Genomic DNA, 71,533 nt, shown 5'->3' with positions numbered 1-71,533 from the left:
CACAGGAATTAACTGTGAGGCCACAGACCAAGAAAAACTCCACTTTTGCAGAAGAGACTAAAGTGTGCTAAGGACAACCTGGAGAGAGATTATTCATGCTAGAAGTGAGTACATTACTCAGATGAGCTCAAACTGGAGCTCTTTGGTCACAGAGACGCAGCTTATGTTGTTTTTAAAGAGAAAAGCGAGAGAAGTACAACCCGAAGTAGAGCGTCCCCACATTGAACCACGCTGGTGGGAATACTGTAAACGTTACTGGCTAACCTCCACAAAGCCCTCACTCCCACTGAAAATGTGTGAGGTGAACTGAAGACCAAGGTCCGTACCAGAAGGCCATTGAATCTGAAGGAACTGGAGAGATTCACGGGACATGTGAGACGTGTTTCTGTGTGTAAAGAAAATAATGTGAGCGTTTAAAATAAAACTGGGATGTTTGAAAAACCCTTGAACTGCTCTGGATCAGCTCTCCACTTCTTTGCCTTCTTGAGTCTCTGAGTCGTTGCTGGTTTTTCTCTGCCAGTTTTGTTTTTCCCATCATTTATTCAGCAATGGTCTTCTGAACCCTCCATCCACCCTGACCTTCTCCCTTTTGCTGAAGGTCCGTCTAACTATTCTTCAAAGTTTGGCTGGAGATGATATACGTTGTCAAAAGAACTGGGGGTCATTTTAAGCTTTATTCTTTAATGAAATATTAAATGTTTCATTCTTTGTCTTCTCACTGAGTGTTTTCTTATTTTTAGAAAATATCTGCTGGATTTAGGTGTTCCCCATGTGCTCACATGCTGTCCTTCCTGTTCCTGCACTCTTATAGTGCAGTCTGGTCTGCCCGTAGACGTCTTACACATGGAGTGTAACAACCTGAGGTACCATTTAAATGAAGCACAGCTCATAGGACAGTCTGGAGTGATGTCATACTGACATTTTTCAGGCTGTGAATGTGACGTGTAAGAAGCAGGGAAGGAAAGCAAGCTGTGGTGACTTTCTCTGGGCACGTTGGAAGTGGTAAGAAGATTTCAACTTAATTTCAAGACTTAAATATTTAATGTAATGATTCATTTCAGTGGAGCAGTAAAGAAAAATGCAAGGAACTGTAACATAATCTGGATTCTCTGAGACTCAGCATGTCAGGACTCGTCTCACAGAGCCCGACACAGTCTTCTTTTCTTTAGAAGAAAACACCCAAACCTTTGCTGTATAAATCAGGTAAATGAGCAATTTTTCCTACATTTAGTGGAAATTTCAATCAAATTAGTCCATGCATAGCTGTAAATGTTCACTCGTGTGGAGTGAACAAAAACACACACAGCAGCACAGAGACTGACACCTAAAACGAGAAAAGGACTAAAAACACTGAGTTTGCATCCGGTGATCTGGTGTCACTGCTGCGTTTGTTAAGAATCCAGAAGGCTATCAACACTGCAAAATCTAAACTTAGGACATAATCAAAGCAAACTGAATCATTGTAGGTCTTAACTGCACTTTAATATTGCTCTAATATTTATTTAAAGTATGCAAGCAGACAAATTCACAAGAAGAAGCTTTTATCACAGCAGCGTAATGCTCATATTCATACAAGAATAACACAAACATCCCATCTATTTCTGCTTTTTGGTTTATCAGGAAGCCACAATGACGTCTACTAAAGAATCTCTTTGGTGCACTCTTGAGCGTCTGACAGCTGAAGAGTTCAAGAACTTTAAGTGGTTCCTGAAGGAGGGGGATATGGAAAACGGTTTTCCAGCCATCGCAGAGGCCCGACTGGAAGGAGCGAACAGGTTGGATACGATTGATCTGATGGTGCAAAAATACCACTGCTCAGGAGCTGTGCAAAAAACCATGAAGATCTTAAGGAAGATAAACAGAAATGATCTGGTTCAGGATTTGTCAAACAAGTCAAATGAAGGTAAAAAAAATATGAAGAGCTGAAAAATAAAGGTTCACATTAGTTGCATGAATGATTGCATTTAATAGAGCTCAAGAAAAATCCTCAATAAAAAAGTTGTTTACAGCTTTTCCTGCTTTGGCTTGTTTTAGACCACAAGATCTCTGCAGCGCTCCCACGTGATGATGAGACAAGGAGGGCCAAACTGAGGGAGATGAAAGCCCGAATTGATCTGAGGATCAAGGAGAAGCAGATAAAGATCTATGAAGTCAGATGCACAGCAGAGCTCAGCAGGAAGTCTGCAGAGCGACAGACCTCAGAGAGCAGGAGGGCATTTGAAGCTCTGGTGGCCTCTGTCCAGAGCAGTCTGGATAAAATCATCGGAGAGATCGATGAAAAGCAGAAAATGACACAGAAACAGGCTGGAGGATTAATCCAGCAGCTAGAGCAGGAAATCTCTGAGCTGACCAAGAGGAGCGCAGAGGTGGAGCAGCTTACCAAAGACCAACGTGAGTTCCTGCCAAGCTTCTCGTTCACAAATGAGATGCTGACAGAAGCCAGGTTCCCCCAGCCATCTTACAAAGAAACTGTGATAAGCACTGTGACTCAGCTGAAGGAAAAACTCAGCAAAGACATGGAGATGTTTCTCGCTGTGCCTGAGCTGAACAGGCTCCGGCAGTTTGCAGTGGATGTGACACTGGATCCAGACACAGCACATCCCAACCTCATCCTGTCTGAGGACGGGAAGCAAGTTCACTGTGGTGACATAACACAAACTCCCAAACAACCCAGAAAGATTTGACCGTGCTATTAATGTTGTGGGAAAGCAGAGCTTCTCTTCAGAAAGCTTTTACTATGAAGTTCAGGTTAAGGAGAAAACCTCCTGGGATTTAGGTGTCGCTAAAGAGTCAATAAATAGGAAGGGATCAATGTATGTGAGCCCTAAGAACGGCTTCTGGATAATATGTTTAAGGGCAGGAGAGTACAAAGCCTCACGTGTCCATCTCAGTGTGGACTCTCAGCCAAGGAAAGTGGGAGTGTTTGTGGATTATGAGAATCGTTCGGTCTCTTTTTATAATGCTGAGTCCGCACAACTCATTCATTGCTACACTGACTGCTCCTTCAAAGAGAAACTCCGCCCTTTCTTCAGCCCCGGGACTCTTCATGGTGGCCAAAACTCCACTCCGCTCATCGTCTGTCCTGTCTATGACAACTGTCAGATCTGATCAATCATCCTTTCAACTGCGTGAGACTTGTCATAGAGTCGTCAGCTTCTCCGCCTTTATTTATTTATCACCCCTAAGTGGACATCTGAAAACAAAAGGTCCAGATGACTGTGACAAACTTATCACACCAAACCCTCAGCCAACATTTGAGTGGTTCACTGTTAACCTGATGGGAGTGTTCAGGGGTTAATATAGTTTGTAGTATTCAGAGGGTCCAGTGTGGCCCGCTGAATAGCACAAAAATGTAATCAACCCTTCACCGACCCCATGTCACACAGCAGCATCAGGATTGGGTCTCCAGTCGTTAAACAGATGGTGTCATATGGGGCTGTTTGAATTGTTTATTTTATCATCAGTTTTACAGCCTTCAAACTTAGAGCCTGCAGTTTGCCACATCACACTGAAATAAGGTGCTTAAGAAAGGAACATCTAGTTTCTTTGTAATGATAAACGTCTAAGTGAATAATGGACGTGGGAAATAAGTTTTTACACAATTCTGAAGTCTTTGTGTGGCTCATGAGCCAAAAAGAGTTTGACACCCTGATGCAGGAGCTTCAGAATTTGTGTGTTGTTAGTTGTGATCTTGCGGAAGGTGTCACAGACGGGCCACAGTTTTACGCTCAGTACGGTGTTCCCTGACAGATTTATTCTCAGCATTCAGTTACATGGTTGAACAGGTAACTTTGGCCTGAGCTTATTTAAGACCATGCCGGTGACCACTGCACATGAGCTTCGGTGTCATATTTTACTCTAAAAGTTCAGGGTTTGGTCTAAACTCTAGAGAAGCAAAACCTTCCCGAACAATCAGAAAGAGAGAGGTGTCAGAGAGAGACTGGTTTTCAGCCTTCAGGGTCTTATTTAACACACAGACAGTCATTTTTCAAACATCTCCTCCCTCCAGCAGATCATGTTTTACTTGCATGTCGAGTGTGGGGATCCAAACTGCGACGGTAACCGTTCTAACTTTGCATGCAGCTAGCAGGAGATAAACTCATTTAAATGCAGGTGTGGTTTTTCTACATTTAGACTCACCAAGGCACGTCTTTCACCATCAGCGATCTCATACTTTCTAATCCTCTCTTTTTGTAAAATGGAGCAGACATGGTTTCAATTTTCTCACTGATATTATCAAAGAATATAGAAACCTTTAAAATGGCACTACACTAGTTTAAATACATTATTACAGGAAATATCATGACTGTCCAGTTCATCCATAACATTTTTCTTCAGTGTCACCTTCTTGTTCCTCATGCTTATTCTGATGGTGTTTCATAGAGACATTTTTCCTAGTGCACTGTGCAATGCCACCACTCACTTAGTGCTACTTTGATTTTTCTTTCTGTGTTTGAGCAGGGATGTCAGACTCCTTTTATGTCATAGGCCACTTTGATGTTAAGTGAATCAGACCAGTGAAACTGACCTTTCTGTCAGTGTAACTACACAGTTACACCAACACATCTTAATATAAGGCAAAGAAGTGCAGTTTTAACTGTGCACCTCAGTTTTTCTGCATGATAAAGAAATATCGCTGTTGGGTCATTCCATCTTCTGCTCGACAGGAGCAACAGAAAAAAATCCTAAAATCTGAACGACCGTGGTCTAAAAAAGACACACATATTTAACAAAATCATTCTGAAATCACATGAAAGTGGGTTGATGGATGACAAAAAGGTTTCTAAAGTTTCTCTGTGGTCATTATATATGGTAAAACTTTGGATGATAACATTTTTTTGTTCAAATCAGAGATGGTCAAACATAAAATTTAAAAAGGTTGGCTGAAAAAGTAAAAGTTTAATCTGGCCTCCGGACCTTATTTTTGACACACCTGGTGTAAATGATTTGTTTTCAAACATTTTTTTCTTCTTCTTCAAGAAGAAATCCTTACTGTTTACTAGAAAAGATCCACACTGAATTTTACTTTAATAAAGATGGATAATGTCATCAGTCTATTTTAAGTCCCACATTAGCAACCCCCCCCCCCCCCCCCCCAAATTTCAATCAACAGGAACCAGCTGTGCTAACGAGCCTCTGTGCTGCACTTCCTGATGTAATGTTTCAGTAAACTGAGTAGCACTAAAATCAGAAAACACCAACCAGAGGATACAGCGTGGTTTCATCATCAGATGCCAGAGCAGTACTGTTGGGTCTTGTGTATTGCAGCTAACCGCCATGACTTACTGGCACGTTTTCATGAAAACGCCCTGCAGTCCTTGACGTCGGCCATTACTGGCCCACCAGCCCTGTGTGAGCTGAAGTGAAGCTCATTAGAAAGTTTAACAGAATTATCTGAGACTTTATCTCCAAAGTGACATTCAAGTCTCCGGTTTGTGTTTCGAACTGCAGACTTCAATCCTTTTAGTCATTCAGCAGGGCTGCGTTTGCATTTTTGATTAAATCTGTTCTTACAGGACTCTGCAGTGCTGTGAAAAACTGAGTCCACAGTCAATGATTCATCAGCTGTAGCAGTAACTACCTGCAGAAACTGTTTCCCTTTGTGACTCGTCTCACATCACTGTGAAGGAATTTTGGACCCCTCTTGTTCACAGCATTGCTCGACGGTCCTGCAGCAGCATTTCAGTCATTCTATTGGAGATCAGCTGCTTTGCTTGTGGTTGTTCACCTGCTGCGTGACCCAGTTTGAGTCAAGCTTCAACTGTTGAGCAGATGACTCACATTTTTGGCATTCAGTGCTGTGCAAAAGTCTTGAGCCACCCCTCATCTCTTGATGATTGTGTCCCAGGAGCCAGACTTTCTTCTGATTCTTTAAAGTGGTTTCAAGCAATAGTTCTTCAGCTTTCTGAAGGTCTTTCAAAGCTTCTTTTTTCAGACATTAGCTGCCTTTCCAGTCCTTACACTGGACCATTTTAGAATAATTATTTCTTTTTGTTTGTTTAAGCCGCTTCACTCTGTCCTGAGGTTCGCTGAATTATACATGAACTGGACTGAAAGTGGCAGTAGGTCTGATGGAGTCATGAAAACATATTTGAAATTTTTGACTCACATTATTGTCAGTATGTATGGAGGAGGCCAGGAGGGAGGTCCAACAGTGAGTGTCTGCAGCCATGTGTTAAACACGGCGGAGGCTCTGCCATGACTTCTGGTACATCTTTCGCCACCTTACAATGAAGCGATTGCAGCGATTCCCCAACTCTGTGTGAATGGTACTCATAGCCATTGATCAGTGTTCTTTGATCAATGGACTTGTGCTATGTCCAGATGGACAGAATCAACCTTTTGGAATTTTCTTGTAAACTTTAACTAATGTGAAAATTAAATTACAAACTATTTCTTTCAAACACTCTGAAGGAAATGACACGTGATGAGCTGAAGACGTTCTAGTAGTTCTGAAGCAGGACGACACCGATGAAGATTTCTCAAAAAGAGCCGAGATGATTTTAAAGCTGATTTTAAATCTAAAGTTTTTATTCGAGCCTATAAAAGCTGAAGTTTTTTCACATTTCTGTTTGTCAAGAAGGAATCACGCAGCCCTTAGATAGAAGACAACACCAAACTTTTTAAGCTTATTAATAAACACACAATGATTTAGTGTAGATGTTACGTTCCCCTAAAAGGGTCCAGGCGATGAAGGGGAAGTAACAAAAAGTGTCCGGGTCAGAAAAAGGAGACAGAGGCAAACTGGTTAAAGAGTTTTATTAAAGTTTCTATCAAATACTAAATAAAAGAGACTGTCAAGCCGCTATCACCATTTAAAGAAACAAAACAAAACTCAGGCTTTGGTCAATAAACTGAAGAGTAAGTCAAAAAAGAGTTTAGTCACCAAACACTGGCAGGACTAAACAATCACCAAACCCAACTCACCAGCTGCAACCACTAACATGGCACTCGGGCCCAGAGCTCACCTTTCCCTGGGCTTAAATACCTTTAATTACTGATGTGAGTCAGCTGTGTAAAAGAGAAAGATGGCACCTCAGGCAGAAGAGATTGTAGGACACGCCCACACAGGCACCTTCAGGAGGAGGCCCTGCTAGGGCCGCAACACAGACACAAAATAATCCTACAGATACTTTTGAGTCACTCAAAGGTCACTTTGAAAATCTACTCAGTCCCAGAAAACACACAGAGTTCACTTGTCCTGATTCAAGTATTTACAAAAAGTTGAAAAAGTAGAGGTTGTAAACATAAATGAACAAACACTGAATGTTTTTAATGACTTCATGTTGCATTAAAACAACAGCTCAACGTTAAGACTGACCATGTGTGTGCTCTGCTCTGTGTTAGGTCTGAAAACTCTGCAGACTTCAGTGATGGGACAGAAATCAGGTCTAACAAACTGCAGCACTCTTCATGGCTGTTTCCCTTCACTACTACTGACAACGCTTCAGTTGTTCCACATTTTGCCTATTTCACCTCAATATTTTCCAGACAATACTCCAAAATGACAACACGGAAAAAAGTCTGCGTGAGCATGCTATTTATTAAAAATAAAACATAAAAAATACAGTTTAAATACAACAAAATGTAGAAAAACTGAAGCTCTGTAAACACTTTCTGGATGAGTTGTATCTATATCTCATCATCTTGAACGAACACATCACCTGTGAGAGAAAACAGCCATGAAGAGTGCTGCAGTTTGCTGGACCTGCACAGAGTCTGTGTGGATGCGACAAATCATTCTTCTAAACTTTCCCCTGCATAAAGAGCTACTCTCTAAATTACACGTGATAGCTCAGAAACATCTTTACTTTTTAGCCTCTTCCAGCTTTCTTTCTCTCTGAAAAACAAGCTGCAGACTGCAGCATGAGCATCGAGTGATGCAGGGAGATTTTTGTTTATTTGGCGGGTAAACCTCAGACTTGTCTCTGAAACTGTATTTTGAGCAGCCAGTGAAACAGAGCTCGGCTTTAGTACATTATTTTCTCTCGTGTACACAAACGGGCTCTGCAGCAGCATTTGTTTATAAGTGAAGTCTCACAGCTCCCCCATCTCTCTCTGTCCACAGAGTTTTTACAACTTCTGCTTTGATGTTTTAAGTTCACGTCTGCCAACAAAAACGAAGCGGTCTCCATTTAACACCACCGTGTGTTGCTCACCAAAAAATAATTTAATGTTGCATATGAGTCACTTCCTGTCCTGTATTCATTGTTTAAGCCCAGCTTGTTGTTTAACATCAGGCTAGTTATCATTAACCAAAACTAGATGCGAAAAAATATTTTAATTAAATAAAAACTCGAGTTATGAGAAAATAAAAGCATTTACATTAAAAATGAGAAAATAGAAAACTGTAAGTTTCACACTCTGAACTTGTTAAATTGACACAGCCAGTTTTCTATTCTTATACATCTACATGGATTGTGTGACAGTTTAAAAACCCAGCTCAGCTGTGGTTTAAGAACAGCGCCACCTTTTGTCCGATAACAGCATGTGCGAGTTGTGTGACTAAAGTTCAATTCAGACGTCTGCAGGAAATTTATCCAAACATGTAACTGGAAACCCCTCTTTTATTTTGTTGAAATTTCTTTTAAAGTAAATTTTTGCTTTTAAGTTGCTGCAGTTGTGTTGTGCGCTCTAATTCCTTCAGTTTTCTCCTCTCATGTAAGATCACGAACATTATGGAGCTCACTGAAGAGCGAATCAAACTAAAAATATTAATAATTTGTCAGCCTTCTGTTGTTAACTCTGCTGCACAGATGGGCTGCTGAGGCGTACAGACGCCACGCTTCAAATTATTTGAACTGCAGGCCTCAGTCTGAGGGTTTGTCTGCACACTCCATTCTGCCTCCTAACATAATTAATAAACTGAGGAAGCAGGAAGATGTGATGGGAGCACCTGCTGAAGCTGAAGCAGCAGCCATAGAAAGCCTCATGCCTGACCGTGAAACCAAAAAGAGCCTTTTGTAGTTCTTTAAATGCAGCTGACACCAACCCTTTGACCTCTAAAGGAGGAAATAAAGATCAGATTGACTGTACTTCTTTTCTCATGAGTAGAAAACTTCCCCAAAGATGAGGGAAGCCCTCAATGAGAATCAGTCAATGATGAAGACGTGGAGGTCAGAGAGCAGGTCAGATTTGAAGCTCCAGCCTTTTGTATGGATCTTTAGCGAGTTCTTCACACATTTATGCTCATACATCCATCTGACTGACTTTACTGGCTAACCCTTTGAGTTTATTGCTCTTAAAAAGTCTGAAGCAAAAGGAAGATGAGCTGGACTGATTCAGACATGACCTCTGGATTATCTGGCTGAACTCGACCTGTCCTCAGTCCTTCAGTTTTCCACCTATGCTTTTCTCCCACTGACTGGGATCCAAAATTCCCAGTTTCAGTCATTTAGGATAAAATAAAGGGACACACAACAGAAGGTTTTAATGTAAATTATATTTAATCTGCAAAGTGCTTCTCAAAAAAAAAAAAAAAAAAAAAAAAAAAAAAAAAAAAAAAAAAAAAAAAAAACCCAACCCAATTCCAATGAAATAAATGTGCAGTTTATTCTACACATGAAATCCTGTCACATGACTGTGCATCAAACCATAGGACAGAACAAAAGCACTCAGTCTCAATGAATAGAATTAACACCAGAATCTCTTCTCTGAAATTAAAATAAAAAACTTTTATCTTTTAATTCAAAACAGACAAACATGTGAAACTGGACCAGTTCAGCTTTTGTACTTGGTGCTGAAGTGAGCGTTGACTTTGAGGATGGAGACGTAGAGTGTGAGACCGACGAGGAAGAACTGCTGCTGCTCTTTCAGCCGGACCAGTTTCATCTTCACCTGCCCCTCAGAGCTGCGGTACACCATCAGGAAGTCGGTGCCGCTGTAGCCCAACGACTGCGACTTCTTCACCATGGAGATGGTAACCGGGGTGCTGACGCACCAGAAGGGTTTCTGGAACTCGTCCAGCAGGGTCAACGTCATGACGCAGCAGTTCTGAAGACAGAGTCAGAGCGAGACGTCACGGCGTGCCTATTTATTCACACCAACATCACACTTTAACTGCAGCTTAAACTCAGATGTCACATGTGTAAAACACGTCTGCACGAGTTCAAACATTTGCACACATTTGGTTTCTTTGTCTGTACTGTGCAGAAGTCTTGAGCCAACCCTCATTTCTTTGTAATTTGGCGTTATAAGGTTTTTCCATTGTTAGGGCAATTCACACCGACCTGTGAATCATTCAAGCTCACAGGATGAAGCTGTATTGTGTCTACATCCAACTCAGCAAGGAAACCATTTTAGCCAAAGATAACACAAACTGACATAAAACTGTGTTTTTGCACCAAGGTGATTCCCAGAGAGCTGTTAGCCAAAAAAAAAAAAAAAAAAAATTTATACACTGGCATTTCAAAATCCTATGTCACCTTGTTGAGAGGTAGCTCGAGACCTCTGCACAGCACTATAAATCTCTGAATCATGTGTGTCAGACGGCTGTACCTCTACCGAGCCTTCCAGCTCCTCCCTCTTCCAGGGCACATGGATGCTTCCAGACAGTGATCGGTGCTGGGACACGTTAGTCCTGCTGATGACCTTTATCTCAGCAAGTCCCTGTTGAACTGACCACAGGCCAGAGTGTTGGTGATTTAAGATTTTTCACTTACTCCTCAAGTTTGTTGATTTTAGAGTTTCCATAATGTGAATCCACCAAGTGTGACCATCTGCACTCCATGTGACAGGATGGAAGTTACCGATGTCGTTACACACGGTGGGAAAACAGCTGTTTAACAAAAAAAAAAAAAAAAAAAAAAAACTTCGACAGACAACATGGCGCCCATCCCTAGTCTTTACCTGACATTATAAGAACAAGTCAATGTATAACTCAACGCAGCACAAATGTAAGGAAACAGAAATGAGTGTAAATCCTAAGATCCGAGTCTAAAGTGCAGTTTCTTGGCTCGTTTGAATTAAAAAACAAACAAAAACAAAACAAACAAAAAGTTACATCTGCTCTTTTGGGAAAGACTCCCTGCTTAACAGGGAATGTAATCTCATTACTCCGTGATTACTTGTGCTGCAGGAGAGCCGGCAAAAGTATCCCGACATGATCTGGGTCCTGGTATTGTGCAGGACGAAGTGCAGAGTGTAGCCGTGGAGACCAAATTTAGGGTCAGAGTCGTCCACGGGGGGCGGGTCCAAAGGTTCGGAATATGGGCTGCAGGAAGGGACAAATGAGCATTAACACAAAACTGAATATTAAACAAAGTTTCTCTTAAACTCATGACAGACATACAAATCAGGCCCATTTGTTGTTAATATTATTTGGCATCACAAGAAAGCCAGGCTACTGATGCTGCCCTCTGTTTTAAAGCAGGACCACTTCCTTAAACTTACCAGACTGGAGATCCCAGCAGAATCTTCTCCACCAGCTTGTGGAAGTGCAGGTTGATTATGATGAAGGCTATGTTGCCCCGACCCTACACACAGAATCTTCTTTTACTTTTATAATTCATTTTATTCTAATAAAAACATACAAGTTAACGTTACAGAATTAGAGGCTTCACTGCAGAAGAACTACTTAAAGCAGGGCTCTAGACTAACTTTTTTGCCATGGGCGTACCGGTACGCCTAACTTTTTAAAGTTAGGCGTACCGGCTACCGTTAGGCGTACCGGCACAAAAGTTAGGCGTACACAAATTTTATAATAATTTATATAATATAATGTGTTTTTCTGGATACACTGTGCTTTTTCAGCATTCAAAGATTGATGACACCGTGTCAGAGCACTGGCTATGAATTTCAGAAGGATCAGGCCTTAACTTAACAGAAACGTTAGCAATAGTTCTTTTCCTATTACAGCTACATCCACTTCTGTCGTGCCTAGGCTGCTCACTAGGGCTGGGTATCATCACTGATTTCTATAATCCATTCGATTCTGGTTTTCAAAGTCCCAATTCGATTCAACTTAGCCTCAAACGGTCAGAAATATTATAATTCTGATCATTTATCAGTACTGAGTTCATCAGAATTGTGAACATCACAGCAGATGCCTTTGTGTGAAAGTAATTGAGAATAAAACACAGAAAAACATCAAGGAGATTTTCCTGGTCTTGCTTTTTATAGCAGATAACCTTAAAAATATTCTACAATGTTCTGCATATAAAGTTTAAATTTCTTCAGTATTGAACAACAGAAAAAAAATAGGCTTTCTTGTCCGAGGTCATTTAAGTGAAAAAAAGATAGCAGCCCACAGCGCTGTAAACAACAGTAGACTGGTGGGTAATAAGCGAATGAATAATACAGAAAACAGAGATTGGAGACGGGAAACTGTTCTTGAAGTACAGAGAGAGAGCTAGCTGTGCATGAAGTGTGATTTTAATAGTCGTGGAAGCAAAACAGCAAAATTCATGACGACATTGATCAAATGTGAAGCGCAGTTTGCTGCTTCTTTTGCTGCTGGCTCTGCGAATTTTGGTTGGAGAGAGACAAAACCTGCAGCTCAGAATCAGCGCAAAAAGACGTAATCACAGCGCGGACCGGACGCATCAGAATCACTAAGCTCTGACAGCGTGTCCGTGTACGGGCCGTCGGGTGAGAAAGCCGAGAAAGACAAAGTTGATTCTGAAGCGTCGGGTCCGTCGCACCACTGAAAAATTTGGTCGCACTTGCAACCAAATTGGTCGCACTCTAGAGCCCTGACTTAAAGATGTTCTGTTATTTTAGGGACACTAACAGGAAAAACTGCATTTAAAAACACACAGAAATTCACTCAGGAATTAAAACTAGGGGTGGGACTCTTTGTAATTAAATAATTAATATTGAACAATCACATAAGAAAAACTGCATTTCAATGCAAAACAGAAAAAACCACAAACATCCCTAGCCAAAATTAAAGTATTTAAAATAAGTCTGCTTAAGTACATTTTCAAAATGGTATTGTCTTTAAATAATAATAAAAATTTCAACATAAAGTGCAGTTTTTCTTCTTAATAAAAAAAACAAAAAAAAAACGCAGAAACAAAAGGGTATTTGACCAGCTTCACCTTTGAACTCCGAGTAACCTTAGCCAACTTTATTTTGTACATTAGGTTAAAACTGTGTGATCATCGACCATTTCAGTGGAAAAAAAACAAAACAAACAAACAAAACCCCATTGGACTCACAATACCTCCATTCTCATTTACTGTCCTTCTCTTTCAGCCAATTACTGTCAACTTAGACAAACTAGCCTGTTCACATTCTCAGAGCAGTTCTCCTTTTTGTTACTATGTGACTGTTAGGGTCGCTGACCTCGTGAGAGCTTTTTCTCCTGTGTTTCAGGTCTGCCTCATAAGCCGCAGCTGAGATGTGTTGCAGCTCATCAGCCACTGAATAAAGACTGACGTCTCGAAAGGACCTAACTGGAAAACACCTTTCTTCAAATTAATTGCAATTAACACCTTAAATTCCCACCTCGATTTAAAACTAATTTAATAATAAGCAGATAAACATGAGATGTTAAACAGATTATGAAATGTGCGTCTAAACTTACAACTCCTGAGCCACAGAAACGTTTTTGTTCCTTTAAAGAGTTTTGTAAATATTTACCCTCCAGAAGCCGATGACGACTCCCGGCGACAGACACGCAAGCCTGATCTCTCCGTCTTTGCCGATGAGCTCATACGGATGGGTCCTCATATCCAGGTTTAAAATCAGAGAGCGCCAGGCCAGCCTGGAGGAGGAGAGCACACATGACCTGAGCATCAAATTTAATCACTGACAGAATTCAAAAGGATGAATGAATTTGATTTTATCCCACAAGGGAAATTAGTCTACAATAAATGACAAAAGTATTACAGGCCCAGAGTGAGGGCTTCATACTACCAGACACACACACACACACACAGATTAAAAAAAACAAAACAAATAAAATGAAGTCAGTTAAATAAAAGTAAAAACATTTAACATTAACAGAGCATTGTTTCCATGAAGGTGTTGAGTATCAGTTTTCACTTTTTGTGATCAGTTGACGACGTCAGCTCACTGTTGCAGTTTTAGAGGTCAATGATGGTCCGTCGTTACTCTGGAACATGGTCGATCTGCTCCTTAATATGGGTGGATACTCCATCTAACCTCATTAAAGCCATGTCTAGAACTTCCTGCTAGCAACTACAGAACATCTCCAGACTCGGCTCGTCCTCTCAGGCACGAAACCCTCAATCACACCTTCATCACCTCCAGCCTGGAGTGCTCTGCCTATCAAAGCCCTCCACATGCTGCACTTAGCTCAGGACCTAGCTTGGAGGTCTTACATGCCTTTGCTGACGGTCAGTTAGAGCTGCCACGATTACGTTGACATAGGGCTGGGCGATATGACCCAAAATTCATATCTCGATATATTTTACCTGGACGGCGATATAAGATATATATCTCGATTTTTTTTTTTAAAGCCATAAAGTAAGAACAAAAAGAGAGTTCTTAGTCAAAGCTGTGTCCCAGATGTCACACAGGCACTTTTATTAACATAGAGCATAGATGTACATAAAATTTACTCAAAAATAAATTATGAGCATTTATTAAATAATAATGCTCCATAAATAAAAGAAAACAATGTTGTTTTTGTGCATAACAAAAAGCTCACAATTGTGCAGTCAAAATGTAAACTAAAAGATGCTGAGCATAGTAACAAAGACAGATTTCACAGCTGCTCTGTTCCCAACTTCTACTGTGTGACTGACAGCATTGAGTTTGAAATCCTCTTCATAACCACGTCTCTTAACAGGTGCCATTTATGGTCCTTATACACAGTAGGGTAATATTACGTTGAAGCACAGTACGTATCACTCCGCGAGGCTCCTCGGTAGCCGTAATGCTCTGACAATCCATCAACCGGTGCAGCACCGTAGCTTACCAAAGTCGTACTAAAACATTTTTTGACAGATTGCTGAGCGCTGTGTACCACATAAAATCGCTTCGCGGCCATCAAGCACAACCAGAATTCATACATAAGGCACGCTGTCAACTTTTGAGAAAATGAAAGGATTTTAGGCTGTGCAGCGCCTCTGGGCTGCATGGCGTTAGCGTGGTTAGCTCGTTAGCGTGGTTAGCTAGCTAACACGTTGACGGCGTCCAGCCCCACGAACGGGGCGATGCGCAGTAACTCGTTAACGGAGATTTGCCGTGTCCATCTTGTCGCTTCCTGCAGGTGAAGCGATGGGGGAGGAGGGGGAGTTGTGTTCAGTGAAGGAGGGGCGAGGCCGAGTAATGTTGCGTAAAGACAAAAGAGAGGCAAACTTGCGGCTCCACAAGTATAGTTATAACGTAACATAGACTATATCGATATAAAGGATATTGTCACATCTTATATCTCGTATAAAAATATATCGATGCTTTTTAAAAACTCGATATATCGCCCAGCTCTATGTTGACACATTATTTGAGGCTTTGTAAGATCCTGAAAGACGCAGGAATAAGTAGTAGGATTTAAGAGTGTAATAAAAGATGGCAGCAATGCATCCTTGTAGATGCATTGCTGCCATTAAACGCCGAAGAAGCAGCAGCGTCCAGTATCGTAGCTGTGTCCAAATTTAGGAGCCGCAGCCTTCGGAGGCCCCATTTGTAGGCAGATTACGTTACTGCGATGCAATGAAGGCTGTCCAAATCTGAGGACTCCGATAAATGCGGCCGACAAATTTTCCCCAGATTTAAAAGGTGTGTCCTTCGTGGCCCAACCTATCCCAGAATTTAAAGCGCGGCCCAGCCAATTCTAGTTTCCAACAATGGCAGCTGCTACTTAGTTTTAATATTACTCTTATTACTCTTTCTGGGTTACAAAATAAACTTAAGATATTTTCAGGCAAGAATGTAGCTGTGTAAACTTCAAATATCTGCTCGATTTATTAAGACATCAAATATTTGCAAAAAGCGTCCCAACGTTTTCGGAGATGTCTGTTACCCACCAGCTCGATAGCTAGCCGGGGACTCAAGGCTCACTAAAGCGAGAACAGCGGACTCCCGGCACATCGTTTTCAAACCCCTCGCGGTCTTTCACTACTCAGGTTAAACATGATATACAAGTTACTTAGAAAAATTAAAAATGTTATTGTATTTAGTGTTTTATTTGTTTCTGAGTAAATTGGTCTGGTGAGAATAAAGTTATAGTTTTCACATATCTGAATCAAACAGAACACTGATTAAACAGAAGTGTGAGATGGTAGAGAATTTACTCTGGTGTCCTGTTATATTTGAGGGGGCAAGAAGCAGACGGCTGACTTTAAACTCTGAGACAATCTGCAAAATTCATTAAAAGTTTAATAAACTATCATATTGTCTTTTTTTTTTTTTTAAGTTAGCACATACCTTAAACACCTAAAGCTGTAAGCTAATGATAGTTATAACAGCAGATGCATGCTGGTGCAATGAGCTGTACGTTTTAAGTCCAATGGATGCATGATCTGATTAGTCGACTATCACAATAATCGTTTGTGGCAGCCCTACTGTCAGTAAACTCCCAAATTTCCTTTAAAATCCTTCTCCTCACCTATAAATCGCTCCATGCTCTTGCCTCCCAGGATTTATCTGATCTTCTCTTACATCCCATCTCAGATTCTACCTTCCACAGATAAAAACTTACTATCCAACCCTCAGAGACAGCCTTCAGTGCTCTTGAATGCTGCCTGCTCACTGACACCTTTGACTTTTTGTATAAAGCGGCCCTGGGTTCCAGTTTTGTCTTATTATTATTATTAAATATAGAGAATAACACAGAGATACAGCTCTGTGGCAGTCTTACTTCTCCTTCCTGACTCCGTAGAGCTGGATGCTGTTGATGTGTTGGTAGGGTGGAAGGCAGCCTCCACTCCAGTGAACAATCATGGAGGACTCGAAGTAGTGCCCTCGGCTCTGCTCCAGCACGACCACTTGACCCCCGTGAGTGTGCAGCATCAGCTCCCAGCTCACATTCAGGTTCCTGCAAAAATCCAGTGAATAAATCTTTATTACACAGACAGGAAACACGGGCCGCCCCGGAGTTCAACCAGGAACCATTTTAGTGACTTAAACAACCATTTATCCAGTTATGGGTCACAAACTCATGAAACCGACTAATCGAGCCTGAAATAAAGAAACAGAAACACTTTTGGAATAACCTGAAGAGGCAGCGGCTTGTACCTGAGCACCCACTCAGTCTGCTGGGGCAGGCCGGTGAATGGGCCAATGTCTCTCAGCTCTCCTCTCCATTTGTTCATCTCTCGCCCAGTTATCGTCCTGAAGTAGATCCACTTCCAGCAGCTCGTGGATCGATCCTCCGCTGGCTCCATCTTCACCGCCACGTTGCCCGCCGCTTTTGGCTTCCACCCAAACTCTGACATGTAGATCCTGTACCACAAAACGCTGGAGAGAAAAATGTTTCTTTTGCATGTTTCTGCTGTTTGTGCAGGAGCTTCTAATCTCACCACCTGGTGGGTAGATGAATCCTTCCACCTGCTGGCTGCAAGGGTGTATTACTCCAAGTGTTTCTAGGCTGTGTTCATGTTGCAGCTCGGCAGGTTTTGATGTTGTGAATTTAAAACGTCCTCCCAATTTTTTTAGGACCGAAAACAATCACAGAGATCTGTTTGTTTCATTTAGTGACTATCTGAACATTTTTTAAAAAGTATTAAACACTTTCAGCTGCTTCATAGAGCCCTGCATATTTAACACAGTCCACATTTAATGAAAACTAAACTGAGATGCAGGCACTGCTGGAAATCCGGGCGTGTAAAATTCAGGATATACTGCTGAACTGATCCGATGCAAGGCTGTGCAGGTGTGCTTCGTCTTACTCGTCATTGGTGAGCTGGTAGAAGAGCTTGCTGACGTGGCTGATGCAGAACAGCGAGGACACGTCCAGGTACGACAGAATCTTGCACAGAATCTCAGACGGCAACCTGGAGAAAAGATGAGCAGAAAACACAGTGAGGCCTCAGAAATCTACGATTTTTGTGCCGGTCGCAAAAATTTACCTGTACCTTTTAAAGGAACCCTACTGTGCATGATTTTGCATGATTCACAGTCCAAATATCCTCAGTTATGTTATCCTGGGGCTTTGTGCAGCCTGGGAGTGGGCAGATTGATCCAAATATCTACAGTATTGATTCCATTATTGCCATTAGAGTCAATGTTAACTTCAGTGATAGGAATAACGGCATTAAAAGTAGTGGCGTTACTAACAGCGTTACTTTTTTCAGAAACTAGTAATTTAACTAATTACTATTTCTATTGTTATAATGAAGTTACCTCTACTAACAAGAAAATGTGATGCAGACGCATTACTAATTGTTAACACACAGACTATTGAAGCTGTCTTCAGCTAACTAGGAGCTGAAGACAGCTTCCTGGCAGCACACAAGTGCTGCTGGTTGGCTGAGGAAGAATAAAGTAGTCGTGGCAAACCAATCACATGACCAGTTTAAGATGACATAGCAACAAGATGCTATGTCAACCCAAGACAACCCTGAGTGTCTATTTTGTGTTAAAAGTGGGGACTTTAAACAAGTTCCAGTTTTTAAATTGTGTTGAAAAAAAAAAAAAAAAAAAAAAAAAAAAAAAACAGAGTTATGATTAAAATAAAATATTTGTGATGTTTTTTTCCGGAATATTATGGTTATGTCTACTGAAGAAAAGGGTTGCAAGAAATCTTGCAACCAAAAAAAGGAAAAAAAAACAACAAAGAAAGCGAGAGAGTGTGTTTTGAGATGTGAGAGATTTGTGACACTTAGCATCTTTGGAGTGTAGTTAGTGGGTTGTGAAGACGAAAATTTTGTTTTGTGTGTCAGAACAATGAGGCGACTGTTGAATGTCACTGTTGCTGCCAAAAAGCCACCAGGACAGATTACAGTGTAAACCAGGGGTCGGCAACCCTAGGCACGCGTGCCACAGCTGGCATGCGAAGGGTTAACTGATGACACAACCATAGCTGGACTGGCCATTAGGCACACCGGGCATTTGCCCGAAAGGCCGATGGTGATTTTTAGTTTTTATGGGCCGATGATTTTTTTTTTTGTAACAGTATAAACAATGAGAGGTGGTGGATTGGCCAGATGCTGGTCGATGTGTAAGAGTAACTCAGTTGTTTGGTGGTGGCTATGGCAGAGCTTCCACAGAGGCAGGTGGATGAGGGAAAGGGAAGGCAGGAGGAGCAGAGACCCGAGGCGCCTGTCGACAAAGCTGGAGTTATTCTGTGTCTTTATGCTGCACAGCTGCTTCTTCTCTCATTCTCTCCCCCTCCCTCTCCTGTTTCTACTTCAATCATGAAACTGATCAAGATCAGCTGATCGGCTTTTCTGACGCAAGTCCCGTCTCTCTTGTTTGTTTATCGCCCACCCCTGGTGTAAACGCTGGCTCAAGGTGGGAAACAGTACAAATGATACACCACCTGCTGTCAAGTGCTCCTCTGTCTTATAGTTGCCAGAAATTATTTTTTGGAGTGAAATATAAATAATTTCTGTGGCATCTTATTGATGCAGAACGCCCGATTGTATAAGTTTTTAAAATTTACAATTTATATTTGCATTGCATGTTATGAAAATGACTCTTAAAACATGTTTGTGGCTGTTACAGTAAAAATAATTTTTCTCTATTCTGATTTTGTGTGTCAGTCTGACTTTATATCAATTGTGTTAATACAGTATGTCAAAATGAAAAACTAACTGTAAATTCAGATATGTGTGTTTGTCCTGAAAAGAATGATACCAAACAAGACAAGATAAGATAGATAGTTTCTAAAGATGAAATGAAAGAAGTAAATATAACTACTTTTTCAAAATAACTTGCCCAACACTGGTTAGCTTACCTTTCCACCAAGTTCACTTTGGGAAATTCTGCTTTTTTGTTGTCTGTCGATGCTTCTGGACATCTACTTAAAAATGACGAGGAAAAAAATAATCAATCATTTTTAATCAAAATTTTAATTCAATAATACATTAACTTAACGGGAGGGGGGTTAATTACCGGGGCTCGTTCCCGCCACACTGCCTCTGGTTTGGGGACTCTGAACTCGGCCACCTCCGGCCGCCGGTCTGTCTTCTGCTCGGTCGCCTGGGACCTGGCCGTCCTCTGCCGAGACCCTGCTGCAGTCTCTCCAGAACTGGCTGGTTCCACTTGTTCAGAGTCTGGGGAAAACTGCGGAAAATTTCACTCTTTCTCTCCGCCATGATGGATCCGTTTGAAGCTGTTGGCCGCGTTCACAATGAGGCCGTGGCTTCCGGACAGCTCTCACCTTCATAATAAGAGCCTTACCACTAGATGGCAGCCACGCGTTGGCTAAGCAGCTCCACAAATTCACGCAGCATTTCTTAAATATTTAGCATTATTCTACCGTTTTTAAACATTTACCATTACCTGTGCACATGTTTTATCCCAACAGAGGTGGCTCTAACAGCCATAAGAATATTTTGTTCTACCCCTAACAATGGCATCCTTCACTTGGTTCCCTGTATATCTATGCCGCCTGTGTCCTGAAACCTTTACATGTGTTCCTGCTGCAACACACCTGAATAAATTTAATAGATCATTAGCAAGACTTTTGAACTTGACTGCATGCTGGGGTGACAATTCAGCCATTTGATTCATGTTACAGCAGCTCATCAGTGAATGAACATGGAGTAATAAAAGTACTTTGTAAGTACATTGTTCCAAACACTTACATTTATTTAAATTTAGTTGAGTGGGATTAGGGAGTGCATGCCACCTCAACATGCAGTCAAGTTCTATAGTCTTCTTGATGACCTACTAATTTTATTCAGGTGTGTTGCAGCAGGGACGGATGGAAAGGTTTCAGGACGCTGGCACTCGAGGACTGGAGTTTGACACCCTGATATGCTTTTTACTACTCTTTCTCTTATTTCTCTTTACTGCTGTACCACGTGTGAAACTAAATAAATAAAGCACCTCTATTCTCTATTCTCAAGAAAGCCGTACAAGTTCTATTGTGTTATTGCAAACCTTGTCAAATTACTCAGGGATTCATATTTAATTTATTTTAGAAGTGTATAGCAGATAATCAGGAGATCCATTTCAATCTGATCAAACCACTTCACCTGGAAGCCATGAATCAACAGCCATCTTGAAACAAATACGGGCACTTAATTGGACAGTTATTTTTGAATGATCCAAATTCGATTCCATTTTTAATGGTGAGCAGTGTTGACTTTCCTTCAAAAACGTGTTTTAAAATGATTCTTCTGGAAGTTCACTCTGATACATCTTTGCTCAGTTCATTGATGGTAACTGATACTGCTCTGCTGTAGGAGGCTGTTTTTGGTGAATGAGCTGTAGTCTGGGATCATGACCTGATTAGCAAGACTTGGTTAAAATTAGTAAAGTCCGTGTTGAGAATATTCTGGGTGTGGTCCCAGTCTGCTGAATTGACCTATTGTGTGTGTCTGTGTGTTACACAAGCATGCTACACTGTGTAATTTAAGTAAAAGCCATGAAACCTGAGATCACACATGCACACACACACTCACGTAGTGACTGAACAAACTTTATTATCTACACAATACTGCCCAGAAGCAGCAGCAACAAACCTCTCTTTGTCGGTCACGTAAACATGTTTTTGGTCTCCAAGCAGCTTCATAAACACACACAGCCTGTAAAGTGATGATGTCCTCATATGGAAGACTGCGGCTGATGAAGAGCGTCGCTCTCCTCAGCATCACTGACAGCTTTCTGGGACTTACAGCAAAGAAAAATAAGTTGGTCAGAATTACTTGGTGAGTACATGGGCATCACATTTACTAATGTTCACTGTTCTTGTGCTTTTTCACTGATCTATTTTTAACCTCTGATTAAAGCTGCACATCAATGTACATGAATAGATACAAACTGGTTGCATAGACTCAAGCTACACAATGACTCCAAAAAGGCAGAACCAAATGAAAAAAAAAAGATGACCACAAAGAGTATCTTTCAGTCTGGCTGTCTCTCTTCTTCTGTGTAAAAGACATGGTGGCTGCGCACAAGGCTATGCCCACTATCTCATAATCTGACCAAGATTATTTTTAGATTTATTTCTAATGTTCTGTTTACATGAGTAACATTGCACATTTCTGTCACTGTCTTTTATGACAGACCTGTAGCAGACTGTTGCTCACTGTGCAGGTGTAACATAGACAGTAATCACTCATTTAAAGTGAAAGTAGCATACAATAATACACAATATATCTCATATGCTATACCTACCAATAATATGGATTATACACAACTTCAAATAGGAGAACATTACACTTATACATATACACTTCCGTGTATTCATAATACACTGAAAAAAGAAAAGTACCAGAAAGTACCAGGGGCAGAAGGAACAACTGGAGCAGATGTGGAAGGTAAAGTCCAAATAGGATCAGAGGTCTCTCTCCAGAAGAGCACAGGCCTCGTAACAGCTAAGATACTGCACCAAACCCTCAAACTCCCAGGACTTTAGATTTTTATTATTGTGTTTATGAAAAATAATACTAAAAACACTCATTAAAAACATGAACAAACAAACAAACAAAACATAGTTATGGACACAAGTTGTTTCTTTTTTAAAATATAAATAATACATAAACTATAAATGTTTATATATATTTTTTTATGATAATAATGATGATGAGAAGACAAAATAACAGTCATAACAGTTCATATTTTGTATTATGCCAACCTCCTAGGACCTGGCGTCCAAATATGTGCAGTGTTGGGTAAGTTACTTTAAATTAGTAACTTAATTACATTACTAGTTACTTCTGTCAAAAGTAACTCAGTTACTTCAAGTTACTCGCTACTTTCAAAGTAACTAGTTACTAGGGAAAGTAACTTTGGTTTTACTCAGAATTCTCTTGTTAATGTGTTGCTTCCGTAACTGGATACCCAGTAAGATTGCCAGTCTTCTAGCTTGCTTACTTGCCACAAGTGCACTGTGCCACCTACCAATAGAAAGGAAAAAATAATGTCCATATTTCCACAAGAGAAATCCCACGCCTGGACCGTCGTTGACTGCCGCCATGATTCTAGCCTACGTCACAGCGTCATATACGCTTTTTACATCCAACACGAAAACTGCAGTCATTGTGCTTTCGATTGTACTCAGAACTCGGAAATTCTGCCTTCCGAATAGGAAGATGTAGGTAACACCAGACGGCAGATGAGCTGCATACATGGCTGGACTGGGACAAAAAATCGTCCCGGGCGTTTTGACTAGAACTCCTGCCATTACAGGAATAATCATAAAGCCTTTGAATGAAAACAAACGCTGTTGTAACAGTGATGTACACTGTTTTGATGTGAGATTCAGATAATTATTTTTAAAAGCTAGATATTTTAAATGAGAATAAGAAAGAAAAGTACTTCTTTGAGCCCCCTCTCCCTGTTAATGCCCTACCTGGCCCCCCTGGCAAAACTTTGCTAGACCCACCCCTGCACAGTTACCAGCTCTCAGCTACGTAAAAAAAAAAAAGGATCCTGGTGTAAGTTGTCTCTCAGAAACAGTTCATAACTTCCCTTCAACTCATTCATGTCACCTAAAAGGTAAACTTGTTTCTCCATCACAGCTCTGATGATTCAGTAAGGACATCTCCTGGTTTCATCTTCATGTTTCCCTCTCACCACATATCCAAACCGATAGCATGACCAGCAGCTTTTACGGCTGTGGCTCCAACAAACATCAGCTGATACTAGAAATTAATATTAAATAAATTCTAACAACAGCTGATCAAGCTTAAACGTGCTGCTGTTGTTTAGCGCGACATCGGCTGGTTTCTTCTTTCTGGTGCAAAGTGGGCGATAAACAAACAAGAGAGAAAAGCCAATCAGCTGATCATTGATCAGTTTCATGATTGAAGTAGCAACAGGAGAGGGAGCGGGAGAGAGAATGAGAGAAGAAGAGGCAGCTGTGCAGCGTAACAGAATAAATCCAGCTTTGTGTCTTTTTCATTCTAGCTGAAGTACGGGACAAACTGTTCCTTTTCAGCTCAATACGAAACGCGTGATATTTTCTCTGAATACCAGACGATTCTGTTTTTAGGGGACGGTTGGCAACTCTAATAATTAACCTTATGAACAAAATAAAGTTCAACATCAGTACCATCATAGCACCCACCCAGCTGTATAGAAACTCCATCATGCTAGCTAGTACGCAGTACGAAAAAATCAGCATAACGAAAATAAACTCCACCTCAACTTGGTTTATATCTGACCCAGATAGACTGCAGGTCATAACTTCTTACCTGAAGTTCAGTTCACCTGACACTTGGACCTGTGGCCACCTCGGGTCTCTGCTCCTCCTCCTACCTCCCCTTTCCCTCATCCACCTGCTGGCCTCTGTGGAATCTCTGCGATAGCCACCGCAAGAAGTAACGAATAACGACCCTATATAAATCCCAGTAATAATTAACGCGTTCCTGATTTTGGCATAATAACTAGTTACCATGCTCGTTACCACAGTTATTAACGTAGTTACTGTAACGCGTTAGTCCCTACACTGCATATGTGGACATCACATTTTGGGTTACTTAGATCAAAATACTCAACTTTGCTCTACAAGGGCCTGATATCCACTTACGAGCAATGTTCCCTCTAATTTTTCATGTGTCTGAGCGAACACACAAACTCCCTGAGCGGTCATTTGGACCACTGTGCGCAACAGCAAATGTGTGCACTGTGGTCACGCCAGCATCAAATCCATCCAAGTTACATGGTTTATTAAAATAATCAAATTACAGCATTTACATTTATGTTAGACTACTTTTAATTAACTTCTTTAGCTCACAATGAAAATAAAAAAAAAATCTTGTTCATGACCTGTGTAGTACGTTAACACTATTGGAAGTAAAAAAGCTCTGCCTTGTATTGTGAGTATGAGTCTGTGGTCTGGGAGAGAGTCCTTTAACTCTCTGTCTGCAAAATACAGTATATAATGACCAATGTTGGGCAAATAGTTACCTCTTCAAAAAAGTAACTAAGTTATGCAAACAACAAAGTTTTTTGCAGCTGTTTACCTAAAAATGCAGCCAAGGCGTTTTTTTTAAACAAACATTTCAAACTATTTACAGAACAATCAGCTGTTCTGCATCAATTTTGATGCCACACAAATTATTTGTGCCACTCCCAAAAATAATTTCTGTCCACTATGAGATAAAGGAGAACAACAGCCTGATACCTGCAGGCCTGACAACAGGAGATGTATCACTCCTGTAACACCTGTAACATTCAGCAGTCGCCTCATTGCTCTGACATACACAACAAAACTATTGACTACACTACACACTAACTACACAAGATTTGCGCTAAACATCGCAAATGTCTCACAACACCGCTGTCACTCCTAAAACATCCCCCCTTCCTAAACAACTAAATGCCATGTTGCCATATCATTTTTTGATTGGTCGACATGGTACATTTATCGACCAATATGAAAGGGTGGGGGTTTTGGGCGTTGTTTTTGCTCACAGGCGGAGAGCGCTTTCAAGTGCTTTCCTTATAAAACGCTGTTCTTACCGTTTCTTCCGCAGTAAATATAAACAACGACAGTATTCAGGAAGAAAACCAAACATTGCATATATTTTTATCATAACTCTGGTTTTACGTGGCCTATCAACACAATTTAAAAACTGGTATAAAGTCCACACTTTTCCGTCAATTGTTCCGTCTGTCCTGCTCACATCTCCAATAGTTGTACACGTTGTCATTAACGTGGCTTCACTCCACATCAGCCACACCGCTTTGCTAGCTAAAACACGGTGTGGGCACATAAGGACGCTGTCATAGCCTGTCAACCACGTTGATTAGCTGCGTATATACAAATGTGAATTGGCTGGACTATGGAATAAGGTGGCATCGTTGTAATCCCATACGGGAGCAGCCAGTCACTTACTGACTAACACTGCAAAACAGAATTGCTAAAGTATTAATTTTAATTTCAATTCAGGTTAGATTTTTTTTTGTGCGCAACGCAGATTTTCTGTGCAGAGACCGTGCCAGCAGTGCGCAATTGCTCACGCACACCGCTTAGAGGGAACATTGCTTACGAGGACATTATACTATTACTGTTCTATCAAAATTTTAAACGAATATCCTAATATGTGGCTCTCATTTTTCTTAGAAACAAAAATTAGGGAAATTAAAAATGCATGCCGTGGTAGAGTTCGGGTTTTAGGAGGTTAAATTAAATTAAATTAGATTAGATTAAATTAATGTTTTAAAATGAATATAATGAAGAAATATTCAATATTATCTAATATTATTTCACATTTTATATTTCTTATATATTACTTTATTCTTTACATTCTCTTTTTACATTTTTATTTGTTTTTTACATGATTAATTACTGTATTTACTATTCATCATCACCAATGTACTATTTATCATTTGAAAATCTAATATAATCCGTTATTATTATTATTATTATTTATTGCTACTACTACTGTAACATATATCGGTGATTTAACAGTAAATTATTATAAATAACAAAATGAATTTATTACTTGTTTTTGTTTGTTTATATTTAAATGAGGCGATGGGAGCACGCAGGTATTTCAGTTGTCTCGGAGTCTGAAGGAGAGAGAGGAGGAGAAGTGGGAGGAGTAGGTAGAGGAAGAGGAGGGGTGGCTAATGGAGGAAGAGGAGGTGTTCTGCACAGTTGAGTCCAGAGGAGAGGAGCGGCCGCCATGTTAACCAAGAAGCCCGGAACCTCGGTCCTTCCGACGGGTGAGCATACCCTTTGTATCCGACAGAAGGCACCTGAGCCGGGCCACGGTTGAGGAGATGCCCCAGTGTTTCTCTGGCTGTCTTTAACGGCAGGTAGTGAATGAGACACGGAGGAGCAGAGCGGGGAGAGCTGGGGGCTGTGCTAGCTAAGTGGCTCCAGTACGAGCAGCCCTCCAGGCTCGCCTTTTTCGGTCTCTGCTCTTTAAATTAAGCATAAAAGCTGGGAGCTAGCTGGGCTGACAGCGGGAGAAGTGAAGGAAGGAAAATCAGCTCTGTCCGTCAGGTTAATTTTTAGCAAACAGATGAGAAGTGACAGCAGCAGCTTTTCCCACAGTCTCTCCCTGCTCCGGTTATTCCTTCTCCTGCTCTCCGTCAAGCTGCCTTTGTCACCGTGCTACTCCTCGGTGTCCTGGCTCTCCTGGTGCCCTGTGTGTGATGTTAGCTTTGCTGGTTTCTGTGTGTTTTGCGTGTTTTCCGTTGCCGGGTAATTCTTGGCCACGGACAGAAATAAATCTTTGGTCAGAGGTCAGTTGGTTTGCTCCACATTAAAGGTATGGTTTCCCCCTCCTATCACTTCCTAAAATCTTAAGGAGCTTGACAGCCTCACGCTGAGCGTTACAGCTGATATTCTGCCTTTATATTCATATAAGGATTCAGTGGCTTTGTGCTAGCATGGAAGCTCTCCATACACTCCTGGTGTCTGTGTTTGAACCATTAATACGAGATTAATGCGCTCTCCAGATTTTTGACGATTGTGCTTGGTTTTTATTTATTTATTTTTTATCATACGCTTAATGTCAATAAATACTTTGATGGTTGGAGGCAGTTTCATTTTGCGTGATGAGCCTGATTGGTATATTAGCATTGCATTAATGCTGTTAGTGTGAGGAAGTCACAGCAGAAATTACTTATGGTATAAACAGATTAAAGGGCGTAGCCATCCATTTGTGTGTGGACTGTTGTTTTGAAGCCTGAAGGTTGGCCATAGTGGTTATTTTGAAGCTTTATTAGCCATAAGCTCCTTTATTTACACTGATGGGCTATTTTTGGCTGGTGTATTCATAGACTTTTGGACATGTTGGATATAGACAGCCGCTGGTTTTTGGTCTGCTGTTTTGAAGCCACAGCTTTGGCCCATTTTGACGTTTTCTTGAAACCGGATGTGGGGCAGACTTGGGAAATTGTTAGCTTGGTTAGCTATTTGGTTAGCTACTTTAAGACTTTACTACTTTAAACCTTTGTTACTGTTTTTTTTTTTTTAAAGGACATGACCCTATTTTGGAGAAAATGTATAATATGTACAATTTACTTTCTTGTTAAATAGGGTGCTGAAAAGGCATTTAAAAATATTAATGAGTTGTTAGCTGATGTTAGCGCTTGCTAGCATCATGATATTAAATGGAGTTCTAACTTTTGCTTGTGGAAAATCTGTTTATATTTGAGCTAGGAAGTTGTTAGCTAGCCTGGTTAGCGAGGTACCAATGTAATTCACACTGATATAAAATGGTAGTCTAATCTTGGCTAGTGAAAATGGGCCTTAAATATACACACATGGATGTAAAAGCTAATGGTAGCCAAATGAGGGGTTACCTAGGGAACTATTCAGCAACTAGCTTGGTTGACAAGGTGATAACCAGGGTTACTGGGATTTGGAAAACAGGCTTTATGTTTTGCTTATTGAGGTTTTGGAGACTCTTGACCACTAACCATGTGACTTAACTTATCCACCATTCTAGATGTGTGATAATTAAGGGAAGGGATCAAGTGAGTAAGTCCGCAATCACCCCAGTTGTGAGGTGGAAAATGAATATAATGGTTGTGAGCAATTTGTGGATTTTTATGGCAAAAATGATCGCTAAAGTCAGTCATGTAGGTCCCCCTGCAACTCACCTGTTGCTAGGGTAAAAGACCCCAACTAGTGGGCAAAAAACTTGTGATTGCTGCAGTCACAGTTTCAGTGGAAATGAATTGACTTGTGTACAAATGTCATCCAGCTGCTAAAATGCTGAAAAGTGCGACACAAAAGGTAAACGGTGGTTTACCTTTAAAGTAAAAATTACACCTTTAACTTCATTTTTACTTTTCGTTGTTTTTGTTTTTTTGTCAGTGTTGTAAATCGAACAATTTCTGCAGTCTATAAGGCCCTTACCGGTCACCTGTGGCAATTTTATTTTGACTGTGTTGTTTACTGTCGTGTACTGTGGACCATACTATTTTTACTCTTTATCGTACTGGTAGCACAAAACAAAAAATCCTTGTGGGAATTTTTTGAGCATTAATAACAGTCACACCAGTCTCAAACAATCCATGTTTAAGAGTAGAATCACATACACAAACTACAGTCCCAGACAAAAGTTTAAGATCATTTGGGTGGGATTTGTATTTTGCATTGTTGGATCTTAACAAGGTTTCAAGTAGAGCTTCAACATGCAACAAGAAGAAATGGGAGTGAGACAAAACATTTTTTTTGAGGATGCAATTTATTGAAAACAACGCTTAAACTGAAACCGGCTATATATACACATGTATGTGTATACATACACATGCATGTACGTACGTATGTACGTCCTTATGGCATCTGAGGATAACGTAGGGACGTGTTGTACAAGGTGAAACGAGTATTTCTTGTTTTCAAGATTTGCTCTTATTAACTTGGCACAGTGGTAGTAGTTCTTTTGACTTCCTTGATTGGTGTTGGCATATACCTCATTTTGGTAATAATATCTAGGTTTTGTTGTGCTGCCTGTTTCTGTTTGTTTTTACATAACAACCCAACTATTGTTATTGTTAAGTTGTTTTTCATAAGTTTATTTCAAACTGTGTTAACTCATCTTCACTCTAATTCTACAATAAATATATTTAAAAGAAATATCACGTGCTTCATCAAATAAATAACAGGTAATTTAACCTTTTTAGGCCTCATATATACAGCAACGTGTATGTTAGGCGGTTGTGCCAAATTTATTTGAAGCTTGTCTTGTGGATAATGTAAGGGTGTTATGTGTAGTAGCATGAAGTATATGCTTTGCAATGTATCATGCTATCTTTAGGAACTAAGACATTGCAGTTGAGTTTGATTGCACATTGCTATATTCAGTTACAGTGATGTAAACAGAGGCAGGCAGCCAGATGTAACATAGCTCTGATATTATTGCTGTCATTCGCTCACAGCCAGCGATGTGCTGTCAGTAATGAAGTTTAGACAGTGACTGATACAGAGTATAATTACTCTGTGATCACAGTCCTGTTTTTGTCATTTAAACTGTCAAACTTGTAGCAAGCTTTCCCTGCTCATCCCTCATCCTCGTCTAACCACCTGCTTTATAATCAGTTCATTAGCTGCTTGAATCAGAGTCTGTTTCCTGCTGTGTGCTGGCAGTTTGTGCCGGTTCATGCACTGTTTCCAGATCTGTGTCCCAGTTTCTCACTGTACACCAACAAGCATGGGGTGGATGTCGTAATGTTGACACTGCGTGCTGACAAATGTCTGTTAAACTGGCTCTGCTGCAGCAGCACACGGGGTTTTAAAAGGTGCTTTTGAGAGGAGGGCGGAGTTTGCGACTGTCTCGGTTATCTGTGTCAAAGCAGATGGTGCCTGGTTATCAGAATACCCACATTCAGAGAGTTTCTGTCTTTGAAAACATCACGGCTGCTTGTTTACAAGTAGTGCTGATCATCACTCTCGCAGATAGATTGACAAACCTTGTTAACGTGGGTTTTTACCAGCTGCTGCTAATTAACAGTGATTCTGAAATGGAAAAGTTTGGATGTCATCGGGCTGATTTGTTCTTGTTTTCCATTTGAATGCACTGCTGCTGAAATGGTCACATTTTAACCTCTTAATTCTTGTTTCTTAACATGAGTTTTCCCAGTTTCCCTGTCCTTATCTTCATGTATCTGAGTGTCTGTGCCATAAAGTGACTAGTTTTGACTTCTAAAGGGCAAAAATAGGTGAAATTGTCAAATTTCTGATATTAATATTCTTGGTGAGTTTACCCAGAAATCAGGTTTCAAAGTCCAAACAGTGAAAATGTGGCTGAATTTGTGGCTTTAAAATAAAAAGATGCTGCTGAAAGGGAAGTGAAAAGTTAAAAAGGCAAGGCAGCCTGAATAAGTATGATGACAGCATCCGATTTCCATAATTAAACAGAAACATGAATACCCAGCACATACCTGCCTCCTGAGGCGATAGGTAAATGCTTTAGGCTACGTACACAGGTATTTTTGAAAACGGAGATTTCCCGTTTTCGTTTTAAAAAATAATCCCGTCCACACGTAAAGGCAGAAATGAAGGAAAACGCTGCTAGGAACATGCCAAAGCAACAGGTGGCGATATATTCCTAACCGTGCAGAAATGTTGGCCAATCAGAAGTCTAGAAGCCTCAGTGGGAAAAAGTAAACAAAGCTGGGGCATAGAAGCAGAACCGAGTCGTATGTGTGGAGGGACAGTAACTGTGTGTGTATATGTAAGCATTTAAACACTGCAGAAAGTACAATTAACAGTAATAGTATTGTAGAAATTCATTTGACTGAAACAATAACGTGGCGCACAGTGTGACGTCAAAAGTGCGCACACCTTTGACACTGCGTTTTCTGCGTTTTCTCCTTTTTTCTCGTCCACACGTAAATGCAAAAACGGAGTTTTCAAAAATATCCACCCTGGCCGGAGTTTTTAAAAATCTCCGTTTTCAGTGACCGAAAACGCTGTTTACGTGTGGACGAAAGGTGCAAACGCATAGAAAAATCTGCGTTTTCAAAAATACCCGGGTACGTGTGGACATAGCCTTAGTCCAGCTCTCGGTTTAGCTACCGCTCTTTAAAAGTCGAGTTTGGATGAATTACAGTTTGAAAAGTCTTCACATGTGTGACTGAACAGCAGCAGTATGAGTCAGTTTACATCTTCATGACTGAAACAGTTTTTTACCCTCCTGCGTAGTAATGTTAGCACACCACCAAAGGAACAGCAGCATGTGTTGATAAAAACATACAAGTAATTAATGGCTTTACTGCAATTTTTACACTTTGTAAAGCCACCCAGGTTCTGTTGGACCATTTGGCTGAGCACTTTTGGTCCCCGGGCTGCATGTTTGACCCCTCTACATTAGTGGATTTCCCAACCAGAGTCCTAACAGCCAATCAGCAGCTTCAAAACTGAGGGACTTTAACTCCACAGCTGTATGTGCTGCTAAATTTGGGTGTCATTAACACCCAGCCATGTGCATCTGTCACACACATTTTTTTTATTTTAATTTTATGATACTTCACTCACTATTTTTACAGTGTTAGAAGTAGGGAATAGTGTAGAAGTTCAACTAAATGTCAGTGAGTCATCTACAGGACCCTGTGAGGGACAGCATGCTGTGACTTTGGGAGCTTCGTAGTTTTTTTTTTTACCCACATCTTTTATATCTCCAGCACCTCTGCTGGCTTGTGACATTGCTGAGCGTCACAGCGCTGACTTTCCCACTCGACCGGTTGAGCAGCATGCCGAGCATGCCTGCCGGCTCTCTGGCATTTCCAGCTCGGTGTTGAGTTTGCATTCAGAGTGCTGCTTTTCCACTCTGGTAGCATGCATTTGTCGGGCTCGCAGCGAGGGAGGCTGTGTGCGCTTTCAGTACAGATCCCTGTTACACTATCAGTACGTGTTGCAGGAGCCCCTGCAGAGTTGATGAAGGGCTGAGAGCCCAGCAGGACACTGGATGGTCTGAGTTAGAGCCTGAGCTGCCCTGGAGATTTAACCTCTGCTTTTAATACTTTTATTGGCTGATGATTCTGACTAAAGCAAAGACTTTAACCCTTTAAAACCGGTCGGAGCGGGAACACTCCGTTTTGCACAACTATTTTTTAAATCCCTGTAGAACTGCAACCACGTAAGCTAGCACAATAATTTTTTTTTGCATATGAAACCGGAGGAGTTGTACTTACATCTCATGCCATCAGCTTGTCCTTGGTCACGGTTTCCTTCCACACATAGCTTTGCAAAAACTGCATAAAAAGCGCTTGCAGCAACAAAAACAAAAAATAATATTCCAGAAACACGCTTTGCCTATCCGATCAGCTGATCGTAACACTTCCTACGTTAGAACAGACGTCAGCCCGAACTATCGCCTGTCCGCCATTACCTGCCCGAAACCGGAAGTGACGTCACTTTCGCAGAAATGTAGTTTTTTACCATCAGGGCCTCATGAGCCTATATTGGTGTTTTTAAAAGTTATGTTTGACTTTATGACTTTCTGTGTCGTTTCTGGGATGCTTAGAACTCAAATTGCACTGCTGGAAATAGTTTGCATATGCTGTTTCTTTGCAAATTTGCATTATAATATTTATTTTCATTTTTCCTGCAGTATATAAAAATTGGTGTATTTCAAAAACAAAATTATGAAGACACTCAAAATAAATTTCCTGTGGTGGGAAACTATTTTGTGCAACTTTTTTGTATTTACAGTTTTGAGGGATAAGTCCCTTAAATTTCTCTAACTAGAAATATATACTTAAAAAAACAAAAACAATTTTCAATTTTTTTGTAGTTTATTGCACTTTTTTGCAATTTATGTAATTACTATGCACTTAATGCAGACATATTATTACATTTTCGGCTATAATGGTTGTATTGATGTATATCAACTTGAAATGCTCCCAAAAACGACACTTCAGCATGTAAAAATATAATATAAGCTCTGGCGGACTTGGTTCTATGGTAGGTCTTAAAGGGTTAAGCTTCTTTCAAATTTGTTAAGTAAGAGTTGTAGTAAACATTAGGAGTCAGCTGATTTCTGTTTTTTCAGGCCTGACAGAGACATGGATTATAAGTAATCAGACACTGATAACAAATATACACTGGCATTCAATATTAAATCTAATTGTCGACGTTCAGAGTAAAAGAAAAAATGTTTTCAAAGTTTATTACAATGAACCGCAGCTAAACTAAAACTGTTTCCAAGTCAGCTTCAGAAAGTATCGCTGTACAATATCTGCTCTGAACATCTGAAAAACACTATCCATCTTATAAAAATGGGGTAACCATTGCACCATCAGTGCATTTTCCTCTTATTTATAAATGTATTTCAAGCTTCAGTAAATTAAACTGTATGTAAAAATAAGTCGTTTTGTGATCACAGTCGTGGTGATTTTCCTTTGGGTAAAATCCATAGTCTCTTTGACGGATGTCAAAAATGGTTATATGCAAGAAAAACCAGTTTTCACAGTGAGGTATATTTCTGTCCGTGTACATGCTGTCATAATGTGCAGTAAGGGCTCTCTTTGCTCTGTTGTTTCTCCATGATGAAATGCCTTGTATGTGTTTTCTTTACAGTTTCTGTCATGCCTGGTTGTTGCTGTTTGCTTTTGCTCATTTCCTGTTTATTATATTTTATGAGCCAGATGTGATAAATATGGCTGAATCTGTTACTTTTACATGTTGGACTGCGTCTTCTTAGAGAAAAGTCAACAATAACAGTAGTGTTAAAGCACTTTCATTTTCCACTAAGAAACAAATATTAAACTTTGAGCTGTTTTTTTGTGGCTGCCTGCTATCTTAGCTGCTATCATGACCTTCCATTGTTGTTGTTAGCGTAGCTTTGGCCACTGTGCTCCTTTTCTCTGTTTGTGATTATGCCTTGAGCTTGTTCAAATTGCTTGTAGCAGGAGGTCGCGGGTGGCCCTGGCATGTATTTCTTCAAGTTGGGTGTGTCTCAGATAGGGCCTGGTCTGTCAGTCAGAACAGGTTGTTAAAGTTTGAGATGCTTCAGGGACAGACGCCTCTGTCTCCACAGTAAGGTGCATTCCTCATGTATTTTTAGTGTAATGTTACCATCATGCAAGTTTGCCATTACTCAAATGCTGTTGTGACTCAAACAGAGAGGATGTCATGTTTATTAGCGTCTTTGGCTTCAAACAGCAGCTTCGTTCATTTACTGGAACCTTTTCAGACTGTGGACACTTCTGCAAGCTAATTGGGTTTTACTCATGACAGGTAACCAATAATCGAACCGGAGATATTTTGTTTGCTATGCTTATGCTATGTTCTGATAATTCTGACTCAGCAAGTCTCTGTGTGGCCAACAGCAGACACACATTATGTCCATATCGTGGTCTAAACCAATCAGAGATAGTCAAAGTAAGATGTTCAGTTCGAAGCTTTTGAGGCACTTTTAATTTTGACTATCTGTTTATTTTATATATCTTGAGATATTTTAAGTTTAAATTTCAGCTCACTGAAGCACTTTAAGCACAAGAACTTTTTCAGCACCGTACTTTTCGGACTATAAGGCGCACTTAAAATATTTTTATTTCCTCAAAAGTGTGCTTTATGTATGAATTTTGGTTGTGCTTACTGACCACAAACTGATTTTGTGTAGTACATGGCGCTCAAAAATCTGTCAAAATGTTTTAGTATGACTTTGCTACGAAGCCGCACCGCTTGATGGATTGTTGGAGCATTACGGCTACTGTAGTCAGGAGAACTTTGTGTTGACAATAGGGCTGCCACGATTAGTTGACTAGTCACAATTACGTCGACTATCAAAATTGTCGACAACTAATTTAATAGTCGACGCGTCGTTTGAAGCTTTGTAAGATCCCAAAAGACGCAGGAATAAGTAGTAGGATTTAAGAGTGTAATAACGGACTGAAACAGAAGATGGCAGCACTGCATGTAAATGGATGCCAGCTGCCGTTAAACCCCGAAGAAGAAGAAGTGTCCGGTATCGTAGCTGTGTCCAAATTCAGGAACCGCATCCTTCTGTGCCCGCATTTGTAGGCCGATTACGTTACAGCAACACGACGAAGACGGTCCAAATTCGAAGACTCCGACAAATGCGGCCGACAAATGCGTCCTTTATTTCCCCAGATTTGAAGGATGGGTTGGGTGTATATTTCGTGGCCCAGTCTATCCCAGAATTCATAGCGTGGCCCTGCTCAGTTTTCAACTATGGCGGCTGCTAGTTAGTTTTAATATTACTGTTGTTATTCTCTCTGGGTCACAAAATAAATGTGTAACATATTTTGAGGCAAGAATGTAGCTGTGTAAACTTGAAATATCTGCTCAGTTTATCAAGGCACCACATATTTTCAAAACGTCTGTTACCCACCAGCTCGATAGCTAGTTCAAGGCTCACTAAAGCCGGTGAGAACAGCAGACTCCCGGCAAATTGTTTTCAAACCCACCGCTGTCTTTCGCTACTCAGGTTAAACATGATATATAAGTCACTTAGATAACTTAAAAATGTTATTGTTTGGCTTTCTTTAGTATTTTATTTGTTCCTGAGTAAATCGGTTTGGCTGAGATTAAAGTTATTGTTTTTACACAGCAGAATAAACGTCAAGCAGACAACAGACTTGGGGGGGGGGGGGGGGGGGGGGAACAAACGCTATCTATCTTATCAAAAATAATAATTAGAAAAAAAAGGAAACATGCCTTTTCATTTCAAATTCTCTTTTTTGTATGTCCATCTTCATTCAGCTCTTTTTTTTGTTGTACGTTAACCATTTTCCCCAGTCCTTCAAAAAGCGTTCTTCCATCAATTTCAGTTTATATGTAAAGTTCTCCATCTCCATAATGTCCTCCACTGCTTCTTTCCTGGTGTCTCTGTCTTAAGCCAGTTTTTGGTGATGGCCTTCTTTGCTGCTGAAAGGAGAATCTTAGCCAAGTAACGATCCTTTACATCTACAGTGCCTTCCAAGTATCCTAGATACAAAACAAGGCAAGTTCTGGGAATTATGTAACTAATATATCACAGAGAGCTGAGTGAATTTTGACCCAGGAAGTGTGAATGTTTCTGCATTTCCAGAAAATGTGTGCATGGTCTGGTTCATCACATCCACACAGCCTCCAACACTGTTGTTGTGTATTGGTTTGTTTATTTTTAATCTTAGGTGTAATAAAGTAGCGAATTCGATTTTTCCAGATGAATTCTCTCCACTTTAATGATTGAGTTGTATTCTTATGTTCTTTCCATGTTTCATACCACACCTTCTCAGTGATTTCTTCATCCAGCTCTCTTTCCCATTGTCCAGTTATATTTTAGATAGCAAGGAGCAGACGGCTGAGTTTATTAAACTCCACCGAAACAATCTGCAATTGTCATTAAAATTTAATAAACTATCATCTTGTCTTTATTTTTAGTTAACACATACCTTAAACACTTAAAGCTGTAAACTAATGATAGTTATATAAGAGCAGATGCTTGCTGGTGCAATAAGCTGAACGTTCTATGTCCAATGGATGCATGATCTGATTAGTCGACTAATTGCAAAAATAATTGGTGACTAATCAACTATCAAAATAATCAATTGTGGCAGCCCTAGTTGACAAGATTATTAATCATTTAGAAATCAATATTGTCTGTATGGACAGCAATTTAAAAAAAAAAAAAGTGAATGTGTAAAGCTGCGGTGTTAAGCGATGCGGATGAAAGATTTGGTTGCACCTAACTTTTTCGCTAGTGCACCTAAGGAAAAAAATAGTTAGGCGCACCAGTGCAACTGTGGCAAAAACTTAGTCTAGAGCCCTGATCTGACTACAGTGTTTCTGGCTAACTGATTAAAAGTTTTTCCAATAAAATGTAATCAAATAGGCAAAAATGGCGGATTTTTTAAATCCCAGTGTGACATAAAAGTTTTAGTTTTGGACTAAAAAAAAATTAGTCTACAGTCTCCGACTTTGTCATGCAGTTGTTTGGCGTCCTGCGGCATGCCTTTGTGGGCTTGCCGATGTGGTTTTGCCTCACCCTCCATGTCATCCTCATTAGCGGGATTAAGTTTGGATTAGAGGCAGAGAGCAGCAGTACGGTCCATCTGCCTGCTTCAACTTGCACCGACACAGAAAGTCACCGGACGGTGGCCTGCAAGGGTCCTCTTTGTTTATCCATTTATTGTTTCCATGAGGAGCCAGCGGAAGATTCTGATTTTCATTTCCAGCTGTTCGGAAAATATTTTAATGATCTGGAGCCTTCTGATTCGCCGATGATTGAATTATTACAGAAATAAGCTCACAGGCACGACTCAACATAATGGGTGGGTTAGCTCACTGATCAGCCATCTAAAACAGAGTTTGGGCTGTTTTTGTTGAAACCAACTTTACTTGTGAAATCTGATAATAATCTGATGATTGATTTTACTTCAGAATGAGGCTTTAAAAATATTTTATCCTGAGAAAGTTGAGCCTCTGATATTTCCCAGGTAGCACATGGAAGTATCCTGGACCACGTCTATCTGTGCTGCAGGCATTTGTGTCTATAACCTCCTGAAACACAATCTGAAGCTCACAGCGTAAAGCCCTGATTGGCTGTGTGGAGGCGAGAAGAGTCAGCCACTGAACTTCTCTTTATTGCTTTATGTTTTCATTTGTTAGTCACGTTTTCTGTGAACGACCCAAAGTGGCAGAGAAGACATGAAAATTTTGACTGTTGTCAGACAGCTTTTCCCTCTAAACTTCTTGGAGTCCTGTCACCGTTTTCGGGGGTTCAGGTCAGAGCTGTTTGAAATCTGCGTATTAACCCTGTGCAATCAGTATGTGGTAATGTTTGGCCTGCTCTTGCTTATATCACTGGTTCCCCTTTAAAAGTGATGTGAAAGTGACTGCTTTGCTGCCTCAGAGGCGGTTCTTAAGTTAACAGACTCTGCTGGTTGCTGAGTTTTGATTTCCTGCTTCTCCTTTTTCACGTCGTCACTCTGAGTCGGGCCGTGAACCATTGACAGCGGCAGAAGCTGATAAGTGTCTTGTTTAAAGTCCAACATGCTTTATCACCCAGCGGCTGTTTAAACTTTTGGCTCTTCAGTTAAGATACTCGTCCACTGTGACCTCTGACCCGTGCATCGTGTTGCTGTCGTCATGTTGCTATTAAAGAAGGTGAAGCTGCAGAGGGAGAGGCAGAGAGGTAGGCACTGTGTTGGAGATTACGAGGCTAAATGAAAACCTTCATCCTCCTTAGACTCTATAGGACTGACTCCAGAATGAACAGGATTGCTTTGGGTCAGTTCAGTCCAGAGCTATTTGAAGGCAGTTAGCAGGACGGTCAATGAGCTGTTTACATGCGGACTGGTAGCTAAGCTTTCAGCTACTTCAAGCTTTTTTTATGCTGTATTTACATGGTACTGTACAGACTGCAGTGTTTCCCACAGGTTTATTTTTGGCATATGTGTATGTTTGTGTATGTGTCAACACAAAGTTTTTACACATTCGTCACCTTTACATGTTTCAGATACCAAATTAATCTTGGACAAAAATAACCCGGGTAAATAGAGATCGACAGACCACGTGATTTTCGCACGTTGCATTGTAGGTACGAGTGGCAGCAAAATTAAAACACTGCATCAAGCGCTAGCATTTCCAGCACCAGTAACCATTAATTCTGCGGTTTTAATCCCTACCTGCATTTTATTTGCACTGAAAACAGTTATGAACAAAATGAAAGGTGAACACAGCAGGTCCGTACAAAGACAGACTTGACGAAAAGGCTATCTTCGCTCCGGAGTACTGGAAGAGAGAGGGGGCAGCGACAGTTGCTGTTCTTTCCAGTGAAAGGGATTTCTTGTACCACCGTGCGTTTCGGGACTTACCCCGCAATCCAAGCCCTCCGTTGCCTCTTCGTGACTTCGGAAACATGACTTGAACAATTTTTCTTCCACGAAGCAATCCGATAAAAACCAATTGCTTTACCCGTTGGCTTCCAGTGGCTGTCATGCGACCGGCTATAGCAGTTAATAATACAACAGCTTCTTGCCATTCTTTGTGTCTCTGTTTATCTCGGTGTGACTGCTGTCTTGTAAAAGCCCGTGCGCGCTAGCCACTTGTACCTACAATCCTTTGCGGTTTTACCCTGGAAATGAAGCCACATTTTCGATCTCTACACAAAATGCAGTTTTTAAATGATTATTTCATTCATTAAGAAAAAAAAACATATTCAAAGCTAACTCATCTCATGTGAAAAAAGTAATTACCCCCTCTAAGTCATAAATTAACTGTTATTGTCTAATGTCTGCCACATCTGTTGAATCATTAAATTGCTTAAATAGAACCTGTATGATAAAGTGAAGTAGCCTAAAAGATCTCAAAAAGCAACATGTCATCCCAGGATCTAAAGAAATGGATGCGAAAGGTCTGCTGTCGCAGCTCATCTGCTGCGAGTTTCAACGTGTTTTGCATTCAGAGATGTTCTTCTGCATACCTTGGTTGTAACGAGTGGTTATTTGAGTAAATACTGCTTTCCTGATTGAAGTTCAGCAGGTCATCTTGACCATGTCTGAGTGCTTTGAGGTGCTGCTGTGTGATTAGCTAATTGGATAACAGTTAAATAAAATTTATTAAATAAAAATAAATGTTAGAAGCAGTTTACTCACAGCAATTCAACTGCAAAAACCAGAAGAACATCATCTTTGTTACCTTGGGCAAAGTGTGAAAAGGGGTTTTTGGTGCAGTGATTAGATGGTACAGTACAAACAGGAAACATACATAAGGTCAAAGACTACAGCATCACAGAAAAAAGCTGTGGAGTCAGATTTCTCTTGTTCCAGGAAATAAAAAAGAAGATTAAGAGTTAAGTTTATTCTTACAGCACTGATCAAATGCAGATAACTTTCTTTAAAATTGAGAACTGGGGCATTAAGCTGTTTGAGTTTTATCAGTTTTATCAGCATGTCTAAGTAGGTAAAAATTTAAAATGATATACTAAGCTAATTCAGATTTAAAAATAAGTAAGTAAATGATGATATTTTTTATGACAGTTTTTGCAAGAAAAGTTACAGATTAACTTTTCTTGCAAAAACTGCAGAAAAATCAGCAGATCTTCACATATGTGAAGCTGCGTCTGTAGAATGTTTACAGATATTGTTTAAAGGTATTTAGTTAATAACTGTAGCTCCTGTGCTGCTGGAATAACTGGAGGTTTTTCCATTCTTCCAATTCCTCCACCATGGTGTGAATTCAGCTCATTTTATCTTCTTAGACAGCACAGTGCTGAGTTGGTCTAAAACCTCTTAAAACCACAGTTTTAGTTTTCATTTTTGTGATACTGCCCGATAAAGGTTGTGTAACTCGTCAGGTTTCCCATCTATGACTTAAAAAAAAAAAATCCATCTTTGCTCCCTCCTGAGGCTAAAACACTCAAATTAAGAAACAACATTTCAGCATTTTCTTTTCTTTTCTTTTCTTTTTTTGTTTGCTGTTGTCCAAGCAGGACTAGTTGAAACACAGTCATTGGTCTTTATGATGTAAAAGGCATTAAAACACACATGACAATAACAAAGCTGTCATATAATCATTTTTCTCACTCTCTTTCAGGCAAAACGGGCGAGCCGGTCTACTCTCCCGGTCACAACGGCTCTCAGGCCACGTCGCCCGCCGCCCTGCCCCCACTTCGCAACAGTAACCACCATCATTTGACGGTATGGCTGCACACTGCTTTATCATTTATTTTTTTCACTTCTTTGTCATTGTTGTGTTCAAAATAACACATGTGAAGAGCATAAAGTGGATATTATGCCTAAGTATCTGGACTTCTTCCTCTTGATCTCAGAATCTTTAAAACTTAGATGAACTTTGAGTAGTTTGCTCATTTAGGTTTAACCAAAATTCACAAACTGTGTAAATGTGCTTTGATGAAATTAGTACTTCTCAAACCGTGTTTTCTTTTACCAAAATACAAAATTTTTCTTCCAACTAGGCCAATTATGCTTTACCCACTTTTAATATTTGAGGTGACAGTGTTGCTGCAGTTCTAGGAAGCCCTTATTATATAAAAGCTTTCAAAGAGTCGCCTGGTAAAACAAACGGAAGAAGAAAAAGACTATGAACCCTGCACGCAGTAGGCTGTCAGGGAGCGAGGGGAGAGAGCAAGCCATGCTCCGCCCTAATTGGCTTTATATGAACGCAGGTGAGACTTGGTAGTCTATCAGCACAGAGGATGAACCACAGAGCAAGGGCAGGATAATAATGATGATAGAAAAAGTTTAAACAAAGATGCCTAACAAGGTTTTGAACAACAATGGTAGCATGCAGAAGTCATTCAGATCGCTCTATCAGAATCAGAAAGACATTATTTATCCCCAAGGGGCAATTATTTTATATATGTTTATCTGCTCTTGGCTCTGTCTGATGTCACGAATAGGGAATGTCACTAATAATGTCATTTGAGTACCTCAGAGTAGTTTATATTCTCTTTTACTGTGTGGTTCTCCTTTTTTCTCAACAAATCAGGGTTGATGGCTACCCCTCCAACAGTGTCTTCCTGTTAATAGGGAGTTCTTCCTTTCCACCATCACCGAGTGCTTGCTCACAGGCAGTCACCTGACCATTGGGGTTCTTTACCTTACAATACACATGGAAATTAAAATTGAGCAGTCTACTGAGCTGAATAGAAGCTCCACTCTCCTCCTGCTGTTCAGATCTTCTGTTTGTGGGAGGCAGCCAATCAGGAGATTAAAGGAAGTGGATGAACTACACCAATGCCTACTTTAAAATAAATAACTGTGAAGCTGTTACCAAGAAGAATGTGAATCTGATCCAGTTTAATTATAAACATTAAGTCTGCTAGTGTGCCTCAGGTTCATGGTTTTATTCTGATAGTCATCAGCAGGTGAATAACAGAAAAAGTGATGAACAGATTAGCGGCAGATGTTCTGCTCAGACCTTTGTGGTCAGCAGCTTCGTGCAGGTCGTGATTTTTGAGTTTGATTCAGATTCTGCAGCTCAGGGTTTTGTCCCGTTCATCTTGGCTCATCGTTGGGAGAAATAAGCTGGTGAAGTCATCTGTCGGTGTTGGCGTGTTAGCATACTGTTAGCGCCAAGAAGCAGCACTTCTGTGCACCAGCCTGCTGTAGCCACATGGCTAATAATAGCCTCCTGTGCCAGGATGCTTTAAACAGCTAAATGGTTTATAGGCTGTTGTGAAGGGCACACACACGCACACACAAGACTAATGCTATAAAAGAAATAATGCATCATTTATTTGCTCTGTTTATTTTATCGCCACTTTTGTACACGATAATGACGTTTCCTGTGGCACGTCAGCGGAATCTCTTACCAGACATTAACATTGATGTTCAGGACGGCAAATCAGAGGCTTCTTATCACTTGGAAAAAGTCACATGTTTAATCAAGGAGCAAATATTCATTGTCAGAAACTGATCTTCCAGCCTCAAGTAATTTACCTGCAGTAGTGTGCCTTAAATCCCATGTGCCTTATGGTCTGAAAAATATGGTACACAAAAGAAAAAATAAATAAAATTAGAGTTCAGCATATAAAAACTTTAAGAATTTTTTTGCATTATATTAATGAGGGCAACCTAACGACAAGTGAACCCTGGAAGAAATAAAATCTTATATTGGGGCAAATTCTTTAATCACAGTTGACTGATAATTCTGTACCGGCAGTTTTTATTTCTCAGTAACGATTGAAATGAACAGAAATGTTGATTATTCTTCAAAATAACTGCCTGAATATGTACCTGGAAACAATTCAAGATGGGTGTCCGGTGGCTAACCTTTCACCTGAAAGAACTCATTTCCCAGCCCTCTTATATAAAACCATTTAAAAACATGGAAATATTACACCTAGCTTTTTTATGTATGTTTAATAATAAAAATAAATAATCTGCAGATTAATGAATAATGGAAATCCTTGAAGGAAAGAAGCAACATTTGGCTGACTGAGTCGAGGTGTAGTCAGGTAAGAGAGGAGTCAGCAGAGCCACATGTCATCTTATATGTCAGTGTAGCTGCTGAGACACACACGCAAACCTGTTTGTGTGTGTGTGTCTCATCTCCTGATTTTCATCCTCATGTTTGTGCCACCGTGTCCTCAGCTGCCGGGTCACGAGAACACACACTTACTGTGTTTTTGTGTTAAGCACCAGGTCTTTGAACCAAGCCGCTCTGCCGTGTGAGTGAGTGTGTGTGTGTGAGTGAGTGTGTGAGAAAGCACCTCTGTTATCTGAAAGGACCCAGGTGTGCTGGTCACCACAGCAACGGGGAGTGACTCAGTGAGCGGGAGACAAAGGAAGACAATGAGACGGAGCCGCCTGTTAATCAGAGGGGGATAATTTCCCGGACACAGTTCATCTTCCCGGGAATCGTTTTTGTCTAATTCACTCATTTCTGGGTGTTAATTATCCACGTTTCTCTGAGAGCGCACGTCCAGGTCCATATTTGGATGACACGCATCAGAAAATGAATCATTCAAAGGAGAAAAATAAAGTCCCAGAATCTATTAAACTCAAACCAAAGACATCATAAGTGATCATAAAGTGGCCACCTGCTAGTTACTGCTGTTAAATAAACCTCTCTTTCCTCGGCTCAACTTGCAGAGGACTCAGTCTTATTTTTAGCCAATATTTCCCTCTGTTTTCTGTCAGGGAGGCTCTAAAGTTGCGATGTCGGACACCGTCCAGCTGTCATCGCAGTCGCAGGGCCACGTCACTCAGCTCTATGAGGAGAACACCAACAAACGCCCGGTGCTGACCTCGCAGCCCAATGGGCTGGCTCCAATCAGCTCGTCCCGACCTGGCTTGCCGCTGCCAGACCGGCAGACCTCGGTGTCAGAGCCTGCCCACCACCACCGCCAGAGCAGCGCAGCCTCCAACAAGTCGACAGACAGCAAGCCGAAGGTCAACCCCATGACCCCGGAACAGGCCATGAAGCAGTTCATGTCCAAAATTTCATCATTCGAGCAACACGAGATGTTCAGCTATCCCGAGGGTGAGTGTCCCTGACCACTCCGCCTGCAGATGGTCGTTCTGATTGATTAGAGGTCGGGTGTATTAACAGGAGAGAACCACTAATAACTGATCAATCATCTGCTTCCTCCTCAGTGTATTTTGTTGGCCAGAATGCCAAGAAGAGGCAGGGGGTCCTCGGTGGAGCCAACAACGGGGGCTATGACGATGATCAGGGGTCTTACATCCATGTACCACATGACCACATCGCATATCGCTATGAAGTCTTGAAGGTCATCGGCAAGGGCAGCTTTGGACAGGTATGACTGCTGACCCCCCCCCCCCCCCCCCCCCCCCCTAATTTCCTGTTTTTAGTCTCTGAATTTTTTTGTCTTTTTTTTTTTCTTTTTTAGATTATTTTTGTTGACTTTTTATTAAGTTTTGTTTGCTGTTATGTTTAGTTCCTGACTTTTTAAGAGTGATGACAAGTTTTAGCGTCTTTGCAGTAATAATTTTTAACCTAAATGCCTGCAGAAGATTCCAGATGATGTTGTAGTTTGTAGCAAAGACAGTAGAGATGGTTATTACACAGCTTAGCAGCTGAGCTTTGTTTGGTGAAACATGTCTCATTATAAAGGAAAGCCGCAACAAAGGGAGCTTTTAGTTATCAGGTTATGAGTCTTCATGTTTAATTTTCAGATGAAATTTTTAATAGAGAAATAACAGTTGTAGAATAGAACCAGGAAAACCATGAATATTAAAAATATCTTTGCATACTCTTCCGAGACTTTAGTTGGTGTTTTTTTGTTTTTGTTTTTGTTTTCTTGACATCAAGAATATCTAATCTAAGATTAATGACGGCGTCATGCTCTTCCTTTTCCTCCTGCAGGTGGTGAAGGCCTTCGACCACAAGACTCAGACACACGTGGCTCTGAAAATGGTCCGCAACGAGAAGCGCTTCCACCGGCAGGCAGCAGAGGAGATCCGCATCCTGGAGCACCTGAAGAAGCAGGACAAGGATTCGAGCATGAACGTCATCCACATGCTGGAAAACTTCACCTTCCGAAACCACATCTGCATGACCTTTGAGCTCCTCAGCATGAACCTGTACGAGCTCATCAAGAAGAACAAGTTTCAGGGCTTCAGCCTCCCGCTGGTCAGGAAGTTTGCCCACTCCATCCTGCAGTGTCTGGATGCACTGCACAAGAATCGCATCATCCACTGCGATCTCAAGCCTGAGAACATTTTACTGAAGCAGCAGGGACGCAGCGGCATCAAGGTCAGCTGCTGTAGACGAATCAGAGGAAAACCCCCTTTCTTAACTTCACAGACCCCTTCAAACTGCTTCTCTTTCTCTCCTCAGGTCATAGACTTTGGTTCCAGCTGTTATGAACATCAGAGGGTTTACACCTACATCCAGTCCAGGTTCTACAGAGCACCGGAGGTTATTCTGGGTAAGAAAAACACTGAGAAAACTGAGAGCAGCGTTTCCTTTTGCATATGGAAGACAGTAAGTGCCAAAATAAACTGGCACGTTATAAATTACTCAATAAAGGAATAAAAAGCCAATAAATAAAAAATAATATTAAAAATATAGAAGAAGACTGAATTTAGGGAAACTGATTTAAACATTTTAAATAAATAGTAATAAAATATATATAATATTACGTATTTAATTTTTAAAAAAAGTTTTTTAACCAAACTTGTCATCACTTTTATTGAGCTCTGACAGCAGAGTGGGTTTTTTTTTTTCACTTTTAAGATAATGTACAGAACAAAAGCTTGTTATTCTGACTTTAAATGAGAACCAACCAGCGACTTAAAACAAACAAACGTTTCCCTTTAAAATTAATGTGCATCAAGTTATCTTTGCAATTTAATAATAGATATAGTTATTATTACTTGCATTCTAATGATGTTTCAGGAAACTCTTGAAAGCAGTTCATCGCAGGAACTGCTTTCTGTTTGACCGACTAGCCAAAAATGACACAGGCTGGATTTGATGGTGACCCTCTTTCTTCTCTTCCAGGCTCCAGGTATGGGATGCCCATCGACATGTGGTCTCTGGGCTGTATCCTTGCCGAGCTGCTCACTGGTTACCCCCTGCTGCCGGGCGAAGATGAAGCTGACCAGCTTGCCTGCATCATCGAACTCCTGGGAATGCCCACTCAGAAGCTCCTTGACGGCTCCAAGAGAGCGAAAAACTTTGTGTCATCAAAAGGCTACCCACGGTACTGCACCGTGACCACGCTACCCGATGGCACCACAGTGCTGAACAGCGGGCGCTCGCGGCGGGGAAAAATGCGCGGCCCCCCGGGCAGTAAGGACTGGAGCACGGCGCTGAAGGGCTGCGATGACGCGCACTTCATCGACTTCCTCAAACAGTGTCTAGAGTGGGACCCGGCACTCAGGATCACGCCCAGTCATGCGCTTCGGCACCCGTGGCTGAGGAGGCGGCTTCCAAAGCCTCCATCAGGAACCACAGCTGGAGAAAAGACCTCATCGTCCAAACGTGGCACGACCACCACTGATGGCGCCATCACCTCCATCTCAAAGCTCACCACCACCTCAACCACCACGTCATCCTCCTCAAAAACCAGGACTAACTTAGCAGCTATCACGGACGCCAACGGAAACATCCAGCCGAGGACAGTGCTGCCCAAACTGGTCAGCTGAGAGTGAATGCACCCCACTCGCTGCAGGGAGGACGGCAAACCAGCCGAATAAAATGGTTTCGTCCAGTTTGACAAACGTTTGGATTTTCAGCGTTGTTGGGGTGCGTTCAGAATAAACACGGCATGGAAATGTGCGGATTGGCTACTCCACTGCACAAAACCCAGTTAGATGAACTTGCTTGCGTTCAGGAATGCCTCAAATCCTCAGTTTTACATTTTGAGCAGTGAGACACGAAGTAACCGCACGTTGTTTGGATCCGACTGCAGCGCCACTCAGACAATCAGAACTCACTATACCGCTCTGTAGCTCCAAACTCACAAACACATCAACAACATGGTGCTGACGGGGGAACAAGGCTGTTTTTAAAGTGTTTTTAGTACAGAATCTTTTTAGCTGGTTTGATTAATCAATTTAACAGCTTGAGTCTTACAAGGTTATATCCACACAGTGTAGGGCCTTATGAAGGAGGTTTATGAGGTTAACTGGCAGTTAAGTTTGATATATCCTTTTAATTCTAAAGGTATAGTTGTGCAGTGATTAGCTTTCTAGTCTTTGTTTTATGTCAGAGTGAAAAAAAAGTTTGTTGGGTTTTAGTTAGGGGTAGATTGGTGGTGTTTGTTAAAAGCCCAGCAGAACCCACTCCCTGCTAGGTAGCTAACTTTGTTAGTTAGCTTTTGTTTTACAGTGTAGCTAGCCTTTTTTACCGTGCTAGCATAGTGCCTGTCAGCTGGCTAACTGCTAGCTGGCACTGGTTGTTGTTGGACAGCTACATGTTTCTTAGCTGTCCCTTTGCTAGCTATTTACCTTTTGACTGGCTAGCAGTTAGCTTAGCAAATTTTAAATCTGTCAGCTAGCTATAGCTGGCTCCACGTTTGCCTTTTTTGGCAGTCTGGCGGCTAGCCTTAGCCTGTTTTTAGCCATAGCTCGTTAGCTCTTCACTGCCCAGCCTTACGAAGCACAGACAGAATGAAAAAGGTTTTTAATATCTACACTTTGTTTTTTGATGGGGATAAAATAATGCCTGAAAAGAAGAATGTTCGAAGTAAACAAAAACCAGTTTTTTCCTTTTGTAATGAATCAAAACTGAGCACTGAGGGCACGAAATGGGGTTTGAGGGATTACCACAGAGGAGCTGGTTTAATAGTAACGTTATAAACCTCACAGCAAAGAGCATGGATTAAAAAAAAATAGATTTAATGTTGTAAACCAAAGGGGACAGTGAAGAATTTTCTTAAATAGCCATTTTAAATAGTATTTAATAATAATTTGTTATTGTATAGAGAAAATAAAAGATGATTGTTGACCGTTACGCGGTAGACGTATCACCTGAGCCCAGAAAAAAAAGTTTATCTAAAATTAACTTGTACACAAATCCTCATGTGCAACAAAATGAGTGTAAGTAACTTTGATTTTCAAAGTACCATAGGTTTACTGAGCTCCTCCATTTGGTTTTTCTCAAAGTATGGCAAGGTTGTTTCAAATCACTTCCTTTAGAGCCATTTGGAGCATGATATGTAGTGAATACCCTTTTAAAAAATGTAACAAAGAATAGTTAAGGAGTGTCTACGTCAGAATGGATCGAGCAATAACGTCTAAAGTGGGGGTTTTTTTGGTTTTTTTGGTTTTTTTAAACTTGCGACAGTCAGTGAGCGATTAAAGGTGAATACCAATGGGACCTAAGCATGGTGAGCCACTGCGTCTGGCCCTGAATGACGCAGTAAAATTACAGATTAATTTAATGATTATTGATTATATAGATCCAAAAAGAACTACATTTGCTGATACACAGGTCAGAGTTAATTATTGAAAAATTTATAATGGGACGGGAGATGATTTTTATTTATTTGCGACACGTTAATATTTATTAATCTAATCGATGTATTACGTGCAGTTTATACTGTATACTTGAATGTGTGTGAGCTGGATGTATGTACTTGTGCGTGTATGCGCGTGCACAGTATAAAGGGTCTTTTTGTTTGTTTGTTTTTTTTTTTTAAAGCTTGTTCCCTCAACCCTGCATACTTTTACACACACACACACGCGCACACACACAGAGCTGTATCTGAACACACTTAGGAAAATGACGACTAGGAGAAAAGCTGGCCCACAGTTGGCCGTGTGCACCATCAGCCTGGTGATGTAATGTAGCACGCAGGAAGTGGACGACGATGCTCAGAGGGAACTGTTGTTTAAAAACAAACAAACAAACAAAAAAACACAGACACTACCTGCTCCACCCATCTCAGGGGAAGCTTTGTCCCCCTTCTGGAGGAGGAAGAGGAGGATAAAGGGGGGGATCCTCTCTGATGTTTTTTTCTGAGGACTTGATTGGTTGAGTTTTTTTTTTTTTTTTTTTAATTCAGTGAGATGAAGTGCAGAGAGTTGTAACTGTGTGCCTTCAGTATCTCATTGCCATGTCTCACCCACCACACACACACACACACACACACACACAAACACACACACACACATTCTTAAAGAGGTGATGTCATAGCATCAATAACAAAAATGAACAACAAAACCTCCCAGGAAGTCCGTCAGTATCTTTTGGTGCCACTCACACCAGCATGGTGAGATTTAATGGCTTAGAGTCTGGATGCTGATCAGTTCCTGGTTTGTTTCAGTAAAGCCCAAAGACACCTTGTGAACCCCTGTGACCTTTGACCTCTAAACCCCAGGTTGTCTCCACTGATCTGATACAATGGTTTTGTGGTCAGTGGAGACTCAAACACGTCTTTAACACAGTTTACAGAGCAAACAATAGTGCAGCAGAAAGCTCAAACAGTGGACACAAACACCAAAACGCCCACATTTGACCCTGTGGAGGTGTTCTTGTGAAAAATCAGTCCGGCTTTCATTTCGATCTAGGAAACCGCTGTTTTGTTCAAATCCCAAGCCCTGGATACATTTTAGAGGTTTTACTCTTGATTCTTAATACTTTTGACTGTAAGCAAGTCAGATTTATAGCTTTCTGAATAGTCACTCTGAGTCCTGACCCAGTATAAATGGCAAACTTCCTGCCATAGGTAAGACCATATGGGGCCTGGAGTTGTGAATAAATCAAAAAACTATGTAGTAATACTAAATTAGTACACGTGCCACCATATTTCAGTACCTGTATCCACCTGTGAATGGTTTCCCTGTTATTGCTACCTGCTGCATTACAGAACATGCCAACTTACCAGCCAAAGTAGCTTTAAGCTAACCTGTACCAACATCCACAGGTGTGTGTGTGTGTGTGTGTGTGATAAGATGATTTTTGGGGTGGGCAGGGGGTGTATAACATGGCTGCACAATGTATAGACACATATCAGCCCACTGTCGCCATCTGTCACTGTGGTACAGACCAGTGACACCTGCTGACAAGAGGGCTAAGCTAACACTAGCCGTTCAACTGCTAGCGCCCAGCCGCTAGCTGCTGCACTGATGTTTGTTTTCTTTGCAGTGATGCTAACACTAGCCTATTGCTAAATAAATGCTAGTAGCACATTTTTACCTGCTAGCGTTGAGCTCTGCACAGACGGTGCTCGTGCAAGCTGTTAGCATTAGCATTAATGTGGTTTTAAAGGGTTTTTGTTTTTGTTTTTTTAATATTCGTACCTCAGATCGCTCAGTTATTATTATGATTATAACCGCTGTCACTAACACCCAGGGCATTTGGTTGACTTTACCAAAGTGCATTCCTTTACAAAGCTAGCTCAGAGCTAGCTGCTCAGATAGACACGCAGGTAGGTAGGCAGGAAGTATGAAAGAACGCAAAGGGGAAGTGGACAGAAAGGCGATCGAGTGAGAAGCAGCCGTTGTCATTGAGATCAAAAGAGCATGAATTGCTTTGTTTTGTTTTTCTAAATATTGTCACTGGCTGCAGGCTCATGATGTTTGATTTAAATAACCTCCGGTAGCAATCAGTTGGGTTTTTTGTTTGATTTTTTTGGGGGGGGGGCAGCAACTATAGCCTGGCTATCTTGCTAGCTCAATGCTACACTAGCCAGTTAATGTACAATCCCATTAGCCATTTAGGTTCTCTTCGGGAGTCTTTGCAGCCAGAGGTTAGCGGCTGATAGCTTGAAGCTGCGCTGTATTTCTGTGATATTTGCCAGCTGGTTTTTATTGTGGATTTTATCTGTAAATAATGTGCAAAGTGTTTGAATAATAGTTGTTTTGTTTTTTTTGGGTGGGGGGAATTAAATGCGCTGATGTGCCACGCCGCAGCCAGTTTTACAACGTACTGTATCTACTGTACAGAACACAGAAGTTGACTTTTCTAGTGAGCCTTTGTTAAATTTTATTGTGGTGCAAGAAAAGGATTATTATTAATAAAACAGTTTTATTGTTCGTCTTTAGAGTTCTGTCTTTTTGTGAGTCGGAGTGTAATGAATGGGATAGATGTGCCTCTTTGTGCCCACTTTTAAATTGCAAACAAAAAGTGGAAAAAAGGCACAAAACATGAGAACACTAAGAGTTATTTAGAAGTTAAACTAAAAGGTAGTACAACCCCACAAGGTGCACAAGCACACTGAGACTTTGTCTGACAACCCCGGTGCCTCTGTAGAGTGGAAACAAAAAACAGCTGAAAGTAATCAAGGAAAATGAGGTGAGAAATGGAAAATAGAAACAAAGCACGTAAGAATCAAATTTGAGTTGCCAATGCAGGAAAAGTCTTGGATTGGCCTCCCTAGAACCTGGACCTCAAAATTACTGAGGTCTTCCTAAAAGATTCCTACATAAAAAAAGGGACTATGTTAAAAGTAAAGCCGAGCGTTTTCATGGTTAGCTAATCGTCAGCATACGTAACGGTACTGTGGCACGACGGGAGGGGAGGATCATCGTGACAGAAAATAGTACAAAAGGCAGAAATGTGCAAAGAAGAGGATTGAATGTCTTTCTAGAAGGCTGGACAACTCAAGACATCTGCCTAAGAGTCCATGTTGTTTTAAAAAATAAATGGTCCTAATAAATCCATTTCAAGCTAGTTAGAATTATACAAACTTTTTATTCCCGTCTGGAAACAGAGAACAATTCAGCTTGGAGTTTGAGTGTTTCTCCTCTTCTTCCATCTCAGGTAGAAATCCATCAGACACTTAATGACTTGCAGGAGTCTGTGGAGGAAGCTGAGAGATTAGAAGGGGGTTGCCTTGACAACACAGTCTCCAAAGTATTAATGAATGCAGAGTTTTCAAGGAGGAGGACGTAACATCACATGCGACAAGGAGCCAGGAACCGGTGAGGCACACTGTCATGGCAACCAGCTCGGCGTTATTAGCGCTGTTTAGATTAGCACCGACAACACAAAGTGTTAGAATACAGAACACACAGGATGTAAAGGTGTCACAGGTGTAAAAAATAGTCTTTATTTACATTTAAATTTACTTATGAGAGCCATGTGAAGGACAGATGCCAAGAAGCAGCAAGTTAAGAGAAGATTTACCCCTCTTCTTCATAATATCAGCCATCAGATCCTCTGTGCTGTGGCCTTGTAGAGACTGAACAGAATTATTTTTAGAGCCTGTAGTTACTGGAGGTCCTTCACACAAAGTAATAGTTTTCATCCAAAATGCACCTGATATTAATAATTAATTGAATTCTCAAGTATACAAATGATCAGACAGCTCAAAAATGACCATTATTGTTGCCTAAAACCAGTACGGTACTTCTCATGGTTTACTCTGTTGGACCAAAATATCTTAATTACCTTCATAAAAACCCGTCAAACCTCCAAATTCACATTAAACAAGAGGATCTATGATAACTAATCAACATTAATTAACCATTTACTGGCTGTTTGTTTGTTTTGTCTGGGAAAAAATGAAACCAACATGCTTCTTCGAGTTCTTTAGTGCCTAAAATAGTAGAACCTTTGGCTGTATTGGTTTATTGCCCAATGAAGATTTTGACTGGATGCCGATCGCAGCGGCCATTTGTAATTTGTATGGAAGAAAATTTACTTTTCAAAGTAAAATGTGATCCTCAGCATTACTTTAAATGTTATTAATTCCAGTTTCACTCCTGCTCAGTGAATAGTTTCTGAGTATTTTCAAATTAGTCGACTAAAGCAATCAAAAGTATTTTCTTCTCTAGCAATAAGTGGTTGCCAGATGGTTGCAGACTGGACTCTTGGAGTCTGTGATTGGGATTTTATTAACTTAACTCCACACGGTTTCATGTCCAAAATAGTGGAAAAAATTATTGATGTGTGGTAAGTAGTCACATGACGACTAATATGCAGCACAGACAGAAACTATGTCTTTGTTAGGCTGTAATTTAACAAAGGGCACAAAATGTCTTGAGTGTGAAATATTTCTTTACACCAAGTAACAGTATGTGTTGGTTTTTGGTTGTTACAGGTTTTCTTGTTAAGAACTTTCTAATCTGAAACAGGCTGCCTGACAGTAGTAGTACAGAGTAGTTGGCAAGTTAATACCGACTGATGGATGCTTGAAGTCTAACAAAAGCTTATACCCAGTGAGCTCTACAAAGGAAATGGCTATGGAGCCAATCCTTTTAACCAGCTGTGCACACAATGTCCACAAACGATCAGAAGAAACACACAATGAAGTTCAAAAACGTCCATTAATAGACAGAGCCTCTTTTCAACTCATCTCCCCAGAGTCATGTTCTCAGTCTTTACAGTTGGCTGTTCCGCAAGTTCCCAAGGAAATCAGAGGTTGGTTTCACCCATTACTCCAATTCCTCATTAGGCGTTTCCTTAGCCAGCCTCCCAATAGGTGCCCACATATGACCCAATTGCTTTATCTCCTCTTCAGCTGTCTTTCTCTGTCTGCTTTGGTCTTTCTAGTCTTTGTTTGCCCACCTCTCTAATGGCATCCTTGTTCATTCTGAGGACGTGGCTGGTTCATCTCCAGGTCTTTCACAGTGCACCCATGTAGACTCTTTAAAAGTTAAGTTTGAGTTCATCACCCCATGCTGTCCCCAGAAAGCATGTTTGTCCCCATAATGATATTAAACACACACACACAGAGGTTGTCACATCTGCGCCCATGCATACACATTTCCTGTTTTCGACACTTCTTCTTTCTCGCCTGTCATTAATAAGATAATTAGTTTGCCATGGTAACGAAGTACAACCATGTGATTGGAGCAGCTGTGCTCTGTTTAAGGCTGCAGGGGGAGATTAGCAGGAAGGACATCGCTGCTAATTATAGCAGCTGTAGCAACAGGCTAACATGCTAATGGCTCAAAGAAGCCCTGCAGGAGCAGCTGCTGCCTGGCTCAAGGGCAGGTGTTCAGAGACGCCATAATGCAACTGGAAGTCAACCAGAAATCAAAATTTTGTGGAAGTTTTGATGCTTGGTTTTCTCTTCATTTACTTTGAAATGGACTCAAATCAAGGTCTACTCTGGATGTTTGAGTGGTTTCCTCATAATTCAAAACTTAACGTGCATTCTGGATAAACTTTAAACAGTTATATCACCACCTGGGAGGGGCTGCTGCTCAAAACAAACTAAAGCATGTGAAAGGTCGACTTTTCGCTGACTGACAGCAGGCTGATAACTTAAATCTCATTTTTCTAATTAACTGAGCACCATTTTCTTTAGTGGTCAGAATAAAAATCCAAAAGACAATTTTGCGTCTTGGGCTTGCATGTTTTTTCCAGGTTATATATACCTTCACCATCTACTGTCATAGGTACACTGTGCTAGTACCAGTTTAGACCACCCCCCTTGCCTTCAGAGCTGCTCTAATTCTTGGTGGAAAAATTCCTCAGAGATGTTTGTCCATGTTGGCATGATAACATCACACTGAACATCTACTATGTTCCAAAGGTGCTCTACTATATTTAGATCTGGTGACTATGAAGGTCAGTATAACAAACTCATTGTCATGTTCAAGAAACCAATTTTGAGCTTTGTGACGTGCATGATTTGAGCATGGAAATTGTACCAGGAAAATACAACACAAACCATTACAATAATACATTTCAATGAATGTCACTACAGTAGATGTCTTTAAAGAAGTTTAAGAAAGTGATTCCTCCACTGTTATCACCTTCAGTGCTATGTGACAGCACAATGTAGAGCAGATACTTAATTGACCTCTGTGGAAATAACGTTTATCTTTTTAATAGTGTTTCATCCTCCCCGTGTACGATCCTGTGGAAGCAGGATTTTCCAGTTAAAAGGAAAAAAAGAGGTTCAATTAACATTTGTGAGAGAGCTGCCGTTAGCGGTGAACCGCAGATGGGTACCTACCTTGAAGGAGTCGGAGTGTTTCTTTGAACTTTTTGAGCTATTCTGGTGAGTTAGCCTAGCTCACTTAGCGCCGCTATTGCAGTTCAATGCACTAAAAAAAATAACTAACCAGTCAGAATAGTAGTAAATGTTGTTTAATGATGTTTAAGATGTGTTTTCATAGTATTGCGATGATGTGACAGTTTTGTTTATTATGAGTGTTTAGTGTTTTTTCCTTTCTTGGGCCTGCTAGTTCAGCCGCGGCCAGCTAAGTGGTTATGCGCAGTTCACGTGCAATAGCTGTGCTGTAGCTGTAACTGCGTGTGATGCAGAGTAATGCCAATGTATTTACTTTTTATGTGCCACAAGATGCAAATTTATTTTAATTTTTAAAAAGAACCAAGGACATTAGGAATGTGGACACTTAAGGAATGTGGACATCTAATGTTCTGCACATTTCTGTGCAGACTGTTTTTTTTTTTTGTTGTTGTTGAGGGACAATTCCATGTGTGCTGTGTAAGGAGCTGCCATCGCAGATCTAGGCACCATTACTGCTGTGGAGGTCTTCTGTGGATCGGGACGCGGACACGTGATACCTGCCGTACCTGGAGGGCGGTAGGGAAAAAACAAAAGGAAGTCCACCTGAGAGATACCTTATCATTTTCTTTTGCTACTTTTTTTTTCTTCGCCTGGGACTCAGGTTGTTTTTTGTTCTCAAACCCAAATAAACTGGTAACTAAATGAAACTGATATCATAAAAACTGATGGTTGACAACCAGTAAAAGTCTAGTGGTACCACATTTTCCTTTCTTTTCCTTTTCTTTGGGGGTGTTGAAATATTGTATTTTCTTTCTTGTCTTACATCTATTTTGATTGTTTCGATCATTTTTGTGATGCATTTGAGATGGTTACTGCATTTGAAGGTATCCCTACATTGAGAATGAGCAAATGGAACTGATCCAAAGAATATAAAGCAAACTTTATAACAAACCTGGGGTCGTGCGTGTTATGTGGGTTGGAAGTCTTATTTGCTCTTACAGAGTCTGCTACTGCCAATCTCCTTCCCAAACCTAGTAGATCATTGAACACAAATCTGAGGAAACCTGTGATGACTCTAAACTAGAAGGCCCTAGGTCTGAGATTTCTGATACGAGCCCTAGATTCAAATATTGTAGACATGGCACTTGGGCCAGCAGTATAGATCATCTCTTTATAGATAGAGGGACACACATCCAGTTACACTCAGCTGGTACTAAAACGCCCAAAGTGCACTGAGAAAATATTGTCCACACCATTACACCAATAGCAGTCTGAACTCTTGATACCAGGCAGGATGGATCTATGCTTTGATGCTGTTTACACCTAATTCTGACAATATTATGTCACAACAGAAATCAAGACTCATCAGACCTGGCAACTTTTTCCAATCTTCTGTTGCCCTGTTTTGGTGAGTCTGTGTAAATTCTAGGCTCAGTTTCCTGTTCTTATTTGACAGGCGTGGCAGCTTACTGAGGTGCCACCGAGTCCTTTGATGCACTATCAAACAAAAGTGTTTGTTCGTGGGATTTGGTATCACAACGCCAACGCCAGTCAACACCTTTTACAAATACCGGTGACGTCACTGACTTTGAAAAACTACAACATGTGATTCCCAAACATTGAATAATGGAGAATTACTCTCATTTTTACCTTTTTCACCACATGGTTACTGCAAGATAAGTACTTAAATTAATAACTGATTGTCCAAATCTTTGCAGGTGCTTTTGATCATGTGAGTCATTGACTGACTCATGGATTCAGTTCCAATAGACGTCTCAGGTCTAAACTGTTCATCGGCACATTGAAAACTTGGGAACGTTTATTAATGACTCACCAGGAGTCACATTTTTTCACACCCTGACAACCTCAAAATTATGTTATAAAATATTAGTGATTGTTAATTAAAGGTTCTCAGGTGTGACAGGTGAGTTAAGAGGAGCTCGGTCTCACCCTGAGTGACGAGTCTCTCTTTGCAGGAGGCGACAGGTGCTTGAGAGGATCAGGATGAGAAGGAGGGAAGTGACTCACCCTCTCAGCCATCGGATTAATCTCCAAAATAAACGTGGCATTGTTTGCCTGGACCCGCCCAGTCCGCCAGATCAGCCAATCAGACTTGGTGGTAGTCGGAAAAGCAAAGTGAGAGGTACAGGTGAGTCAGCATGTACGTGTTTGTGCATTACACAGTGCAGCTGGCATGCATAAGAAACAGAAGACAGCAGTGACGTCACAGCATTAAAAACACTACTGAAGCGAATGGGAAAAACACAGACTGTACAGTTCCATAAATAATGACTAAGCTCTGTTTTACTTCATTTATGGTGAAATATGTGATATTTTAAAGTTGACTCAAAATGCTAAGAAATGACCTAAATGGAGTTATGTTTGTCCATTTTAATTTTTCATTCTAACCCTCTCTTATTGCTCATAATTTTGGACTTTGTTCTGTTTATTGCTCAATCAATTCTTATCTAAACATCACTGGACTGCATACCACACTGTTCCGTGTTTACAGCCTTATGTCTGGATTAACGGGCAGCTTGCAAGACACATGGAACTTTACACATGTTGATTATCTTCCATGTGAGACAGACGAGGCTGAAACCTCCGTCACAGTTTCCCCGAGTGGCTGCTGAGTCAGTGAACGTCTCTGAGCTGGCGAGCAGGGATGTGGCGATGGAGGTCAATCTGGACTCTGTTGTTTTTGTTTCAAGCCTGACAAGCCAGACGTGGCTGCGGCAGGAACCAAATAAAGAAGAGTGTCTGTGCGTCTGTGTAAAACTGGATGTGGCTCCGGACTCTGCAGGAGGTCATGAAGGCCACACAGACACACACACAGGTAATCTGATAGGCTGTGACTTGCTGAAAAGGATTATGGGTCTAAATTAATATCACCTACTGTACAAATGTTCACCCAAACAGACGGCATACTCAACAATGCAGCAGCTGTTCGTGCATGACGTTCATGGCTTGCTGTAAATTCTTTTGTTGTCTCTGTTTCCACCTCTTTTCAACTGCTTCAGCTTTTAGGCCTTTAGTTTTGGGTTTCAATCCAGCTGTTTTCAGATACTTTGCATGAAATTATCCAAACAGCTTTTGGCTGCGGTGAAACTGTCTGAGCGTTAAGAAAGTGCGATGGGAACAGATGTGGCAGATAATGACGTCTACTGAAACTTATGCTGCTGCTCCGGAAAAACGAGAAGCAAAATTAAAAACATCAAATTTCTCTGTGGAGCGATGAAGAAACTACCCCACATGCCATTCCTGCATTATGTTTCTGCCCAGACGAGAGACAAAGAATCTCATTGCTGATGTTTATCAGAAAGATTACATAAAAACTACTGGGCACAAGTTTCACACATGTAGGAGAGGAGGAGCTTTATTTAAAATGACAAAAAATGGCACTGACCTTTGTATAAGTTGTACTTTTTAAGCTATATGGAGCTGCTGACACATAGGGACGGGTATCAAAAACCGGCTCTTGTTGAGAACCAGTTCCCACTGTTTCAATTCCTTGGAATTGTTTGCCATTCTTGCAAACGATTCCCTTATCGATTCCAGTCACCCCGAATGACGTCACCACGTTGCGGAGCGTCATTTATCTGGCAGGAAACACGGTGCCTCAAAACTTTGGTTATACTTTACGAGAACGGATGACAACAGGGCAACTTGCAATACTTGCTAAGTAGATATTTCATTTAAGGGAGGAAACACTATGAATATGCAAAAGCATTTGCTCACAAAACATGCGATGACCTTAAATGAATGTCGTGTTTTTAATTCGCTCCGGACTCGTGAATCTCAACCCAGCAGCAGCTGTAATGTTTGCACGTCCTCTCCCGTTAATGCGGCAGGTAAATAATCAACTAACAGTTATGTTAGCGCAATCTGCCTCATTACAAAACCTGCCATTACTGTGCGCTGCATTTAGGTGACCATGATGAGAGAGACAGTCTGGCTGGCTCAGATGCTGGCAGTACTCGCTGCAGTCTACTGGTAGCGTCTCCTTTCAGGCCAGGATAGACGAATGTCACCGAGCAGTGACTAAGTTTGTGGTCAAAGGCTTGCACCCATTTACCACAGCAGATGCCCCCGTTTTTCAGTAAGTGAATGTGTTTAATTGTAGGCAGGACATTACTGGATATTCATGTGTAAATTCTACAGAATAATTTATGTTATACTTTGTTATTGCTACAGACGAATATTTATTTTATTGTTTTACATTTACAATTTTTTTCCTGGGGACCCTGTGACACCCCATTGAAGAGCCATAGGCTGTGGATCTCTTAAGATCTCACTGCTGGGTTTATAAGGCCATGTTACTCCTAAATTTCTATCTTGTTCAAAGAGAAAATATAAAACAAAGTTCTAAGCTAATCGACCTTAGTGTTCTCCTTTTTAAAAAAAGAATCGATAAAGAATCGAATCGTTAAACAGAATCGAAAATGGAATCGGAATCGTGAAAATCTTATCAATACCCATTCCTACTGACACATGAAGCTCCCAGCACTCAGTTTTTGTGCTGATGTTAATGCCAGACAACGCTGGCAGCTTTATTGCACTGCACACCTCAGCATAGCATCCTGTTACAGCACCAAGCTATTTAGAACAAGCTGGAAGACAAGGAAGACAGCATGGCTTAATGTTCTTCTTACACATCTGTGGCAAAGATCGGGAGGCATGGCCCAACACTTTTGTCCATATAGTGCATGTGTGTCTTATTCTAATGTCCTCTTCTTCTTCTACAGTCAGTTTGATGTTACCCAGTTGGAGAATTAGTTCCGCCAAGCCTTTTATCTCATTAATCATAGTTTGTATAACTGTATTGATTTTTCTTTTTTCATAGCTTATTTATTATTATATTTTGTCTGTCCCGTTTGTCCCATCATTTTTATAAAGGCGACCCTTCCCATGAGTGATGTGGGTAGAGATTTCCATCAAGCCAAATCGCCTTCTACTTTCTTTAGAAGTGGGATGTGGTTTAATTTAGTTAAATCTGCAAGCTTAGGAGAGACATTAATACCTAAATATTTAGTATTTTAAGATTGCAGTGGGGTAGAAGAAGAATTATGGAAGGAGCAATTAATTGGAAGAACTGTAGAATTTGACCGGTTAACTGAATAATCTGAAACTCTTGAAAAAGAGTTTATTAGCGTAATTACTTCAGAAACGTGGGTTTGTGAGTTTTGGAGAAAAAGCAACACATCATCCGCATAGAGACTGATTTTATGTTCTACGTTCTTGAATCTTATGGCCTTAATTGCTATAGCCTGTCTAATTGCTGCTGCTAGTGGTTCGATAAAAATAGCAAACATTTTTAGATAAAAATTTCAAGTTAACTGTTCCAGCTAACGCTTTTTCTGCATCTAGAGATAATATTGTGGTTTCAATGTTTTCACTGCATGAGTAGTCTATTAAATTAAGTAATCTACGTGTATTTGTTGATGAGTGCCCGCCTTTTATGAAACTGGTTTGGTCAGGATGAATTAAAAGGGGGGTTATCGTCTCTAATCTCTTGAGAGAGCTTTACAGATTATTTTGAGGTCTACATTTATAAGGGATATTGAACGATAGCTTGAGGAAAATACAGTGAAAAATTCTTGTGCGCCTCTGGACTTCAGTGCAGCTGTTAGTTTCAGATCACTCTGCATGGGTCCTAAAGTAAAGTAAAATTTTATTTATATAGCACCTTTCAAGATAAAATCATAAAGTGCTTCACAGAAGCTAGAAAATAAAACAACATCAACCAAAGGCAAGTTTAAAAAGATGGGTTTTTAACTTTCTTTTAAAAGAACTGACAGAGTCTACAGATCTCAAACTCAATGGAAGAGAGTTCCAGAGTCTGGGAGCCACAGAAACCAAGGCTCTGTCACCTTTTGTTTTCAATCTAGTGTGATGGACAACCAGCAAGCTCTGGTCAAAAGACCTCAGGGACCTGCTGGCAATATAAGGATGAAGAAGATCACTGATGTAAATTGGAGTTAGTCTGTGCAGAGCCCTGCAGGTCAGAATTATAATCTTAAAATGGATGCTGAATTTAATGGGAAGCCAATGCAGCTGGATCAGCAGGGGAGTGACATGGGAGTACCTGGAAGCCTTGGTCTAAAACCTTGCAGCAGCATTTTGAACACCCTGCAGACGTTCCAAGGAGGCCTTACTTAGACAGGTAAACAACGAGTTACAATACTGTAAACGAGATGAAACAAAAGCATGTATAATCATTTCAAGTTTGGAACATGACACAATAGGACTCAGCTTAGCAATGATTCTTACGTGGTAGAAACAGGAGCGGACCAGAGATTTAACATGAATATCCAAGGAGAGAGCGAGTCAAAGGTAACACCAAGATTCCTAATAGAAGATTTAACAAAAGAACCGAGTGGGCCTACATTTTTTACTACCAAAGGTACAAATTTATCAGGAGCAAAGACTAGGACTTCAGTTTTCTCAGCATTAAGTTGAAGACAATTATCAGCCATCCAACCTCTGATAGAATCTAAGCATCTCTGCAAGATTTGAAGTTTAGAAACATCATGTGGCCTAAAGGAGATATATAGCTGAATATCATCTGCATAGCAATGATACGAAATGTCTTTAACAGTGCTAAGAATCTCCTGAAGAGGGAGTAAATACAACAAAAACAATATGGGTCTCAAGACAGAACCTTGTGCCACACCATAGGCAAGAGAAGTGAGAGAGGACATGGAGGTAGCCACAGAGAAGGATCGTTCACACAAATAGGATTTAAACCACTCCAAAGCCGACAGTATCAAAGGCTGGGGTCAGTTCCAACTACAGTAAAACAGTGCACTCGCCAGCATAATAATTCATCAATATATCACTGGACACTCTAAGAATTGCATTTTCTGTGGAATGAGCTCTATGAAACCCAGATTGGAAATGATCAAGAATGTTCATCAAAAACCACTGTGAGTTGCTTGGCCACAACCTTCTCTAAAATCTTGGCAATAAATGGTAATTTTGAGATAGGTCTATAGTTGATAAGCAGAGGAGCATCAAGTTTGGTTGTTTGTTTTTACCAGTGGGTGAATAACAGCGCTTTTACAAAAAACAGGGACCTGACCAGAAAGCAGAGAGGCATTGTAAGCACACTAGGACCAGTGGACTGAAAGACCTTTTTAAACAAAGGTCCAAATAAAACATCAAGAGGGCAGGAGGACGATTTAATTGAATCAACTAATTTGACCACCTCAGGTAAGGACACTAATAAAAAACCTTTCTAAAGTAACAGGCCTAAAAGAATTTGGAGCAGACAAGAGGTACACAGAAGGAGAGATATTGTTCCCCACCTTGCTAACTTTTCCAACAAAGAATGAAAGAAAGTTTTCACAGTCATCATTCGATGAAATTGGGACAGCAGGTGGAGCAGGAGCAACAATATCACTAATGGCATCAAAAAGTACCTTGGGGTTACCTCAGCTCTTTGAGACTAAGTCAGAGAAATAGGCAGCCCTTACATATCGAACTGAAGTGTTAAGAGAAGCTAAAAGGTCTTTTAAATGAAGAAGATGAACCTGTAACTGAGTTTTTCTCCACAAATTCTCCACTTTACCACATGCACGCTTTAAGCAGCAAATGCTTTCGTTTATCCAGGGGAATGATTTTAAGACAGGAGCTAATCTGGATTTAACAGGACAAATATTATCTAAAATGAAGAGACAATGACTATTAAAAAGATCAACATCATCAGAGACAGGCAAGACTAAATTAAAAACATCAGAAAAGGAGAGAGGGATGTGCGGGGCCAGACACATGCTGTGCAAAATGAAAAGAGTCTATGATGCTAAAAAAAAAAAAAAAACCTCTGGCAAAGAGGTCCGAGTCATCATCAATGTGTATGTTAGAATCCCCAATTACAACCAGTCTGGACAGCTTCAGGGTGGAAGATAAAAAGCCACTGAACTCCTTTAAGAACTGACCATTTGTTCCAGGTGGACGATACACTACAGGCTACAGCACAGTAACACAGATCTTTATTTCCAATTTTAACCAGCTGTAGTTCAAACGATGAAAAATTCTTGACCATTAATGAGCGACAATAGATCTGACTTCGATACACCACAGCAAGACCCCCTTCTCGACCAGACGTCCGAGGCTGGCTAGTGAAGGAGTACCCGCCCAAGCAAAGTTTGATGAGGGATGATGTCATGCCTGCACAGATCAGATCATTTCCTCTGAATGTTCTCAGACTCTACAGAAGAAGTCAACTTTGAAGGGCTCATCCTAGGAATGAATTCTTGAAGCACACCAGCCATTCTCCTGGTCTCACTTCTCTCAGACTTGGAAGCTGGAATCTTCAGATAAAATCTAGGAAAACATCTCATTTCTATCTGGATTCCCAGCTCTCATCAGCACCAATGATCCTTTAAGTGAAATACAGCTCTGTTTCTAAACAAGAGGTAATGTTTGTTTTCTGCAGAGGTTTGTGGTGTTGTGAAATCACAGTAAGCAGAGTGCGAGTATTGGAGAACTGAAGAAAGAAGCTCAAAATGACTGAGAAAATCACCCTGAACCAGAGATTGGAAAACTGGAAACCAGGTTTTTAAACTTCATGAATTCCTTCTTGGATTTTTCTGATCAGACCTTTCACTTAAACTAGGCGAGGTTCAGACTGGAACATGTCAACATCTAGTGGATGTGCACAGTGACCTGGACATCAGCACACAGTCCACGGACTACCAGAAACATGCTTTCCTGCACACATAAGATTAAAGGGAAGGACAGGGTAGAGTTTAAGTTTAAGAAAAGTAAGCCGATCCTCGGGCATGACCTGCTTTATGCACTTTTGAAATGTATTTTATTAACTGGATGTCATTTTGTATTTAATAATCTTCAACCTAACAACACTGTTTCACCTTTCAGACCATTTCCTGTTTCTGAGCAGAACAATGATGACCTCTAACAGGATGTTTTCTCTCCTTAAATCAGCCTTGAGTTCAGGTTCTGCCTCCATCTTGTATTTTAGGCGTCTTTACATTCTGCTTTGGGACAAACAGCTGGTGTGAGCTTCATCCTGACTGATCCTGAATGCAGACGCTCTGCAGGCAGAAATATGAGTAGATGTCAGAAAGATGACTCTGCAGCCCCCCCACCCCGACCCCTCCAGCTCTCCCAGCATGATCTGGGCTGATAAATGAGCAGGTGGGGAAGGTGGGGGTCTCTGACCCACAGACCTACATTATGAAGACAAAAGGGAGAGAAAAGTAGAGTTAGCTGATTCAAGTCAGATGAGGATTGGTAACGGCTCTTACACTTGAACAGACGCCAGTGCTGTGACCACTGTCCTGCCATTTCCATGGTAACTGACCATTCATACTACTGTAAAACCCTCTTATTTCCAGTGTAACCATGATAACTGAATCTAATCTGAATCTGTTGAATCCCATTACCCCAAAATGTAATTCATGCAGAACAAACCCTAACCTTCAGCCATGATAGGTGCTTGCTCACCTCTTTCTGCAGCGCCCCCTGATGTGTGCATCCGGCGTGGCTCATGTGAGACAAGTAGTTCAATAGAGGTGAAGGTTTGCACTGCACAGAGTTGAATAGTTTGGATGGATCTTGTTCCCAAGGCTGGAAAGGTGAAGTAAAAGTGTGGCATTGGGTTTCAGCACCAGCAGTAATTCAGATGAAGAAAGAGCTGCAAGAAAAGCTTTCAGTTTGACAGCTGACCTGCACACCAGCCCTCACCTGTGGCTCAGCTGCAGTTACAAGCTCTGGGTGATCACTGAAAGAATGAGGTTTGAGCTCAGAGTTAAGGAATAGCATAAAAGAAAATATCTTTAGTATGACTGTAACATTCAACATGCAAAGTGAAATTAAGTACATTCTCACAAAAGTCATTAAAAAAAAACATTAAAAAAAAAAGAAGCATTCCATTCTCTCAGTTTGCACTGAGCTGCTTCTTTTAGTGGTCTTTAAATGAATCACTGGGGCTCTCCTCAGCTCTTTCCGGGATAGTGGCACGGTTGCCCCTCCGTTGGTCTTCCTTGGTCTCTTGTGCTTTGGGGGACTCTGGATGTCTGGAGCCTGGATCTCCTCCATACCTGCTTCATGCCCTGGAGGACGGGGCTGTGGCTCCCCACACCCTCTAGCAGATCATTACATGAAGGAACCTTTTAAATACAAGCGCGCTCACGCTCACAGATGTACACACGGGTGCTCACACACACCAACTACACCCTTTTTGGCTCCTACCTCAAAGCACACTGTGCACTGTCGATCTTACGTGCTGCACAATAATATTCAATATTTAGTATTTACTGTTATATTCACATAGATCATCGCGATGATGTTGTTTATTATATTGCTCTCTTTTTATTTTTGGTTGTTTTCTCTTTTTTGTTTCTCAACAGGTGATCCAGGTGATTGATATATGTATTTTTTGTCTGTTTGTTTTGTTGGTTTTTGTTTTTTGCCCTTTATCACCGTTCCTCTTCCCCACTGTTTTTCTTTCCCTCTTTCTTTCTCCCTTTACTTTCCCCCAGTCAAGTCTGTCCCGTGTTTAGCAAAGTGAAAATAAAATAAAATAAACAATAAAAGCAAAGGTGAATCAAATAGACCAATACAGCAAGGCTGGGATGGTCCATTTGGTAAAGTAAATCCGTTGGGCATCTTTCTTTGCCTTTAGACAATAATTCTGATGGCAAAAGAACCAAACGGGACAGGAAAAAATAAATAAATAAATGAATCACTGCCTCCATCACCTATCCCAGCATCCACCTCTGTCACACCAACCCTGTGCATGTCCTTCACTACATCCATGAACCTCCTCTGTGCTCTTCGTCTTTCTTCCTCTAAAACCATTTTAATGCCATTAAATTGATACCATAACCTCTTTATATGTATTCTATACCAAAGCTAACCAATTCAACCCCCAACATGACTCCGTAAACGTTTCTTAACCCATTATTCCCAGCCTTTATCTGAGTTTAAACCCTTGATGTGATGATATGATACAGCGCAGCCCTTCCTGCAATCTGTAAACACATTTTAACCCCATTATATTTCTTCCGTATAGCTATTTACACCCATTCTGAACCAAAACTGACCCCAGAACTCTCTTTTACTTAGAGGGGCTGGAAACTGTGGAACAGGAACGAGTCACCAATGGAACCTGTTGGTGGTTCCTCATTCTATACTGGAACTACCATTACATTTGAGATCTGTGAAAACATTTTAAGAGCAGCTCAAGACTTATTTGTATGTGCTTGCTTACTAAATACAAAAGTTAAACTAAAAAGCCCTTAAAGGTTGGATATCTTTTAACCTTTGTCCCAATCTAAACCAATTCCAAACCCATTGCAATCTGAATGCATTGTAATATTAGAAGCAGCCATGCTTTTCTGCAGCACAAAACTATGCTGTCTACTTTCTGTCTCAGTGTTTCAGCGCAGACACAAAACTATTCAACTCGGTATTGGCTCTGACATTCCGAGTGACCAGTGGAGTTTGTGCGTTCTGGTCTCAGTCAAATATTTTACCTTCCCTCGAGGGTTTAAACCCCTAAATATAAAACCAGCCATGGAAACTGTCTCTGTACCTGCCTCTGTCCCCGTCTGTCTGTATAATTGAATATAGACTTCAGCAGGCACACACTGATCTGCTCAGAGGGTCTCTGAGTTCAGGACAAATGGAAAACCGTGTGTGTGTGTGTGTGCGTGCGCACGTGTATACAGGGTGTCAGATTTGTCGGGCCAGAGGTCAGTTTATTTCCAGCATTGCTCTTCATCAGGCAGCTTTCTCTCACACACACGCAGATCAGTTTGTCATTCACGGCTCTACTAAAAATTATACTGAATGAGCTTCGATTAACAATAATAACAACCAGCCTCTCCTGGTTTAAAAGAATTAAAGCAGTCGACATTTGTGTCTTCTGTCACTTTGTGCAGTCTTATGAATAAGTGCATGTGCTAATCATCACAAGGAGTTTATTTTAACTCAAACCACCATGTTTTGGTATCGCTTAGACATAACCAAACTGAAACTCTAGCAGTTAAAAAATGACCCCAGTCTCCAGGGTGGGTCTGACTTTGGTCACACCTTTGCACTCAGGTGTGTTTTTTATTGACAGTCAGTCTTTTGTTGTTTGAATAACGTGGTGAATAATAACACACAGAGATTAGATGAAAGCTGCCCAGCATGTGCAGAATGAATGTCATGTTCTGCAGGAATCACAGCTGGTGGAACCTTAAACTCCTCGTCAGAGGAAGCTTTAAAGCGGGATGTTTAATGTGGAAATTGAAGAGCAGCTCTACAGTCTAACCATCATTTGTCTCCTAGTGATTCTGTTTAAATGCAGTTTACATTTGGACAAATCTGCAGCACTGATGATGCTGATGGAAACTGTTTTGGAGCTTGGAGGAAAGACGTTTAAAGTATGATCAAGTGTCAGACGAGATAAGGACCCAAATGCTAGACTGGAGAAGCAGAGAGTGAAGCGCAGCTTTATTGCTATAAAGTTCAAAAATACACAAGAAAACAGGGCCAGGAAAACTAAAAACCAGGAACCAGAAAACACGGAGCAATGTGGGACGACATTGCTCTGCAGCAAAGGGGAGACTCAGACAATAAATAGCCAACAGAAGGTAGGTAGCGTAGGGGAAAACAGGCGGGAATCACAAGTTAGGAATAATGAGTCAAGAGAAGTTAAACAATTAAAAGCACAGGTGACCAAAACTAGGAAGTGACTCACAAAAGAACACGGAACTGGCCGGGATAAACAGAAACTCCAGGAATTCAAATAAACAATCATTAAAACTACGAACAGACTATAGCTTAAAGGCAGGCAGCCTCTGAGTTTGTCAGCTTGGAAACACACAACGATTTGTTTGCACACGTGATTTGTGCAAGTTTTTATTTTTATTTTAAAGAGCTGTAAAATGCATTAGCTTATTGTTTGTAAATAAAATCATCTAAAAGAGCATGAAGTCCCCGAGGTAGATGTTTTAGCTGTGAAGTGTGCTGAGGACATTTCTGGAGATTAAAGTCATCTTTTGGAGTTATGGCTTCATGTTGTGATGTGAGGAGAACTCTGCTGCCATCGACTGGTTTAAATGCATTCCTGCAGCCAGTTTCTTTCTGCTTCTTTTCAGCGAAGTTGCTGTTGAACTGTAAAACACCTTCTGTCCGGTTTGCTTTGTGTAATTTGAATCTAGATATTTCATGGAAACAAGCTCCCTCTGAAGGGCGGCAGGACGCAGCTTCAGAGAAAGTAGAGCCACTGCTGCTCCACAGTGGAGGTGTTCCTACCAAGAGGGGGGGCGCTGTTTCCCCGAAGGAGCTGGAGAAGATGGATTAATAATTTCATCCATCCATCTTCTTCCGCTTTATCCGGGGCAGGGTCGCAGGGAAAGCAGCCTAAGCAGAGAAGCCCAGACCTCCCTCTCCCCAGCCACCTCCTCTAGCTTATCCGGGGGAACACCAAGGCGTTCCCAGGCCAGCGGCTGCAGCACCAATCCGTCTGCCTTCTCCCATCACTTGCGAACAAGACCCCAAGATACTTGAACTCCTCCACTTGGGGCAGGAACTCATCCCCGACCCGGAGTGGGCACTCCACCCTTTTCCGGCTGAGAACCATGGCCTCAGATACGGAGGTGCTAATCCTCATTCCCGCTGCTTTACACTCGGCTGCAAACCGTTCCAGTGCGAGCTGGAGGCCATCACCCGATGAAGCCAACAGAACCACATCATCCACGAAAAGCAGAGATGAGATTCTGAGGCCACCTAAGTGAAAGCCCTCCGCCACTTAGCTGCGCCTAGAAATCCTGTCCATAAAAATTAATTGATAAATTAATTCATCACAAATTTGTGAGTGACCTACACCACTGAACCAAAATATGTTTCATATCTGTATGAGGGACTCAAATGAATATTTTCGGACCTGTATTTTGCACAGATAAACCACTGAGGTGTTCACAAACACATTCAGACCTCGAAACCCAAACCTTGATGCATCTTTGAGAAACTGCTACATACTTACATACTTCCCATCAAAACTTATTCAAGTACAGCAACATCTGGCAAACAAGTACTCTTCTTTTAGTTCACTTCTACAACATCTCACAAAACTAATAAAGTTATCACGTGACTACAATCAGTTACAAATGATTTGAAACCAGAGATGGAGGAAGATTAATCAACTAATTTTTACTTCTGGTGTATTGTTTAAGCACATTGACTGTGTCTTGCCCTTAAAGTGAAGCATGTTGTTGTTGTTGCTGTTATTATTATTATTATTATTATTATTATTATTATTATTACTAACAAATAGTTTCATTCTTATTTGCTGTAGATCTCCCTGGTGTGTTCTGGGTGTAGTTCCACATTATGTCCACTAGATGTCACCGGAAGTTTTGGATAAATGGTTCAAATAGGTTCAGGGACCACGTTTAAGCCACACGTCATTATTATCGTCAGTCTGGTCTCGGGTCAAAGTTTCTTGTTGCAGTTTCACAGCAATGAGCCACAATCAGTCTGACCTGGTACTCATACTTTGTATAAGTGTTTCCAGAACAGCTCTGACACACTAATGTTCAGACTCTGTGGTGAAGGTTGACAGATAAATTGGGTTTTCTGTGGTTCTTGTTTGTTTTTTCTGAGAAATCTGATCGGAATTTGGTTAGATCTCATCAGCAGGACTCCGTTCACTGTGTGTGTTATTCATGTCATACCTGCACTGAGTTATGTCTGTTAATGTGACAGCTTTGGGCCATTAAGGGTTTGACAGCGCAGGCAAATCTCTGACACAGGAAGAACACCTCCATCAGTTTCCTTTCATCTGCTAAATTTCTTTTCGTGTTAAAAGCTGCATAAAAATGACCACCTTTACATCTTTAAACTGACCAGGCCGAGGATTTATGCTCAGTAAACCATCAGGTCCAATTTAAAAACACCGGTTTACGACCTGCTGCACACGACCCCAGAACAGGAACGTCCCAGGAGGCCTTCACCGTCACTCAGACTCTCAGACCCTCAGGCCCGTGGTATTGCGAAAATCAGACGCTGACTTGCCATAATTCATCCAAGACGATATCTCTTGATAAAGTGGTTTTAACCACATCATGTCTTATGTGGTTAAAAGACAAGTGCAAACATCTAACCCAAGCTAAGCTCACCAGGCTTCAAGCTGAAGTAGCTTGGTGTCTATAAACCTGAGCATTGATTCCTTTTAATTTATCAAGATCAAAAACTGCAATGTAACCTCAGATGAATGAGCCTGTAAGGCCCTGTAGAGCAGGGGTGTCGAACTGCAGGCCTTGAGGGCCGGTGTCCTGCAGGTTTTAGATATCACCCTGGGTCAACACACCTGAATCTAATGATTAGTTCATTACCAGGCCTCTGGAGAACTTCAAGACATGTTGAGGAGGTAATTTAGCAATTCAAATAAGCTGTGCTGGATCAAGGACACATCGAAAACCTGCCCTCGAGGCCTGCAGTTTGACACCCCTGCTGTAGAGAATCAGGTCCTGTTTAACTATTTGAACTGAGTGCTTTTAAGCAGAAAAAGCACAGAAATCCTGGTGTTTCAGTGCTTTTCAGTCATAAGTTTGTCCACATTCCCGATGCTGCTGCAGCATTTCGGATTTCTGCAGGGAAGAAGTTGAGTTTGGCAAGAGTGATCAGATTCTAACAGGCTGAATGTGGGTAGAAGTGTGTTTGTTCAATTCAGTTCCATTTTATTTACACAGCGTCAAACCAAAACAACAGCTGCCTCAAGGGGCTTTATATTATAGGTAGACCCTACAATAATACATACAGAGAATAACCCAATAATCATATATAGCAAGCACTTTGGCGACAGTGGGAAGGAAAAACTCCCCTTTAACAGGAAGAAACCTTTGGCAGAACCAGGCTCAGAGAGGTGAGGTCATCTGCTGTGACCGGTTGGGGAGAGAAAAGGAAGACAGGACAAAAGACATCTCCCCACGAAGATGTGCAACCAAGAGGACAACATATAAAAACAAAAACCAGCACACACAGAGACTCTGCAGGGTCGTGTGGAGGACAGAGAAGTTTGTTTTTAAGGTCTTTGCACACATGTGAATCCCACTTTCCATTGCAATATCTTTCAAACCATTATTTTAGCTGCTTTTCTGTCTGGTAATCACTTTGTGTTCCAGTGGGGAGGAATCTAAAGAAGAGCCAGTTAAAATGTGGGACAGGAAGCAGCGAATAAGGACACCGTTCTGGTCACTTCTAAGCAGCAGAGTGAATCACGCCAGGAAGCCGTTTCTCTAAAAATATGTTCACTGATGCTAAAAACA

General features: G+C 40.9%; 2 protein-coding genes and 1 pseudogene across 8 annotated transcripts in view; 2 read left to right on the top strand and 1 right to left on the bottom strand.

The window, feature by feature from the left end:
- Window positions 1-4,881, top strand: part of LOC146499292 (pyrin-like) — a 5,626-nt pseudogene extending 745 nt beyond the window's left edge. The window contains exons 1-3 of the transcript XR_014870219.1: window positions 1-1,002; window positions 1,621-1,903; window positions 2,035-4,881. The exon at window positions 1-1,002 is cut by the window's left edge and continues 745 nt beyond it. The product of XR_014870219.1 is annotated as a pyrin-like (transcript). The remainder of the gene's footprint in view (window positions 1,003-1,620; window positions 1,904-2,034) is intronic.
- A 4,585-nt stretch (window positions 4,882-9,466) lies between these two features.
- On the bottom strand, window positions 9,467-20,572 carry LOC146499291 (F-box only protein 15-like). Of its 3 annotated transcripts, none has more exons than XM_085138053.1 (10): window positions 19,966-20,570; window positions 19,808-19,873; window positions 17,799-17,903; window positions 17,146-17,367; window positions 16,769-16,945; window positions 13,585-13,708; window positions 11,392-11,474; window positions 11,067-11,212; window positions 10,498-10,616; window positions 9,467-9,993 (listed from the first exon to the last, which is right to left on the bottom strand). In XM_085138053.1, the coding sequence occupies exons 1-10, from the start codon at window positions 20,166-20,168 to the stop codon at window positions 9,721-9,723; spliced, it is 1,518 nt and encodes a 505-aa protein (XP_084994179.1). In that variant the 5' UTR covers window positions 20,169-20,570; the 3' UTR covers window positions 9,467-9,720. The 3 variants fall into 3 exon arrangements, with proteins under 3 accessions (XP_084994179.1, XP_084994180.1, XP_084994181.1); XM_085138054.1 differs by having other exon boundaries at window positions 19,808-19,870; window positions 19,966-20,569; XM_085138055.1 differs by lacking the exon at window positions 9,467-9,993 and having other exon boundaries at window positions 10,539-10,777; window positions 19,966-20,572.
- Window positions 20,573-26,527: 5,955 nt separating this feature from the next.
- Window positions 26,528-65,959, top strand: dyrk2 (dual-specificity tyrosine-(Y)-phosphorylation regulated kinase 2). 4 transcript variants are annotated; one of them, XR_014870080.1, is made up of 8 exons: window positions 26,677-26,697; window positions 40,976-41,079; window positions 44,047-44,389; window positions 44,503-44,666; window positions 45,236-45,625; window positions 45,710-45,800; window positions 46,376-58,086; window positions 65,624-65,959. XR_014870080.1 is itself a non-coding variant. In XM_085137199.1 (7 exons), exons 1-7 carry the CDS (start codon window positions 26,658-26,660, stop codon window positions 47,020-47,022), a joined length of 1,779 nt encoding a protein of 592 aa, XP_084993325.1. In that variant the 5' UTR covers window positions 26,528-26,657; the 3' UTR covers window positions 47,023-64,842. The 4 variants fall into 4 exon arrangements, 2 of the variants coding, with proteins under 2 accessions (XP_084993325.1, XP_084993326.1); XR_014870079.1 differs by lacking the exon at window positions 65,624-65,959 and adding an exon at window positions 63,688-64,842; XM_085137199.1 differs by lacking the exon at window positions 65,624-65,959 and having other exon boundaries at window positions 26,528-26,697; window positions 46,376-64,842.
- The last annotated feature ends 5,574 nt before the right edge of the window (window positions 65,960-71,533 follow it).

This window comes from Neolamprologus multifasciatus, chromosome 17 (genome assembly GCF_963576455.1).
Source record: "Neolamprologus multifasciatus chromosome 17, fNeoMul1.2, whole genome shotgun sequence".
In the NCBI taxonomy this organism is placed as follows: domain Eukaryota; kingdom Metazoa; phylum Chordata; class Actinopteri; order Cichliformes; family Cichlidae; genus Neolamprologus; species Neolamprologus multifasciatus.
This window is presented reverse-complemented; position numbering and strand designations above follow the sequence as displayed.

What these genes read in the sequence shown, in the direction of transcription:
- LOC146499291 (XM_085138053.1), bottom strand. Translation starts at nt 20,168, where the DNA reads ATGGCGGAGAGAAAGAGTGAAATTTTCCGCAGTTTTCCCCAGACTCTG. An exon ending in CAGACTGAGTGGGTGCTCAG is followed by an intron (nt 16,946 to 17,145) that starts GTACAAGCCGCT and finishes GGATTTTTGCAG; the next exon opens with GAACCTGAATGTGAGCTGGG. An exon ending in AGCTGGAAGGCTCGGTAGAG is followed by an intron (nt 9,994 to 10,497) that starts GTACAGCCGTCT and finishes CTCTGTCTTCAG; the next exon opens with AACTGCTGCGTCATGACGTT.
- dyrk2 (XM_085137199.1), top strand. Translation starts at nt 26,658, where the DNA reads ATGTTAACCAAGAAGCCCGGAACCTCGGTCCTTCCGACGG. An exon ending in GCAAGGGCAGCTTTGGACAG is followed by an intron (nt 44,667 to 45,235) that starts GTATGACTGCTG and finishes TTCCTCCTGCAG; the next exon opens with GTGGTGAAGGCCTTCGACCA. An exon ending in AGCACCGGAGGTTATTCTGG is followed by an intron (nt 45,801 to 46,375) that starts GTAAGAAAAACA and finishes CTTCTCTTCCAG; the next exon opens with GCTCCAGGTATGGGATGCCC.